At 39.7% G+C, this 69,836-nt stretch overlaps 6 protein-coding genes and 1 non-coding gene across 19 annotated transcripts; 5 read left to right on the forward strand and 2 right to left on the reverse strand.

Moving 5' to 3' along the window:
• Positions 1-12,661: 12,661 nt before the first annotated feature.
• On the forward strand, positions 12,662-16,634 carry LOC133805239 (probable cellulose synthase A catalytic subunit 6 [UDP-forming]). The gene is made up of 9 exons (XM_062243361.1): positions 12,662-12,982; positions 13,180-13,528; positions 13,613-13,750; positions 13,885-14,010; positions 14,105-14,317; positions 14,408-14,648; positions 14,873-15,072; positions 15,272-15,622; positions 15,703-16,634. The coding sequence occupies exons 1-9, from the start codon at positions 12,702-12,704 to the stop codon at positions 16,297-16,299; spliced, it is 2,496 nt and encodes an 831-aa protein (XP_062099345.1). The 5' UTR covers positions 12,662-12,701; the 3' UTR covers positions 16,300-16,634.
• A 193-nt stretch (positions 16,635-16,827) lies between these two features.
• On the reverse strand, positions 16,828-19,441 carry LOC133805240 (chaperone protein dnaJ 10-like). Its single transcript, XM_062243362.1, has 10 exons — positions 19,244-19,441; positions 19,025-19,084; positions 18,848-18,930; positions 18,604-18,763; positions 18,368-18,497; positions 18,137-18,295; positions 17,864-18,042; positions 17,664-17,744; positions 17,404-17,565; positions 16,828-17,298 (listed from the first exon to the last, which is right to left on the reverse strand). The coding sequence occupies exons 1-10, from the start codon at positions 19,328-19,330 to the stop codon at positions 17,200-17,202; spliced, it is 1,200 nt and encodes a 399-aa protein (XP_062099346.1). The 5' UTR covers positions 19,331-19,441; the 3' UTR covers positions 16,828-17,199.
• A 1,747-nt stretch (positions 19,442-21,188) lies between these two features.
• LOC133807388 (peroxisomal nicotinamide adenine dinucleotide carrier-like) lies at positions 21,189-24,377 on the forward strand. The gene is made up of 11 exons (XM_062245696.1): positions 21,189-21,463; positions 21,565-21,666; positions 21,772-21,846; positions 21,940-22,070; positions 22,166-22,220; positions 22,376-22,537; positions 22,630-22,698; positions 22,999-23,112; positions 23,723-23,791; positions 23,935-23,989; positions 24,105-24,377. Exons 1-11 carry the CDS (start codon positions 21,377-21,379, stop codon positions 24,299-24,301), a joined length of 1,116 nt encoding a protein of 371 aa, XP_062101680.1. The 5' UTR covers positions 21,189-21,376; the 3' UTR covers positions 24,302-24,377.
• Positions 24,378-27,548: 3,171 nt separating this feature from the next.
• TRNAA-UGC (transfer RNA alanine (anticodon UGC)) lies at positions 27,549-27,621 on the forward strand. Its single transcript has one exon. It is a non-coding gene; the product is annotated as a tRNA-Ala (tRNA).
• Positions 27,622-35,057: 7,436 nt separating this feature from the next.
• Positions 35,058-38,898, reverse strand: LOC133804077 (chromatin structure-remodeling complex protein BSH-like). Of its 12 annotated transcripts, XM_062242222.1 has the most exons (8): positions 38,714-38,898; positions 38,548-38,624; positions 38,353-38,424; positions 38,073-38,133; positions 37,790-37,869; positions 36,553-36,680; positions 36,335-36,435; positions 35,058-35,619 (listed from the first exon to the last, which is right to left on the reverse strand). In XM_062242222.1, the coding sequence occupies exons 1-6, from the start codon at positions 38,763-38,765 to the stop codon at positions 36,636-36,638; spliced, it is 387 nt and encodes a 128-aa protein (XP_062098206.1). In that variant the 5' UTR covers positions 38,766-38,898; the 3' UTR covers positions 35,058-35,619; positions 36,335-36,435; positions 36,553-36,635. The 12 variants fall into 12 exon arrangements, 7 of the variants coding, with proteins under 7 accessions (XP_062098206.1, XP_062098207.1, XP_062098205.1 ...); XM_062242223.1 differs by lacking the exon at positions 36,553-36,680; XM_062242221.1 differs by having other exon boundaries at positions 36,335-36,680.
• On the forward strand, positions 35,479-36,201 carry LOC133804079 (uncharacterized). Its single transcript, XM_062242229.1, has 2 exons — positions 35,479-35,612; positions 35,764-36,201. Exons 1-2 carry the CDS (start codon positions 35,489-35,491, stop codon positions 35,886-35,888), a joined length of 249 nt encoding a protein of 82 aa, XP_062098213.1. The 5' UTR covers positions 35,479-35,488; the 3' UTR covers positions 35,889-36,201.
• Positions 38,899-60,167: 21,269 nt separating the features above from the next.
• LOC133807062 (AT-rich interactive domain-containing protein 5-like) lies at positions 60,168-65,977 on the forward strand. 2 transcript variants are annotated; one of them, XM_062245205.1, is made up of 14 exons: positions 60,168-60,399; positions 60,482-60,815; positions 60,894-61,042; positions 61,136-61,175; positions 61,731-61,783; positions 62,119-62,164; positions 62,562-62,654; positions 62,889-63,011; positions 63,186-63,237; positions 63,318-63,387; positions 64,290-64,356; positions 64,474-64,524; positions 65,372-65,464; positions 65,657-65,977. In XM_062245205.1, the coding sequence occupies exons 2-14, from the start codon at positions 60,498-60,500 to the stop codon at positions 65,759-65,761; spliced, it is 1,260 nt and encodes a 419-aa protein (XP_062101189.1). In that variant the 5' UTR covers positions 60,168-60,399; positions 60,482-60,497; the 3' UTR covers positions 65,762-65,977. The 2 variants fall into 2 exon arrangements, with proteins under 2 accessions (XP_062101189.1, XP_062101188.1); XM_062245204.1 differs by having other exon boundaries at positions 60,169-60,373.
• The last annotated feature ends 3,859 nt before the right edge of the window (positions 65,978-69,836 follow it).

The following is a 69,836-nucleotide window of genomic DNA, read 5'->3' on the forward strand; positions in this document are numbered from 1 at the left end:
CTGGCCGTTCGCCTGGGGATAGGCCACGGATGAGAAGCTTTTCACAATTCCGTGCCTTTCGCAAAATTCGGTGAACAGATCGCTGTTAAATTGAGTTCCGTTATCGAAGACGATTTTCTTAGGTAGGCCAAATCGACATATGATGCTTTTAACCACGAAGTCTAACACCTTTTTCGATGTTATTGTCGCCAACGGCTCTGCCTCGGCCCACTTGGTGAAGTAGTCAATGGCTACTATGGCGTAACGGACCCCGCCCTTTCCAGTAGGCAGGGCGCCTACTAGATCTATCCCCCAAACGGCAAATGGCCAGGGAGACGAAATCATTTTTAGCTCGACCGGAGGAGCTCGGGCAATTGCAGCGAATCGCTGACACTTGTCGCACCTTTTTACATATGAGATCGAGTCTTTGGACAAAGTCAGCCAGTAATAACCTTGCCTGAGAACCTTAAAAGCCAGGCTTTGCCCCCCAATGTGGTCTCCACAGAATCCTTCATGAACTTCTTGCAGGATGGCCTTCGCTTCACTTGGAAGAACGCACCGGAGGAGAGGTAGGGAATGACCACGTCGGTACAACACCCCTTCGACTAGCGTATATCTCGGAGCTTGATAAAGGACCCGCCGTGCGTCGTTGCGCCCTTCGGGTAACTTTCCCTCGACGAGATACTCAATAATGGGAGTCATCCAGGTCGGCCTGATGTCAATCATTTCAATTTCCGCCCGATCCCCGTCTATGCTAGGATTCTCCAAGAACTCAACTGGCACCAACCCTAGGGTTTCTGTCTCGCCCGAGGTGGCGAGCTTGGCGAGAGCATCTGCGTTGGCGTTCTGCTCCCGAGGTATCTGTTCGATTGACCCTCGAACAAACGCAGACAGTTCGGACTTTACTTTTGCCAAATAGACGGCCATCTTGGGTCCCCGCGCCTGATATTCGCCTAGAACCTGGTTCACCACGAGCTGGGAATCGCTGAAGCATTAGACAGAGCTCGCCTTTAGCTCACTAGCTATCCTAAGTCCAGCCAACAAAGCCTCGTACTCTGCCTCGTTGTTAGACACCTTGAACCCGAACCTTAGCGCCGAGTGGAATCTATGTCCCTCTGGGGATATCAGAATGATTCCGGCCCCGGAGCCGTTCTCGTTAGATGAGCCATCAACGAAGATCTTCCACGACGAGTGGGGAGAGGCGACCTGAGGTGAGTCTCCTGATGGAATCTCCTGGAATCCCGTGCATTCCGCCACGAAGTCGGCCAAGGCCTGACTTTTTATGGTAGTTCGGGGAGTATAGAAAATCTCGAACTGACTGAGTTCGACCGCCCACTTTAGCAAGCGTCCCGATGCTTCAGGCTTTTGCAAAACCTGCCTTAAAGGCTGATCGGTCATGACGTGTATAGAGTGGGACTGGAAGTATGGCTTGAGCTTTCGCGAGGCCGTGATTAGGCAGAACGCCATTTTCTCCATCATTGGATATCTTGATTCAGCTCCGAGGAGTCTCTTGCTGATGTAATAAACCGGTTTCTGAGCCTGGTCCTCTTCTCGCACCAGAACGGCACTAGCTGCGTCCTCAGTGACGGCCATGTAGAGGAAAAGAGGTTCTCCTACCTTGGGTTTTGATAGCACAGGCGGTTCAGCCAAATGCGCTTTTAGGTCGAGGAATGCGCTTTCGCACTCCACTGTCCATTCGAATTTCTTATTTCCCCGGAGCAGGTTGTAGAAGGGTAGACACTTATCGGTCGACTTGGAGACGAACCGGTTCAGTGCTGCCACTCTTCCTGTGAGGCCTTGGACGTCTTTCCGCGACCTGGGGGAAGGAAGCTCGAGTAGTGACCTGATCTTGTCGGGGCTTGCCTCGATTCCTCCGGTATTGACTATGAAACCCAAGAATTTCCCCGATGCAACACCGAAAGTGCACTTCTGAGGATTGAGCCTCATGCCATATTCACGCAGTATGTTAAAACATTTTTCCAGGTCGGCAACGTGGTTGCTGGCAGTTTTTGACTTGACAAGCATATCATCGACGTACACTTCCATGTTTTTCCCGATCTGGTCCGCGAACATTCTGTTCACTAGCCTTTGGTAGGTAGCTCCGGCATTCTTCAAACCAAACAACATGACCTTATAACAATAGACATTAGTTGGGGTCATGAAGCTGGTATGCTCCTGGTCTGCCGGATTCATCGCGATCTGATTGTAGCCTGAGTACGCGTCCATGAAGGACATGAGCTCGTGCCCCGCCGTGGCATCCACCAATTGATCGATCCTTGGCAATGGAAAGCAATCCTTGGGGCAGGCTTTATTCAGGTCGGAGAAGTCAATACAGGTCCGCCACTTCCCGTTGGGCTTTGGAACTAGCACGGGATTGGCGACCCAAATTGGAAACTTGGCTTCACGAATAAAGCCACACTTTTTGAGCCGGGCCACCTCTTCTTCGAGGGCTTCGGCTCGGGTTGTTCCCAAACACCTCTGTTTTTGAGACTTGGCAGGGACGCTTTTATCCAGGTGGAGCGTGTGCATGATGATGCTCGGGCTGATTCCTATCATGTCCTCATGCGACCATGCGAATACGTCTAGGTTCTTCTGCAGAAACGTAGTCAGCTCCGCCTTTCTTTTATCGCAGAGGTTCTTTCCGAGCTTAACCATCCGTGATGGGTTTTTTTTATCGACGCTCACCTCCTCGAGCTCCTCAATAGCTTGTAGCTCGGACCTGTCCTCGCCTACATGGGGGTCAATATCCTCACTCAGGGCGGGCTTTTCGTCTTCAGAAATCTGGGGTTTTTCAATCTCAGGAGCCGCCTTGGGTCCCTGAGATTCCTCTTCATCCTGAACGGCCATCGTCACTTGCCCGGGTTTAGATTTTCCCTTCATGGAAATGCTGTAGCATTCCCTGGCAGCGAGCTGATCGCCCTTGATAGTACAAACCCCTGTTGACGTAGGGAACTTCATGGCGAGGTGCCGGATGGAAGTGATAGCCTCGAAGGCTATGAGCGTAGGTCGGCCCAAAATGGCATTGTAGGCAGCGGAGCAGTCAATGACCACGAATTCGAGTAGTTTGGACACTGTCCGGGACTCCTCTCCTAGGGTGATCACCAGCTCGATTGTCCCTATCGCTGCTGATCCTTCTCCTGAAAAACTGTAATGCCCCGAATTCTCCGTTGTGTTTAACGGCGTGAAAAGTAGGCCGAGAGGGCCGTACTTGCTTAATTATGTTATTAGTTGATAAAATGCATGTATGTATTGATTATATTATGATATGATGTGAAATGCATGCATGTGAGTCCATATTTCTTTATACAGGGGTGTGATAGTAATTTGGCCCGTTGAGGGTAAATTGATTATTTCTTCACATGTTGGTGATATAATTTGAGACCACATTATAATGTGGGTTTCTTCGAGCTATTTGGCATGAGACGATCAAGGAATGTTAAATATCGGTTTGGTCATAACGGGCTTAAGCTCGGGGCTCGGGGTGAGTCTCGGGGTGCTTTTAATGTTTAGAGTGTTACCGGGTATTAAAGGGTAACGGGATGTGAAATATTGGTGTTTGAGAATATTGAGATTAGCGGGAATTGGGAAGCGTTAATTATCATTGACGGTGTAGGTGGAAAATGTCAAAAATGCCCTTGAGTTGGTTTTAGAAGCTTTATTATACCTAGGGGTATAATGGTCTTTTGGTATGAGGATATATATGATGTATGGGTGGCTGGGAAAACAGAGTTTTGCTTCTTCTCCTTCCCGTAGGTTCATTTCTCTCTTCTTCCTCTTTGGAGTTTTGAGCTCAAGGTGTGGAAATAAGCTAGGAAACTTGGAGGTTGAGGTTGTAGACATAGTTCAGCCATTGGAGAGGGTTCAATACCAAGCTTGAGGTAAGCTTTGATCTTTATTTTTACTGGTTTTGCTCTGTTTTCAATCATGGTTTTCAGCTCTTGAGGTAGGTGTGGAAAATTGGAATTAAAGGGAGTTCTTGAGGTGTTTTACTTGGGTTATGATGAGGGAGAGTTTGAGTGTTGTTCAGGGGTTTTAATGGGTGTTTAAGAGAGGTTTGGGTGGTGTTTAAGTTGGGTTTGAAGGGTTGGTTCTAAGTGAAATCGTAGAGGAAGAAAAATAGGGGTTTTGGCTGGAAAGGGCGTTGCGCCGCGGCATGGCCAGGGTGTGCCGCGGCCCTTGGTGAAATCTGAGTTTGGGCGCCTCTGTTTGAGGGGCGGGCCGTGGCATGGCCAAGGAGGGCCGCGGCCCTTAAGGCATTTTTGGCCAAAGAGAGCTTTTTGGCTCGGGGATGCAAGCCTAAGGCCTCGGGATTGAACCTACTACCCGGTTGAGTAGTGTTCGAGGTCCCAGAGGTTAGGTTTTGGTTTGGGAACCTTTTATTATTCCTTTTATTGATGGAATCCCATGTTTTGGTTATGACCAGGTAACCACTAAAGGACCAAAAGGTTGATCGTTCTCAGGGTCATTCTTTTATTTGTTCTTGCTCGGACCAGAGGTAAGAAAACTGCACCCCAAGTGTGACATGCGTGGATATTCCTGAGGCATGTTGAATGTGAGAATATGGACATGGATTGTGTATGGAATGCTTAGCATATGTTGCTCATTTGTGCATGGCACTGACTTATTAGTCAGGTTTGACAAGAGTGCTAGTATCACTGTGAAGCTGTGACTTATTAGTCAGGTTCGGCAGTGGTATTGGGCATTGGTCATGATGAGCTGACTTATTAGTCAGGACGGCCTTGGCGTGTGTCACGCAAGCCAGTAAGATTTGATCAAATCGATTATTAGCATTGAATGACTCAAAGAGCATTAATGCCAAACCGACCCCGAGGGTCGATGAATGAAATAAGCGCTTGGAGGCTAGTGGCTTACTCAGCAGCCACTCTCCCATTTGATTTAGTGACTTGCATGGCAGTCACTCAGTGTGGTTTATCGGAACCTCATGTGGTGTTTACCCATTGGTTTGAAAGCTTTATGCTCAGTGTGATTATAACGATAATCATTTGATAATGTTTATATAAAGTGTTATGTTTTCTTGCTGGGCCTTGGCTCATGGGTGCTATGTGGTGCAGGTAAAGGGAAAGAAAAGCTCACCTAGCCTTGAGTGGAGAGCTGATGTGGTGGTGTGTACATATGCGGCCGCTTGACCGCCACGGTCATGGTGTTCTCAGAGGAACTAGGGGGTTTACCCTATTTTTGCCGCTTAGGTCGGCGGGATTGTAAATTTAAAACTGTAATGACCATTTTGTACTGAGAACCACTTGTAAATGTTTTGTTTAGCTCTGTAGAGCAGTTTGTAATAAAATCTCCATTTCCTTTTTATTGGTTTTATGCCTTAACCCGTTAATTACACTTAGAGCACGTTTTTGACCAAAGGACTCAGGCAATGAGTCAAATTTCCGGTCCATCGTTCACCGTAACTGTTCTGGGGTAGCCAGGGCGTTACAAAAACCATATAGCATCATCGAGGTTGCCTTAAGCTCGGCAATAGTCAGACCCATTTTTTCTAAGGTGGATCGGAACAGGAGGTTCACCGAGCTCCCATTGTCCACCAACACTCTCCTTACTTTCCGGTTGGCGAGCTGGACTGCTACGACCAAGGGATCGTTACGAGGGAATTGGACATAGCCTGCGTCTTCCTCCGTGAAAGTTATCGGTTGTTTCTCTAATCGTTGCTATTTTGATTGACGCTGTTCCAGGACGAACTCCGCTCCGTTGTGGGCCTTTAATTCATTCACATACCTCTTCTGGGCGCCCCTACTTGTGCCGGCCATGTGTGGTCCTCCAAAGATGGTGGATATCTCTCCCTCGACCACGGGGGGAAGGACGTCCTGATCTGCCTGACGCCCGGGCTGACTGGCTGGGACCTCCGGAACGGGTCGACTTGCCGGGACTCGGTTCCGCGAGTACTGCGCCAATGGTCTTGTTCGGATGAGAGTCTCGATTTCATCTTTGAGGTGCCTGCAGTCGTCGGTATTGTGCCCGACGTCGTTATGAAAACGGCAGAACTTCGAAGCGTCTCTCCTTCCCTTAGGGTGCTTCAATGGCTCAGGCCTCTTCCAGGGGACCCGAGTAGCGTTGGCCAGGAAAATATTTTCCCTGGTCTGGGTGAGCTCGGCATAGGTTGTGAACACGGGCTTGAACTTATCCACAGACTTATTCTTCTTCTGGCCGTGCTGGTTGTTTTCACCATGTCCTTTTCTTTTGCTACCACCGGGCTGGTTATTCTGTGCGACGTCGGGAGTCGCCACTACGATCTCCGTCTCCGTCCCAGCGGTCTTCTCGGGGACCTGGCTGGTCCCGGCGGCCGAAGCTTCAGCTTCTTCCAAGTTTATCCACTCTTGGGCTCTGTTAAGGAATTCGCTAACCGAGCCGACTCCCCTCCTTTGAATATCTTTCCACAGGTCTCCGCCGACTAGGATCCCGGTCCTCATGGCCATTAGTTTGGAGCTATCGTCAGCATCCCTTGCTCGAGCAACGACATTTGCAAATCTGCTCAAGTAGGCTTTCAACGTCTCACCGGGCTTCTGCCTCACGTTAGCTAAAGAATCGGCCTGGACTCGGGCAGCTTGAGAGGCGCGGAATGCCCTCTTGAAGTCCGCCGAGAAGGTCTTCCAGGAGCTGATTGACTGCCTTTTACTCTGCTTGAACCACTGCCTGGCAGGTCCAATCAGGGTGGAGGGAAAGATCAAGCAACGCAGCTCCGGGCCGATGTTATGGGCCATCATTAGGGTGTTGAACATCCCTAAGTGGTCAGACGGGTCTCCATCCTCGTTGAACTTTGACAGGTGGGGCATACGAAAACCAGAAGGGTATGCCTATTGGGGGCGAAGAGTTCCATCTCGTCCCCTGAATCATATTCGTCTTTTTCTTTTTCCGATAGGAGCTTCTTCATCAGCTCCTCCATCTGATTAGGCGCTCTAGGGTTTTGTCCTGAGATCCTGGGTTATTCCGGGGCTGTTCAACAGCTCCGGTCCCGTTGTACATATTAGGTGGGTTGTTGCCCCTCCTATCTTGAGATAGGTTATTTGGGACATTTTCACCGTTACGTACTTCGGATCGGACCCCCACCGAGCGGGCCTGGTTACCATCCCTAACTCGATCCTCTCTGTGAGAATTGAGGCGATCTCGAAGGTCGCCTCCCTGGGTAGCATGGTGACTTTGTGCCGAACTTAGTCGCTGGCGTAGGTCTCCTCCCGAGAGATCACTCCGTCCACTACCAGTCCAGTGACTCCTGTTGGACAGGCTCGGGGTGCGTCTTTGGCGGCTATGACCTGATCCTTCCTCCGGCATCCTGCCGCGCCAGGAGGGTCCAGCTGACGGCGGGCCTCTCCTGCTATTTCCGTAGGTCGAGATGTCTCGGACGGGCTGAGGAGACGGATATCTGATGGGATAAGGAGGATGCCTGACTGGGGAGGCGATCCTAGTGCCATCCGGACGGACTAAATTTGGTGGGGGCCTCTCGGCCCTGCCAGCTTGCTGGTCCCACGCTGGGCGAGCTGGACGAGGAACTGGACGTCCTCCGGGGACGGCCCGACGTCTCTGGCCTTCCTCGGCCCTTCTTCGGGAATTTCCTCGATCTCTTCTGGGCGTTCTCGAGGAAGGCTGAGAGCTAGGGGTCGACGTCCTAACCGAACGGCTGTACTGCTGCTGTCCGGTCCGAGGCATTTCCCTGAGGTTTGCCTCCTGATGGTGTGATGAAGGGGTGGAGTTGGCTGCAGGAAGTCTACCCGAACGGCTATGCCTGGACCGATTACTCCGGCGAGACTTAGGAGCCTCGCCTTGCCTCTCTCCAACGTTACCGTTGGTTGTGAGAGGGGGTAGTCGGCTCAGAATATCCTGGATTTGCTGACCAGCTGCTGCTAACTGGCTCCTCAACTGAACATTCTCCATCTCCACCGCAGAATAATAACATGGATTCGGATTAGGCGGCCGGGGCACTGAACTACCAGTGTCGTCTTGGCCCGCAGGCTGCTTTCCCGGCCTCTGCTGGACTTCAGGAGCTTGCTCATCAGGGATGGCAACCTGGTGGGCCTCCTGCCCATCATGCTGTTCTGTCTCGTTACCATGCCTGGATCGAGTGGTCACCATAGTTGGATGTCTGCGGTAGTACTAATCGAACTTGCTCTCAATGAAAGCACCAAACTGTTGACGCGGTTCTTCGGCAACAGGTAATTAAGAGAAGAAGAGAAAGAGATTAGCACTCAAGGTAGAACCGTCACAGATATGAAATCTTATATAATGAACTAGGTGACTCAAGACACGTTTTTAAGTGGTTCAAAGGTTAAAATCCTTCTACTCCACTAGTCAATATTATTCATCCTCTCTGGGTATTTGGTTTACAAAGTATATAGTCCTTCAAAGACTATTTTTTCCAACCCCTATCAACTCCCAGGGTCTCCATATTTATAGGAGAAGGCACCTGGAAGTTGGTAGGGAGGTCATCCCGTGACCTTACCATTTGTCATATCCACTCTGTGGCATTCATGATTAATTCCTAAACCTGACACATAAGTGTGGTCTAATCAGCATGGAAGGATATAATGGGCCGCACGGCCCAACCCATCCGTGGGTGTCTGACACGCACGTTCCTACTGCGTGTCCGAGAAGTCAAGGGGATATCAGACACGTGATGTCAGATATATGCACGTTTATCTTGCGTGCGTTGATTTCATAAGGCTCAGAGCTTCCTGGGCTCCTCGCGACACGAACAGCTCGTATTCCGAGCTGTTCTCCTGGCGTGGCCTTCAGATGCCCCTCTCGAGCTGAGAAGATCCGCCCTGGAAATAGGATCTTCATCCTGTGGGCACCTCGGACTAAACCTGATTAGTCCGAGGCTCGTCCTACTAATCAGCCCGTGGGAAAATCAGGGCGTACAATGTTGAAGACTCCTGCAGCAGGAAAGAGGCCGCATCAGTTCACATGGGGTCGCAAACAGAAACACGAGCTCACTCAATCAAAGAGAAGGTAACAAACATCATCTTCATACTATATTTGTTTCTAAGTAAAATTATAGTATTGTACACTTAATGTTTATATTTTTTTTACAGTGGGGATTGTGGTGTGTATGCTGTCAAACATATTGAGCATTTCATGGTCAGTCTTCCATTGGAAACCATATGCAATGAAAATATAGAGGTGTTCAGGAACAAGTGGACCACAGACTTGTGGTATCAAAATTTGTTACATTGATTATTGTATATATACAGGGTCTTTACATGTGCAGTTTTTTATCTTTGGGTTCGGTTGTTCACATTTTTTTGTAACTTTCATATGGCTGTTATCGAGCTATATCGAACATTATCGAACTAATATCGAGCTATATCAAACTAATATCGTGCCTTAATTGAGGAATATGATTTTCATATCCATTATCTAGCAGTTATCAAACTAATATCAAGCCATATCGAACCATTATCAAACTACTATTGAGCTATATCGAACCATTATCAAACTAATATTGAGCTAAGATTTGAAGTCAGTTTAGAAGCTAAGTTAACAACCATATTATTGAGTTCATATTGAGTTACTATCGAGTTAACATTGAGTTCATGTTGAGCTACAATCGACCTCATCGAGTTTACATCGAGCTTAACATAACTTTTAAGAAAAATAAAAGAAAAAATAAGGGAAAACAAGCTAGGTTATTAATACAACAAGTCCAAATGGGAAAAAAAAAACTTTATAGCCTGGTTTTGCATGTAGCCCTGTTGTGGCCCTGTTCGCCCGTGCAATAGGATGTACTGGCTGTTCTTGTACTTGTTCGACTTGCAAATCATCAGACATGCCAATCAACATTTTTGCACTATAATATGCATCTGAATCATATCCTGAGTCCTCATGATGTTCAGCTACTGGATCTTCATTCACGTAGGGGTTGTACTTATACTGGTTGTCCCTCAGGTCACCAATAGGACCTCCTAAAGTACTGGCTACTTCCTCAGGTCCAGGAGTGAAATATGGATCTGCAATGACAATCTTCTTAACATGAGTGACACATAGGGCTAACCTTTCTTTAGATGTTACTCCTAAGAATGCACAGACACCAAGATCACTTTCAACATGAACGGGTGTAAACGGTTGGTCGCTGCATGTGTAAGGAACCTCCAATTTCAACCCACACATCTGTTTATCAACTTTAAGTTCCTTGTGCAACATGTCAAGAAGTTGCAAGTACGTTGCAGTATCCTTAATCGGTATCACCATACACTGAGGGTCCTTGAAAATCCACTTACTCCTTTAATTTGTAATTCCCAAACACTGTTGTAGGATACAAAAACGTAGACAATGGAACCTGTGTTGAAAAAAAAACATTGAAATTGTGAAAAAAAAACTATCAATTTTTCACAAAGTCATGAAAAAAGAATATTATCGAGCTTCAATCGAACTATATCGAGTTACCATCGAGCCCTCATCGAGATCTTATCGAGCTAAAATTTCTTAAACCTAACCAAAACTTTCATCGAACCCCTATCGAGAAAACAACTACACCAAATATTCTATGGTCCAATCGAACCCTTATCGAGTTTCCATCGAGCAACAAAGCCTAAAACCATCAAGCTATAATCGAACTATATCGAGCAGCATCGAGCTCATAAAAGAACCTTCTTCTACATTCTATCGAGCCCTTATCGAACCGTTATCAAGCTCCTATCGAGCAAAAAAGTTGCATAAAACCCAAAAAAATCCAGATCATGAATTCTCTCTAAAAAACACACCAATATAGGCTTAGATCTGTTCGAAATCGCCAAAAAAATGTAAATAAACAATACCCAACACATAAAATGAACATTCTTCTTACCCATGGTTTTTCTCCTCAAAAAACTCTCAAAATGAATATTGTCTTTGATATTAGCGACTTCACAGAGACAATGAAAATGACTAACAACAATTTCGACAAGAAAAACATATATATCTGTGGGTTTTAGGGAGGAATTTGTGAGAATAAAAGAGAGAGAGAAGAGAAAAGAAGAGAAAGTTTTAGGATTCTTGATATAATGGGAGGTGTATTTTGGGTATGAGATGAATGTTTAGCATTAAATTGAAAATATTAATAGTGCTAGGATTTTTTTAGTAATATTAAGCACTATTAAGCAAAAGTAGTGAAATTTCCCTATTTTAATTGATTTGTCATAGCATGTACAAAATGAAACAAAAAATTTAAGTCTAATAATAATTGCTTAATTAATTAACAGTGAATTAATTGATGTAGATATTCCTATATTCCTTTTCCTATGATGACTTGGTAATAAGGTTGTATTATTATTCGGCAGACAAACTATATATATAAATCAGAAAGTTTCTTAATTCTGCCAATATATTTATAAGTTAGTGTGTGATGAGGTAATATTTAGCTGTTTCTGCGGAGAAATTCATACAAATTTTCAAATTTAATATTATTAGAGAGAGAGAATAATCCAATGCTTTCTATAACAATAAGACAAAATCCAATGCCACATAGTGTTGCTAATCAAATAATAATAATAATATGGCCGTCTTTCTCATCATCATCATATATTCTTCTTCTTCTTTTTCATCTTACTCATAATTATTAATTCACTAAAATAAATTAGGAAAGATAAGACTATGGTCATAGTAGTGATCACCACCATCATCATCATCATCATCATCATCATCATATATATATATATATAATTAATTAATTATTGATTAGAAACTAATTAATGAAACAAAGGCGTGTATACTATAGTACTTTGTTGAGTAATTAAGGTAGAGATATAATCATATCATCTTCCATGCAATGCAGACCAGTTTGGGTTTAATTGCAGGTTCACACAACCGAAACGAGTTCCTCCTCATCCCCACTAACTGCCATCTCGTACGTAATTAATAAAATCTAATAATAATTAATTACATATCATTTTCTTTGTTTAATGATTAGTTAGTATAATTAAGGTTGTTTGTTGTTCTAAGTACTGATGATCTACGTACGTACTGTACTATATACAGGAAGGTGATGATAAAGTGGTGGTGTTAGTAGAGTCGAAAGAGCAAATATGTCAGATATGTGGAGATAATGAGAAGGTTGGCCTAATAACTGAGGAAGGAGATGTGTTCGTGGGCTGCAATGAGTGTGGTCTTCCCATTTGCTGGACATGCTACCACTACGAGCGCAAAGAGGGCACTCAGCTCTGTCCTCTTTGCAAAACTCGTCTCGCCAGGCTCAGGGGCTGTCCCCGAGTCGACGGTGATGATGACCAGGATGATTACGATGATGATGATGATGACATCGGCCACCACCTCCACAACCAATTCAATTTGGTCCCTTCTGCTGCTTGTGTACCCTACGGTATGTATTCCTACTCTCTAGACGCCAAATTTAGTTAGACATAAGCGTGTCAGACCTGTGCCTAAAACTCTTAGTCCGAAGACTTTCAAATTTAAAAAAAAAAAATACTTCTCTTCTATATAAAGAAAGTTCTATTATTCTTTGTTTATTTATTAGTTTTAAAATCTTCAGTAAATAATCCTAGACCCTTGGATCCTTCCAAGGATCTGGCTGCTTATGGCTATGGAAGTGTTGCTTGGAAGGACAAAATGGAGCAGTGGAAGCGAAGACAGACAAACGAAAATGGCGACATAGAAGTAGAAGGGTACCCTAATGATGATAATGATGATGATGAACCATTGTAAGTGAAAGTGCATTGCAATATTAATTTTATATATAATGAATTCATAATAAGCATGACTACGTACTCATAATGGAACTATACAGCATGGACGAGGCAAGGCAGCCTTTGTCAAGAAAGGTGCCAATTCCGTCGAGCCAAATCAATCCTTATCGGATGATCATCATCATTCGACTTGTGGTTCTTGGTTTCTTCTTCCATTATCGAGTCATGCATCCCGTGAATGATGCATATGCATTATGGTTTGTAGCTGTGATATGTGAGATTTGGTTTTCTGTTACTTGGATCCTTGATCAGCTCCCAAAGTGGCTCCCTATTGAGAGGGAAACGTATCTGGACAGGTTGTCCTTGAGGTACGTACGTACGTGCATAGTTTATCTATACAAGATATAAGGGGGTCTCGTACTCGTATCGAATAGAATCGATACGAGAAGAAGTTATTGCCAATTGATTTTGAGATGAAACCTTATCGATCTTAATCTTAAGAGAAGTATGTACATTTTGGAAGAGTGAAGCTAACTAATAATTGATGAATGAATTTGTGGATCAGGTATGAGAAGGAAGGCCAACCCTCTCAACTTTCTTCAGTGGACATATTTGTGAGTACGGTTGATCCACTCAAGGAGCCTCCTCTAGTCACTGCAAACACACTTCTCTCCATTCTTGCAGTGGATTATCCAGTGAACAAGGTGTCATGCTATGTTTCTGATGACGGTGCTGCAATGCTAACCTTTGAGGCATTATCAGAAACATCTGAATTTGCAAAGAAGTGGGTGCCTTTTTGCAAGAAGTTTGATATAGAGCCACGCGCACCTGAGAGGTATTTTGCTCAGAAGATGGACTACCTCAAAGACAATGTTGTTCATACGTCTTTCATTAAGGAACGTAGAGCAATGAAGGTAATAATACTCTAACTTAATAAGAAGGGAGAGCAGCTGGTAATACTCATCTCATAACCATGGCTCTTATGTTTCTTTTTGCAGAGAGACTATGAAGAGTTTAAAGTCCGAATTAACTCTTTGGTTTCCAAGGCTCAAAGGGTCCCTGAACAAGGTTGGACGATGCAGGATGGGACTCTGTGGCCTGGAAACAATGTTCGTGATCACCCTGGAATGATTCAGGTATGTATGTGATAAATGATCAGCTCATTCAATGCTATCTAATCCAATCACACTTTCAAAACATGAACATACAATATACTATTGTTGATTCATTATAGTACTGTAATGTGATGTATATCTGTAAAACTTGATAGGTTTTTCTTGGCCAAAGTGGGGGACATGACATTGATGGTAACGAATTACCACAGTTGATATATGTTTCCAGAGAAAAGAGACCAGGGTTTAACCACCACAAAAAGGCTGGGGCAATGAATGCTTTGGTAAGTATTTGGATATATATGCACTATCATACAGCTGATCAAGATTTCAGAAACTTCGACCATTTCTTTACTCCATGTTTTATATGTGAAATAGGTCAGAGTTTCTGCCATGCTCACAAATGCGCCATACATGTTGAACTTGGATTGTGACCACTACATCAATAATAGTAAGGCTCTTCGAGAGGCAATGTGTTTTATGATGGATCCATTGCTAGGAAATAGGGTATGCTATGTTCAATTCCCACAGAGATTTGATGGTATTGACAGACATGATCGATATGCCAACCAAAACACTGTATTCTTCGATGTAAGGGCCTCTTTAAACTCCAACCATTGCTGTTGTGTTTCTTCTTCTTCTTCTTCTATATGAACTCTGAATTTGATACATTTCATCCAGATTAACATGAAAGGTTTGGATGGTATTCAAGGACCTTTTTATGTTGGGACTGGTTGTGTTTTCAGAAGGCAGGCTCTTTATGGTTTTGATGCTCCAAAAACCAAGAAGTCACCAACCAAGACATGCAACTGCTTTGGAAAGAGAAAAAAGAAGAAGGCAATGAAACCAAAGACTGATACGAAGAAGGAGATTTCCTTGATGAGAGTTGATTTGGAGGGTGTGGAAGAGGAGGACAATAATGGTAATGCACTTTACTTAGTTTTAGACTCTTCAAAAACTATCCTAAACAAGCGCAGGCTCATTTGTGTATAGGGTTTGGATTTTGTCCCATTTGGGCATAAATCAAGTTATGATTATGATGAACAAAGCTCAAAAGTACATGAAGAGAAATTCAATCCCTATATATGTATATGCTATTTCATTTTCATATCAAGAAGGATGCCACTCACACTTACCTTTGAACAGGGTTGATTTTAGGTGAGAATTCAAATGTGACATCTGAGCAGAAGTTGGAAAAGAAATATGGGCAGTCTCCCGTCTTTGTTGCCTCTACCCTGCAAGAGCATGGTGGGACACTTACAAGTACTAATCCTACATCTCTTCTCAAAGAAGCCATCCATGTGATTAGTTGTGGCTATGAGAACAAAACAGATTGGGGAAAACAGGTATGAAGTGCTTGATTGCTTGCTTTATGTTGTATTACAAGTTATTAATTAGTTAATCAAAGTGGGAAACAGGAACAGCTGAAATAACTAACTTATCCAACTCAGCTAACAAACATGTAACAAGTCCTAATATATATCTTAATATATGTGTATATATATACATAAATATAACAAACTTGTATGTTTCTCATGCATACAGGTTGGGTGGATATATGGTTCGGTAACAGAGGACATACTGACAGGCTTTAAGATGCACTGCCATGGGTGGAGATCCATATACTGTATCCCAGCAAGGCCTGCCTTCAAAGGCTCTGCACCCATTAATCTTTCTGATCGTCTGGACCAAGTCCTCCGCTGGGCTCTAGGCTCAGTCGAGATATTCATGAGCAGGCATTGTCCTCTTTGGTACGGCTACGGAGGGGGTCTCAAGTGGTTAGAGCGTCTCTCCTATGTCAATGCTACTATATATCCATGGACATCCATTCCTTTGTTTGCATATTGTACTCTACCCGCTGTGTGCTTGCTCACAGGCAAATTTATCATTCCTGAGGTAGTAAAACAAGTCTATTTTGTCAAACATAAATTAGAATGAGTGCAAAAAACTTATGACGGTGCATATATGCAATGCAGCTTAGCAAGGTGGCTAGTATGTGGTTTCTATCTCTCTTCCTGTGTATTTTTGCAACGAGTATACTAGAGATGAGGTGGAGTGGAGTTGGCATTGACGAGTGGTGGAGAAACGAACAGTTTTGGGTGATAGGAGGGGTTTCAGCGCATCTGTTCGCAGTGTTCCAAGGGATGTTGAAGGTTTTAGGTGGTGTTAACACAAGCTTCAAAGTGACATCCAAAGAGAGTGACCAAGATTTGTCAGAGCTGTACGAGTTGAAATGGACGACTTTGCTAATTCCACCGACGACTCTGCTCATAATAAACCTGATTGGTGTGGTGTGTGGAGTCTCAGTTGCCATGAACAGTAGTGGTTATGGAGGAGAGTCATCATGGGGGCCTCTGTTTGGTAAGCTGTTTTTTGCTTTCTGGGTCATTGTTCATCTCTATCCTTTCCTCAAGGGTCTACTGGGTCGGCAGAATAGAACTCCTACAATCATAATTCTCTGGTCTATATTGCTTGCTACCATTTTCTCCTTTTTCTGGCTTCGTATAGACCCTTTCTTGACCAAATCTGATACTCCACTCTTAGAGGAATGTGGATTGGACTGTAACTACTAACTACCAACTACCAATATTTTACCATTACAAAAGTTTTAGTTTTTTATTTTTTCAAGCACGTGATATGCATGTGACTGAATTTACACTTCAAATATAACTAAAAAAACGAATTGAGTCTTTTTTTTTTTTTTTACTTTACCATAAGTGAAATAATGTGTGGGCAATATTGACGATTACTAAAATGCAAGATGTAAAATGACAAGCAAAATCCAAAAAAATGAAAAGCAAAGATCTTCTTCAAAGATAAAAGTGTGATAAGGAATCTTAAAAATGAACAAACTCAAAAATAATTTGCTCTTCTTAACACAACTCACAAACTAGACTTATTCAAATACTTTTGTGAGGAAATTTTGTGTTATTGAAGGGATAAAAATGTTTGATTGAATATGGTGAGTGAAGGTGTGGCGGCACATTCATATCATGTCTGAATATCATCAACCAAATATGAGTGAGGACTCACTGATCGATCGAGGGAGGATTCGAGGGTTGCCTCTGATCTGTTGTTTTCAATGAAAGAGCAATAATACATGAATGAATGAAGTGACTATTGATCGATCGAATGAATATACACACGTTACACGTACCAATGAAAAAGGGCAAACAAAAACACAAAATGCGTCAGTCACTCCAGCAGGAGCATGTTACCTAACAATGCAGCCCACTGGTGACTTTGGAATAAGAATATAAGGTCTATTATATGTCTAACATAGCAGAGCATCTACCAACCTTTCATCTTTCTTTGTCTACATGTAAAAATATGTATAATCCATTCCATCTCCAAATAAAACGTAACGGCACAAGACAACACATCACAACCACAACTTTGATTACATACAAGAAAGATAACGCCTCCATCTTCATATACTACACAACACACAAATGAATCAACGACTTTCTCCTCTAATCTCTGCCTGTCGAGGAGGCATGTCTCAGAGCACCCGGAGGTGCTGTTGGTGTCGGGAAGTTATATGTAAACTGGGGGGCTTCCACGTACGGGCTCTATAAGGATTCAATAACACAAAGATCACCAAACAGTTGCACATAACATAGAGGTTTTCCTTTTAATCTAAGTAGACTTGAAATAAGCAGCAGCATAGTGTGTACCTGAGAGGGCTGTGATGCGAATGCCGGATAAGACTGTGCTTCAACATTTGAAGATGTTGGGGTGGTAACACCATTAGAGGTAGGGGAACATGAGCTCGATTCACTTCCATTCAGTTGATGTACCTCTGTTTCTCTCTCATTCCCATTGTTTGGTTTAACCGCCTAGGTTCGTCCAATAGTTTCCAACAAGTGTGTTATGAGACAATTGAAAACTTCCGATAAATAGAGACAAAATATAAATGGCCCAAAGGAAAATATACCTGAAATATTTTACCAAGAGTCTTCAACCCCTTTGCTCGTGCACGGAGCTCCTCTTTCTTGGCATTGTTATCTTGAAGAACCTAAGATAAACGATGCCCAGATTATCGCAAACATACTGAATAATATAATAAGCATCCTATTCAAGTCTTAGCCAAAACAACATATCCAAATAAATATAGGGACAGAATAGCAAAAGCACCATTTGACAAACACGGGAGAGAGTAGCCTCGATATCTGCCACATTGAGCTTCCAAAGAGAATCGGTCATCAACTTTTTGTTATTTCGCATGTATTCTTCAAGCTCTTCCTCTGTGTAGTTTCCCTCCGCACTGAGTTGTTTTTTCATGTCTTCTTGTAACTGAATCAAAGCAATTGCACCTACGGCCACCCGCAAATAACAAACATTATAATTTACACCAGTACTTATTTAAACAAACATAAATAATCGTATTAAGGATATCCGCTAAATAACCTGTTGCAGCTGTTACTTGGGATTTGATGAAATGCCCTTTGTTTCTAAACCACTCGGCAATAAATGGCACACCCAAATAGATTGCCTTCTTCCCTAGTTCTTTAGCGGCTTGTCTTACATATATATAGCCAATTGTGTTCAACATATCAACACCATAAGCTGCGGAATGAATTTTCTTTGTTAGAGCTTAGAATCAAATGATTGAACCAGATAATATGAGAGAGACAGTACCTGCTTTGGAAAGCTTTTCCGCTTCATCTCGAGCATGACTCAAAAATTCTTGGATGTTTCCTTGCACGTATTGGTTGAGTCGGTCCTTGAGAGTTTCTGCAAGCTTTTCTTCTCGTTCCCTTTGAACAACCTGTAAGAAGAAGAAGATTACGGCAAAGGACCAAAGTTGTAATGGGTAATGACAACGGCAATGACATCGGAGCAGGAATGGAGTGGAGTGGAGTGGAGTAAAGTACCCTCATTTTATCTTGTAACTTCTTAGAATCAAATTGTTCCCCTTCCGTGAACATGTCCATTGAAGCCATGGACGCCATGGCAAGCTGGCCTATGTACTCCTCAAATAGCTCGCTTCCAAAAAGCATAGCAAAGATTGCAGCAGGATCGATGATTGCCTCGCTACACCGAAAGAAATTTTATAATTCAAAATCAATGTGATTCATTCAAATTTATATTGCAAATTACAAAAGAGAAGAAACTAACGTTGAGATTCCTGATTTTCCATAGGCATCATAGGCTTGTCGCTGGCTAGGATCACTGAGTACTTGATAAGCCTCCCCAAGAACCTGAAACAAAGAAAAGTTTCTTCTTCTTCTTCCTCTTTAGCCCTTCTTCTTGGATTTGAACAGAACATAAGAACTTGAAGAGTTTAAGTTTTACCTGAAAATTCTGAGCAGCGAGAGGATCGTTTGGGTTCTTATCTGGATGAACTTGGCGCGCCTACAAAAACGAATTGGAATTGGTAGAAGTGAGTATGATCTATTGATTCAATGGCGGAGAGATCTATGATTGTATCAGATAAGAAAGAAAGAAAGAAAGAAAGAAAGAAATGAAATGTATTGGATCAGAAGATAAGATGAGAAGAGAAGAGAAGAAGACCTTGATGTAATAAGCTTTCTTAATCTCCGACTCGGTGGCCACCGGACTCACTCCGAGCACGTCGTAGTATCCCGTCTCCTTCACCATCTCAAATCGCTAACACACACAGCTCCGACGACGACCACCACCACAACCACCGCGACTTTGTCAAATTCAAGAAGAGCCAGTATTTTGCCCCTTTTCTTTTTTCTTTTTATAAAAATGTACTAACGCACATTGAATATGAATTAATATTATTAATAATAATAAAAATAGGAAAATTAAAAAGATTCTCTCTCCTTCCTTCTTTCAAAGGAGTATTCTACGTAGGGACTTCAAACGGTGTTCTTTTATATTTCTGACATCACGGTTAGATTTTTTTTTTCAATAACAGAATATATTGTAATTATTTTGAATATAATCGTCAAAATTAGGTTTAAATATAATAATTTTTATGCGCATAATAATTATTTTTAAATTAGTTTTCCGTGTTATAAATTTCAGATTTTTTAAAAAATTTTATAAAATAACTCTAAATAATTACAATATACACCATTATAAAAAAAATCATATTATTCACATATTTGAAAACCACAAAAGAACTAGTAAGACTTTTTTAAAGTCCCTACCAAATAAATTCCCCCTTTCAAAAAATAAAAATAGAAAGCGCGTCTTTCCACGAGGGTGTTTCTTATTTTCCCGTGCCAAAAATTAATAATAATAATATTTATTTTTTTATTTTTTATTTTTTTTGGTTAAGAGAGAGAGAGTCGTGTCTGTCTGAGGACGACTTGGGCGGCTGCTATCAGATAATGGCATGCGGGTGTAGTCAACACCAAAGCCAATCCCAATCCCAAAGCCAAGCCAAGCTTCGTAACAATATATTCATCCATATTTTATGTTTACAAATAAATATAGGTGTTGTTTGACTAGTATTTTTTAAAATTAATTTTGATACTAAAAACCAATAAAATAAATAAATACATTTAGAAAACGAGTGAGTAAATAAAGAATAATTTTTTTTAACGTTTATAATTTTAGTATAAAAAATTCTAAAGTAAGACAAACTATGCGAAGATATAGTTTTATTTTAGGCACATAAATTACTATAGTCATAGTAGGGCTCTTCTAAGATTTTAGATTTAAATAGTTTATTTTTCTACACGTATTAGAAAATATATATCTGAAATAAATTATTTAAATTTTTTCGAATTTTGCAAGAAATCTCTTGTAAATATCGTCATAGAAAGAAACTAGGTTAAAAACTCATTTATGTGTCTAAAACAAAATATTTTCTAATGTATGGTGCCTTTTTTAAGAATTGACCTATATATTAAATGTATGTGTGATATATGGTTCGATATATACATACTATTTAGTATATGGTCGGCAAGTTGATATATATCTAAAAATGATATTTTTAAAAATTCAAGATAAAAAAAAATAAAAGTCAAATCTTTAAAAATAATAAAACTATGAGTTAAGTACTTCTTAAGTTTGAAAATTTTGCTAAATTATAATACGACTGAAGAGGGAGAATGATAGCAAATATATAAATTAATATGAGATGAACGTAGACTATACAAAAAGAATGACTTTTTATAGACTGTTCTAAAAAAAAAATTTCCAAAGAAAAATAAAAATGATGAAAGAAAATTTCCCAGATTATAGATTGATATTTGATGGAGAAGAGAAACAGATTTGATACACCGTATGTATAAATGAAGGAAATTTAAATAAATTATGGATTTTTTACTTTTAAAAATATCAAATTTGGCAGTAAATTTTGAAAAATGTAAACGCGATTAATTGGTTGGGAGGGATAAACAGTCTGACAAAGTCACTTCTGCAATCTATATTTTTTTTTTCTAAATTAAAAAGAAAAAAAAAGTTGGCATTTTTGCATATAAAAAATCTCTCTACAGAGCTATAAAATTCGAAAGTAAAACTACTGATACTGAACGACGATGGAGCTTTCCTTTCATCCCCAAAATCCAGCTTGAGCTTGGGACGACGACGTTTTAGTCCTGAAGCTGGAATATCATAATGCCACGTGTACATATTTAGGAGAGGATATTTTTGCTTTTTTTTTTTTTTTTGGTACAAATAGAAAGAGAAGAAAAAGAGAAGAGAGGAGAGAATAGAAGAGAAGAAATGTCAAACTCAAACGCAGTGGCGAATGGAGTAGCTGGAGCTGGAGGTGGTATTATTGCTCAGATTATTACTTATCCTCTTCAAACGGTACCCAATTCCTATCATTACATTTTCTTCTTTCTTCTTCAAATTCATTCTCATAAATAGTTCTATTCTATTTCTATATATGTATATATATATATATTTAGGTCAATACGCGCCAACAAACTGAGAGAAGAGCCAAAAGGGTATCGGCCCCTGGAGCTACATCTCCCACTCCCACTGCCAGTGCCCTTGTTCAAATTCTCCAAGTACTCTACTTTTTTCTATTCATTACATATATATATCTTGAAAACTATGATATTATTATATAAGTTTTACTAATAATTTGTTACTTTTGGTTATTGATTAAGTAGGTTATAAAAAACGAAGGGTGGGGAGGACTTTACAGTGGTCTTAAACCTTCCTTGTTTGGAACAGCTGCTTCACAGGTTTCTAATATTCACACCTATTCAGAGAATAATGTTTTAATTACACACACACACACAGAGCGAATATATTATATTGACACTGCTGCTGCACAGGGAATATATTACTATTTTTACCAGGTTTTCAAGAACAAGGCAGAGTCTATTGCAAATTCCCGTAAAAACAAAGGCCGAGGGGATGGCAGCGTGGGCATGTTTTCATGGCTTGTGGTTGCAGCTCTTGCTGGGTATAACTATAACAACCCTTTATGTTATGTTATGTCATTTGATCATATCTACAGTCTACTTGTAAAATTAATAAGTCTTTCGCTTTAATTTGCAGTTCATTGAACGTATTGTTCACTAATCCTATATGGGTTCTCGTCACTCGTATGCAGGTGTACTGTTTCTTGTATTCTTTCTTATCTTATCAATTCATTTTGCTATTTCTAACAGATAAAGTTATGGTATTTTTAAATAAATAATGTACTTTTAAGTAGCAAATTGATGAGATTAACAGATGATCAATACTTTGGTTTGTTTTTTTAACTAGACACACACTCAAGCAGAACGGAAAATCAGGGAGGAAAGAAAAGAATCCCTGCTGAGGGAACTAGCTAATTCTGATCAAAGCAGCACTACTCTTACTCTGTTGCATGACAAAATGGCTGAGCTTGATTCTTTAAAACCGACTCCTTATGGAACTATGCACGCGGTTAGCATTGTCAATTTGTTTTTATTTATATTTAGAATGTGTATCATCACTACAAAAATGTAGAATAGCAGTATTAATGTGTTGTTTTTTAGGCTCAAGAGGTGTATAGCGAAGCAGGAATTCGTGGGTTCTGGAAAGGCATTATCCCAACGCTAATCATGGTCAGGTCACTTCTTCTTCTTCTTCTTCTTTATTAGTGAAACAGAGAGAAAGAGAAAGAAAGAGAGTGATTTTGTTGTTTTTTGAATAAACTTGAATGAATTGATACAAATGGAATGGAAGGCCTTATATTGGCAGCTGAATACAAAGAGAAGAAAAACAGAAAATAAGTTAGTTGGCTAATATCCTAACTAACTTAACTATCATATTACACAGTTTAGTAAGTATTCTTCTTCTTCCCTCCCTTAATGACCACATGATTAGATTAATCTTAATGATGATGAGGTATTGGTACTGTGCAGGTGTGCAATCCATCAATCCAATTCATGATTTATGAGACCTCTTTAAACCGTCTAAAGGCAAGAGGTGCAGCTAGCAGCAAGCAGGGATCAAACACTACTGCAACTGCTTTGGAGGTAATATAACATTTTAATAAATTCCATTCAAAACAAAAACAATCAACTATTTACAAACTAAATGTTAACAAACTCCATATTCACGCACATCTAAGTAAAATTTCTATTTGTTATTCATATTTGGTTGTACTCTACTCTTTTTTTTAGGAATCATATGTATAAATATATATTTTAAAATCATTCTCTTTTTACATTGTAAATATTTTATGAATATGTTCTTATTAGTTTTTAATGATAGGAATCTGATATGTAATGGAACTTTAGGCCTTCAGCTTTTGCTACTAGGGACTTGAGATCTTTTGCAATTTCATTTTCTTTCGTTCCAAGTGATCTATTTCTGGGTGTTAATTTCTCATTGATCATCCAAGTATAATGACCAATTAAAATGATTTATAAAACTTTGGTTTTCCTAACGAAGTTAATCGTGCAGCATCTAATTTTAGAAAATTCCCTCATTCATTCAGTATTTGGAAGAGAACTAATTGAAAACTAAATTCCATGAAGAATATAGATATAGTTTAAATGATTGGTATGAAATATGTATTTTTTGGAGAAGTAATTCAATTCAAAGTGTTTGCTATAGTCTCGGCTCATTTGTATTTGTTAATAGACTTTCTTATTGGGAGCCGTGGCCAAACTTGGAGCAACTGTGTCCACTTACCCCTTGTTAGTTGTCAAGGTAATAGACAACTTTGCTTATTATTATTATAAACATTAATTCATTCTTTAGAAGAGAAATATTATAATAAATATATATATATATGGTGAAACTTGAAGGACTGGTCTATAATTTGGCTTAACAATTTCTTTGCATGCATGCAGTCAAGGCTGCAGGCTAAGCAGGAGATTGGAGGGAGTAGCTCCTTAAGATACTCAGGTTAATTTGGCTTCTTAATCTAATGATCAATCATTTGTTTATCAAAAAAAATTATACTTTGAATAAATCTCTCCTAAATTATTAAAGATATATTTATATGTATAATTACTTATAGGTACCATTGATGCAATAATCAAGATGATTAGATATGAAGGGTTGAGTAGCTTTTACAAAGGTATGAGTACAAAGATTGTGCAAAGTGTTTTTGCAGCTTCACTACTTTTTATGATCAAGGAGGAACTTGTCAAGGCTTACGTCTTAATGTCTTATAAGTCCCGTGTATTCCTATCCAGTTTGAGAAAGATAAAATAATTATGTGTACAGAGCCAGCTACATTAGAAAATACCTTACCAATTTAATTCGTAATAAAATTCCAAAAGTTTAGTTATTATTCGTGTCATTTGGTTCAAGTTTGGTATTTTTGTCTTGAGTTTGATACATGATCAGCAACACGTAGTATAGGAAAATGAATAAAAACAATGTGTTGAGAATTGTAACAGAATGTGATGACTCAGCACAACCAACCATTTCCAACTGTTAAGAAGCTAGGTGGTTATAAGTTTGATATGTAATGGTTTGCACAGCTCATTCACTGATCCGAGGCTTTTGGATTCTGTTGTGAGCTTTTAGAACCTTGTTGAATGTACTCTTGACCCTTATATATGTGATTGGAATTCTCAGCTCTTTACCGAGTCTTGCTTATAAAATTTTCCCTCAAGACTCTTTCTGCTGTTTTCTTTCTTTCCAAACACTTATTTTTCTTGTTTAGAATAATTAAGATTCAACAGTTGTAACAGAATTAACTAACAGTGAAGAGTCTTTAACTACTTCATTTTCTGCATTTTGTTTCTCTTTATATTTCTCAACTCATTGACATAGAGCACTATGCCAAAAATATTCTTTGGCGTCAGTCAACAACGTTAACCAACGCCACTGATGTGGCTTTCTCAACAGCATTAGTGTAAACACCGACGCCGTTGACGTACCCTGTTAGCGTCAATTAGACACAAACGCTAAACGATTAAGTGAAACACACTGGCACCGTTTCACTTAATCTTTTAGCGTCAGTCTCCTGCAGACGCTAAAAGGGATTTCGCGTTAGCGGATGCATCAGTGATCCACCAACGCAAAATGGTCGCTCTAGGCATTACACAGAGGCCTAAGCCTCATTTCTCCCTATCTCATCCTTCATTTTGTGCGACTGCTCCTCCCTCTCCCCAATGCTGACCTCCATTAACGCAGGTATGTGTGTAGCTGACGCAGAAAGTTTTCCAAATCAGTGTGTAATTGATGCGGAAACCAGTAACTACTACATCACCTAATTCCGCATCATTTTCCTCCTGACGCAAAAGCCTTTTGCAGTCAGTTAAAAATTGACTGGAAATGGTTTTTTTTTTAGTAGTGAAAGCAATAGCTCAAGAAACCATTAAGGAAAATCCAAATTATATGCCACTGCTACTGTCTTTCCCTTTTGTTGTTGAAATTTTTATACTTAATTTTACTTTATATCATGAAGCACAACATTGCTCTCAATTCTTGGCTCCTTGTTCAGGTTGTGCTTTAATTGTGTCAATTTTCTCAACCATATAAATAAGTTGGTAGGATGATTATGAATGAAAGCAGAGACAATGAAACACACTTTGTAACTGTTCAAACTAAGAAAATCAGCTCTAAATCAAGAACAAACCACCAGCAAGAGAGCCTAAAAGATAACTGCACTACCAATGCTACAGTAATCACTTAACCCATATAAACCAATGCTACAGCAATACAAGCAATAAATACGGGAGCTCATAGCAGCACAATCCACTATAAGTACACAAGCTTTTGTTTCCTCAAAAAGATTTCATTTACACAATCTCCAAGTCTCACCAAGAACTCGACTCTCAAGTGCTTTCATTATAAAAGTTGATCTCCAAGAATTCAAAAACTGAAATTTTAATCTCTCTTTCACTCAACCAACTTAACAACCAGAACTGAATTTAACATAAAAAAATAAAAAAAAACTAACTTCTTGACTTTAAAGTAGTCAGCAGCAACCAATATCACACAATTATACAATTAATTTCAGCAGCCACCTTCAGTTTCATCCTTCTCAACCCATCCGCGTTCAAGATGTTTATGCTCATCGTCCCTGACCGTGTCATAGCCCGTGAAGTAAGATGGCGGAGAAGAGCTCGCCACACTAGTGGTCGGAGAAGTTGAAGCAGAGATAGTTGTAGTGGTTGTGGTTGTGGTTGATCACTGGGGAGTCGATGAAGCAGTTGAGAAGTGCAAAGACGTTGTCCGAGGTGGGAGGTAGGCATGAGTTTTACTATATCCTCATCTTCTATTCTTATATTCTCTAAACCTTTATTTACTATACTTTTTCAGTACTCTGTCTATTCTTAGAACAAGATCGATCAGGTCGACACGGCGCACCTTGTAGTGGCCAGAAGGGATGACGAAGAACAACTCAGCAGTGTTGCAGCAGTTGAACATGCATGTGTTCCGAACTGTGGCGCGCCACAGACGTCGTCCACTCCGAACAGAACGAGGTGCTTTATGGCAGTGTCGCCCCATGAATGAACTGCAGCAAGAGGTTAGTAGTAGAGCGAGGGCTGGAGCAAGTTGGAGAGTTAGGGCTGCTGAAAAGATGAGCCTTACTACGGACTGCCGTAGACACAGCATTTTCTGTGTGAGCCTTACTAAGTAAAAGTGTGTCATCTTTGGTTGGTTGGTTGGTTGGTTGGTTGGTTACCTCAAGGCCACAGCACACAGCCAATCTTCAAAGAACCAAACACATTGCAAAAGAAATTGTCTGTGAAAGCAAAGGGTGATACTCTGACTAGTTGCAGCTGCGAGGCTAGCTATAATTAGTAGTACAGAACAGAGCGACTCTTCTTTGTTTTGGAGGTTTTGGAGAAGGTGTTAGCTCTCAACTCAAACGATGTATACAGTGGTAGTAAATAGTAACAATATAAACTGTGGAATTGATTCTGTTGATGATCAGATCAGTCCACTCTTGTATAAGCTGTGTTGGATTTGATTGGAGGACAGCATATATGAATTGAATAGGTTGGCTCGTTCATTTCATTTGGAAATACACAGAAAAATTCATCAGAAAGCAAATTAAAGAGATGATAGTGAAACTTATTGTAGTGGAAGTGTTATATATGCCGAGTGCTTTGTAATAATAATCTTGTTGATTATTCATTAATAAAGGTTGATTTATTATTGGTTCTTGCGTTGTTTTTGGTGTTGTTATCGTTCGTGTTTGAGTTGACTATTGTTCTTGAGTGTTGTTGCCTGGTTTCTGAGGTTATATCTTCCATTACTCACTAGTACTACTACGTGCTCGCTCATGCAAAGAAACTATATATGATTTTATGTAAAGAAAGCTACTTAGAACACAACACAGTAGTAACTCATATATGGAGACGCTGCTAGAAATGATAAGAGGATGCTCTGGTGTCCAGTTGCAGCCAGCCACCACGATATCAATGGAGAAATTGTATGTGTGTATATATATTCATTGAATAGATTATATATTGTTAAAATTCCGACGTTTAGCATCGGTGGGGATGTAGCTCACATGGTAGAGCGCTCGCTTTGCATGCGAGAGGTACGGGGTTCGATACCCCGCATCTCCATTCTTTATGTTTTTTATTAATTAATAAAATATAAAATCCCCATTTCTCAACATACTTCTTTCGTTATGATAGTTGCTTAGATTAGTCTCATTCTGTATTTTCTATGATTCAATTCATTCTACAATTTTTTTTTTCAAGTAATAGGATTAATCCAATAAAGTACATGACACCCGAAATGCTTACAAAGCAATTTCAAATGATTAATATAGGCTAACTAGTGTATCGTTTACAATGTCCACTATTAAATAATTATTAACCTCAATAGTGAGTAAAGACCTAATGACAATCAAAACATCATTATTGAAAATATAGCAATAATTCATCTCTCTTGCGGATGTATGCGCGTCACACCGATAGAACAAAAAAAAGAGGATTAATAAATATATGAACGAACTCTTGAGCGAGATCTGAAGATGATTTAGATTTATCGAGTGTTATCCTGCATAGATACGCCAGTTAGATCTACTAGACCATCGTAATAAAGTATTGCCAAATGGGTATCAGACCCCACTAGTGAGGCCGATCGGAGAAGAAAAGCACCCATGCCAGAAGGAACCAAATCTGAAGGAGACGCAGGGCATTGGAGAAGAAAAGAGAGACCACCCAAATTTGATCGGTACCTGGCATGATTCTCCTCGCTGCAATAACAACCCCCGACTAAAGCCACACCCAAGCCCAGTGATTAGTGAAGGTTGCGCGAGCCCTAGCCGCAAGAAAATCTTTGATGAAGGTGGCGGCTGGGTGAGAGAATAAGCCCTAGCCTATCGAGAGAAGAGAAGAATTGTTGTTTTTTTTCATTCTACAATTTTCAAGTCAATAGAAAAGCTTTCTTTTCTTTTATTTTACTTTCTCTCTAATGTACTACATTCCTACTCACCCTTATTAGATGTCGTATTTTCTTTACTTCGTATTCACGTTGTGTACCACATTTTCCTTGCTTAATTTGACCGAACATGTGCAATACATGTTTGCTTAGTTTTATTTAAAATATTTATTAAATATATTTATTAATTTTTTATGATTGTTATATAAATTTTAAATAAATAAACAAATTATATATATAAAAGAATAACATAAACATATTAAAAGAAAAATTAAACTTAAATATTGTTTATGGTTTTTTTTTTAAATATATATATATATGATAACATTTTAGATCACAAACTATACTATTTAATGTATAAAATATTCGTGATATTATTCAAATCACACATTTATAATTGGAGAATGAGTTTGTTTATTCTTGTTAGAAGATAAATGTTATTCTAATTTATTATGTAGTTACATAGTTGTATTATTTGTACACACATGACACCTATATATAATGTATTTACAATATTTGTTATTATTTAATATAAATATATATATTTAGTTAATTTATATTAATTAATAAAAAATATATATTTTCTTTATAAATATAAATAATAATTTTTTAATAAAAATTAAGATTATGTATTATATATAATTATAATAATAATATTTTATAATATTTAAATTTATATTAATATAATTATTAAATATCTAGTTTTGTATTAAATATTATTATAATAATAATATTTGAATTTATATTAATATAATTATTAAATATTTAATTTTATATTAAATATCATTATATTTTATAATATTTAAATTTATATTAATATAATTAATAAATATCTATTTTAATAACTTTTTAAAAGTATATTTTCTTAAATATTTATTATATTCCGTTAAATTTATATAGAAAAGATGTGGCTCAATCCCAAAGAAATGTCATTTTCAGGTGATACTTTCTTTCTGTAATAATGTATTTATATTATATGGTATTATAATTAACGTATCTAATTGGCTTCATCCATACTTTTGTACAAGCATAGGTGTTGATTTATGATTCACCAAAGGCATGATTGAGTCATAGTCCAATTTCAATCATCAAGTCATAGTCTCATAGATAGAATGATTTGTTTTTATTGATAATTAATGTCATATCTCACACCAAACATAGAAAGAGGATATATTTAAGTAATAAAAGTTGATGATTTATATTGTAATAATTGATTGAAGTGTTGTGAACCGTTGATGAATTCATACTTTTTGGTAATAGTAATAGATGGTTGAAAAGAATTTTGCAGCAATATTATATATTATTGAGATAATTCTTCTACAGGAGTTTCACTTTAAGCCATATCGGTATGACTTTCAGTGTTTCTCGACTCGTGAATAGTTTTCGGCGTGACTTTTTTTATGACCGTGTATATTGTAGCTATTTAGAGCATCCTGCAAATTTTTAGAAAATTCTGAATAGTTTACAGTACCGAAAACTAGGTTCAAACATATTGTTTTCCACGCGCATAAAAAAATTAGTCACGCGTGCAACAACATGTTTGAACCTAGTTTTCGGTACTGTAAACTATTCGGAATTTTCTGAAAATTTACAGGATTCTCTAAATAGCTACAATATATACGGTCATAAAAAAAATTACGCCGAAAAGTGTTCACGGGTTGTAAACACTGAGAGTCATACCGATAAGGCTTAAAGTAAAGTCTCTATAGGAGAATTCTCCCTTAAAATCTAAATTTGCAGCATTTATCTTACCTTTATGTTGAAATTCTTCAATTCTTGAAAGGTAGGTATATGAATGCAAGTCATTCAAGGCATTTTGTTCTGATAAATTTTCACTATATAAACTGACAAGTGTTCATCAAAGCATGATTGAAAAATCCAAAATTTGAGACCTTTGCTTCAGTTGATAGGTGATAATATATTTTTTTTTAAAAAAAGATTAGTGGTACACACTATGTTGTATAATGTCACAATTTTCAACCATGTAAGATTCAACAAAGATATCAATAATTCAATATATCAGCGAAATCAACGAAAACATAGAGTTAAAGAAAAAAAAAAAAGAACAACAAATATTGATCCAAATCAAGCTCTAAATCTTCAATTTACTAACAATAGATTTTCTTTCTAAATTGTAAAATGAAATAGTGTTATTTTACAATAAAATAGATTGAATGGATATATATTAAAAGGTTATAACAACACCTTTGTTACGAGGGACGAAACAACATGTTACAACTCTCGATCAAACTCTCAATAATTAACTTCTAAACACTTATTACAATGCAAGATTAAGATTGTCTTTAATGGATTGAATTATTTAATTGACTATATATTAACAAATAAGTTCTGTTAAGATTGAAGCAAACGTTGTAAAGGAGTGTTTGCTTTAGTGGGGGCCACTTGCTATGGCTTTAAGGGACAAGAAGCACGTTGTATGGAATTATTCAATTTAAAGCCAAAAAGTCTTTCTCTGCAATTTCAATTAATATGGAGGACCATTTGCACTCACCGTTAGGGCGGCTCTTGACAAGTGGAAAAATTATAATATATTATTTTTAGATGATAGTCTACATTATGATTATTTAGGACTGTTATCGCTCTTTTTCACCCATGACTTGTGGCAGGACCAAATGGATATGTGGGCACTGAGAAGAGGCCTGGGCCCATCCTGAGCCTAGTGAACCAGGAAGGAAGAAATCCTGACGGCCCAAACGAAATCGAACCCAATAAGGTTCGATGGGCGCGAGCTTAGTAAATGGACCGGGATAGCACTGTAGGCCAAGTTACCTTCTCGGTCGGCACCAACCTACATCCTCCGGGATGCTTATTAAGGTGGTAGACTAATTGTTCCCCAAAGATGAATCCTATTACGAATCCAGAGAGAGTCTCCACCATCACGAGGACTACCTTGACAAATGAACCCGAGTCCTGGTGAACGAACCAGAACCCCCGGTAAAAAAACCGGGATATTAGTAAACGAACTCAGACTAGACGTCCGGATTGGGCAAGCCTAGCCTTTCTTGACGCTGATATATCCCTAAGAAATCCAACAGTTGGTATCCCCAACTAACCTGTAGAAGAGGGTACATACGAAACGTACACTGTTCCTAGGAACCAGTATTGCCTCCACTCTGATAGATCCTGTCCCCAAGATCCTCTTAGGAGCCCACGCAGACTAGTCCGTGCTAAAGTACAATGAGCAGTTATAAGGCTTGGCCACGCCTAAGCCGGCCCAATGGGCCCTGATTAACAACATTTAATTATCTCACATTCTTTGTATTATGGCTCCATTAACGAGCAAACTATAATTACATCCGTATTGGGGCCGGATTAGTCTAGCCCAAACTACTCGACTGCCTATGATCCTAGATTTTCTCTTGTAAGCAAAACGCTGTTGAACTTGCAGAAAACCTCCATTGTCAAAACTCTTTAAAGCCTAATACTAGTGACTCGTTGACTAAGGCTTATTAACGCCTCAATCACGTAAAAATTGTGATTGTTCATCTCTTATCCTTTCTTTCCAGCTTTTATTTCATGGTATATTTCTAGTTTCTGAAAAACTCGGTAACAAGGATCTTCCACCAATTTTTAAAAAAATTTGAATAATTTACGAAACTGAAAAACAAGCTTCAAAATAAATTGTTTCACGCGCGAATAGACACAAGCTTCAAAACAACATATTTCTTATTTTCAGTATTGTAAATTGTTTACCGAGATTTTCGGAAACTGTATTAATGAAAAATAAGCGAGATTAATGATGTGAAATTTAGAGGGTAAGAATAGGTTTTTTACGTGGTTGGGGCGTTAATGAGCCTTAGTCCACGAGTCAGTTGTATTAGAGCTTGGAAAGTCTCTTACAATGGAGTTTTTCTCTATATTTTGGCAGAGTAACTGTATACAAGTCGAAGAGAGGTCACTTCTCCAATGCTCTATCGCCTGTATTTATAGGCTCATAGGAGTACTGAGCTTGGGCCGAGCATGACCCGGGCCCATCAAAGATATGGGTACCCTTGGCTTCTCTGGCGGGGGCCCAATACGAAGGATAAAAATACAAAAGACTAAGAATTATTAAGGCCCAATGGGGCGACCCAAGAATTACATTTCGACCGACAAAATGGGGCTTTTGGTCTGGGCACTCCGAGTTACGAGGCAGATTCAGGGGACAAAGCCAGTCAGTGCACTGGCAGCGCAAGTCTGAACCAGCGGCATGCAATCCTGAGGTGGCCTTTTCCGCAGGTGAAAAGTTGGGACAACCCCCACACGTCGTGGGGCGGCTTCAGGGTCACAGATGCTTTTTCTTGCCAACCGGGAGGACTTGACCCGGGTTCGTTTCCCTCTGTCCCTCTTCATTTACCACAGGCCCAAACCGTTTACCAGGCTTCGGGACCGTTTTGCGTACACTTCGATCGTAATCCCAACTGGCCATACGTCTCCTAGACTATCGTCCTGGATCATCCATCATAGCCACTGTCCGAGTCTGGACCCCACTTGGCCGTCGTTCCCGGTCATTCCCCTGCTAAGTGGACCTGGGCCGGACCCAAATCCAATTGCCCAGAGTGTGGGCCTGGACCACTGTCCCGGGCCCAAGGCAGGAAATGGGGATAACATAAATTATTTGGAATTTCCCAAAAATTTGTGAAGGATTCTAAACAACTATATTGTACACTGTCATATAAATTTTTTTGAATTGTAATCTATCCATATACCGAAAACACAAAAACAACTTGTTTTATACGTGCGTGAAGCAAATTATTTTGAAATCTTTTTCAGTAGCGTAAATTATTCGAAATTTCTTGAAAATTGGTGAGATGACTACTATAACTACAGTGTACACCGTCATATAAAAAAAATTGGTTTATAATTTTTCACATGCTAAAAACAGAAACATAAACGTTCCTACCGGTACGAGCAACCTACCATAAAATTTTCCAATATATATAAATATTTTCATTTTTTATTTGTTTTTTCTTTACCTTATGGTTAGGCAGTGACAGTTAGTTTTGGCCCTACTATTCGTATAGTCTCAATTGCACTTGCCAAAATCTAATTTAAATTTTGTGATCCAATCTCCATTTTCTAATAAGTAATCTCTTGGCTCTTCATGGGTCACCCTACTTCTTGTCAATAAATAAAATATAACAAAATACAAGAATAATAAAAATATAAACAATACACTTTCATTCAAATGGACAGCCAATTCAATCCCCAAACATGCAATCTGTCTCTACATGTGAATGAGAAAACCATTCATTCATAACAATTTTTCTTTTATTATTATTATTAGAAATTTCACACACAAAAAAATAATAATAATAATAATAATAATGCAGCACTGTTAAAAAGTCAGTCTTGTATGGCATGTGGGTGGATTTTGAAACAAAAAAAAAAGAAGGAATATATAACAATTAAGGATAAGAGCAACTTATTAAAATAATCACAAGTTAATTTACAAAATTCTGAGTTGATCAGAGACATTAAACAATCATCATCATCATCATCATCATCATCATCAATGTCAAACTTAAAAAAATTGTCATTGTTTTTAGGCTTTGTGAGGGTAAATGAAATAATAATAATAAAAAATAAAAAAACATTGACCTTAATAAACTTATTAAAGGTACCTTACTTTTCTTCTAACCTTAATTTACAACTTAATACACAATAAACAAGGACAGATCTCATCAATTTAGATAATATTATCATAATAATAGCATATTCCTTCAAACCGAGTGAATGTCTCCGTCAAACTCATGATTAAAATCAACGACACCTTGTATTGATTTATGTAGTTTTTTTTTAATATAAAGTTTATAATAAAAAAATATAATAATTTTATACATGTGTATGGTTAAAATTAAATATAGTTATGTTATGTGTTGGGGTAAATATGATATGGGTGTGTGTGTGTTGATGGTTGGTACACCACAACATGCGGGCATCACATGCATCTCGAATTGATTTGCACACATTGGGTTCGGTTGTGAAGTAATAATAAACCAAACATTTATTATGATGGCCTTTTATAAAAGGAAAAAAAATAAAAATAAAATAATAGCTAATACCACATTATTATTAGTAACTTTTTTTTTTTTTTTGCTTTTGTAGAAGGAGGGATCCATGAAACAAATTATTGAGAGTGAAACTGAATAAACAGTTCAAATAATCTGTCTAGTTTTGAGGGTCCTATCCTATCCTATGTAATATAAATAAATGCATTATTTATTTTTGATGATAATAATAATAATAATAATAAAGAAAAATATCATTTTGACCTTAGTGTTTTATCCGAATATATGGTCGGCCCTTATATTTTATTAAATGACATTTCAGACAATATATTTTACAAAATAAATCAAAACAGTTTCCTAAACACAATTTTAGTTAAAATATTTTTAGTTATAACATCAATTCTTAAGTCGTTACAGATGCGATGACTTCACAGAAACAAAAAAGATGGTCAAAGAGCTGAGAATGAAATATTATATTTGAAAATATTTTGAACAAAATTAAATCTAAGACACTATTTTAATTTATTTTGTAAAATACAAGATTCAAATTCTCATTTGAACAAAACACACCATGGCATATTTGGAATAAATACATGTGTCAATGATATTTTTCTCAATAATAATAATAATAATAAATAATAATAAAGTTGAGAGTAGTGAGAAAAGTAAAATGAGTTCACGTGTAGAGGGGGCGAGAGAGGAGGTGTTTGGTTGGGAGCGTGGTGCATGTGCTTGGCTGCACTCCAGTCGGCGGCCTGGCCTGGTCTTCTCCTCTCTCTTTCTCTTTCCATCAGATAAGAAATTAAAGGACTCGTAATGTTTCTCTCTCTCATAACATCTCATCTAAGGCTCATCTCACGGATCTTGCTTCTCTCTCTTTATTATTTTTCTAATAAATAATATTAATTAATATACATCATCATCATCATCAGACACAATATATATATAAGGCAGAGAGATCAGTTTGTGGAGTTTTAGTGTTGTAAGGACTATTATTCATATCAGAAGAAGAAGACTATAAATATATATAGATATGGCATCTTGGAAAAAGACCATTGCATCTCCATTCAAGAAAGCTTGCACTTTCTTCAATAATCAACCACAGCAGCCCAGCAGCAGGGATCCTAATAAGAAGTCTCATCAGCTCCAACTCCAAGGTATGTTCTGTTATACACATTCATACACAGATATATACATATATATGAATGAATGAATCAGAATCCAGCAAGGGATGATTATATATATATATATATATATAAATGCAATAGTGATGATGCTGATGATGATTGGTTATTGATTGAATTGCAGAAAACGAGAGCCGAGCGACGGATCTACATGGAGAAGTAATGGCATGCGGTTATGAAGATGTTCAAGTGATGTGGTCTATTCTCGACAAGTCCAAATCCACACCCTTCAAAATCACCTCTTCTTAATTTCCTACCTAATACTTATGCTATATTAAGACAGATCACAATCACATCATCATCATCACCATCATCATCATCTTCATACTAGACTCTTCTTAATTATATGGATCTGGTATGCATAATGGATGTGTGTGTGTGTGTGTGTATATATATATATATGTACTACTTTGTAGATAATTGGTGGGTTTTTCTTTTAATTTTGTTTTAGTGTTTGTAATGTTAGTTATCTATAGGGAATCCCCGTGATAGAATTTGAATCACGGCGAGATTATTATTATTATTATAAATGAGACTTGAAAATTCCATGGTCTTCCTTTTCTATATTTTCTATTTACTTCCTTTTCTACAAGTGTTGTAGAACAAGTTTAGAAACTAAACATTCTCCTAATTATGTCTTAGCAAAACATTTATAAAGATAAGGATAAAAATATGGAAAAGAGAGAGAGAGATACCTAAAAAGGTTGTGTCCTTTGTCCTTGAAGTTGAAGAGGATATGAAAGCAACTACCAGCACCAGGACAAAAGATGAATCCCATGGATCAAGGATGGTCCCCCTAAAAGGCCACACTCACAATCAATTCACACCCTTTCTTTCTAGACTATACAATTTACAGTTTTGGAGTAAGAATCCAATGATTCATTTCAAATAAAAATATCAAACCAATTCTCACCCAAACTAGTTTAAATGCTAAACACTGAATATTCAAAGTGTGAGCTAAACTTTGCTAAGACCTTCCACATCTCTTTGAGGACTTTAAATGTAGAGTATTAGATTGATCATATGTGTCAACTGCCAAACCTAATGAACACAACATTTCAAAAACCACACAGTAGATATCATAAAGATTTACCCAAAAAACTCTATTGATTAGTTTCACACTAAAAAGAGGAGTCAGACAAATAATAAAACAGACCATGTACATCTATAAATAATCAGAAGAGCAGAAGCCTTGAAATCTGGTTTTGAGTTCAGTGTGTTTTATCACTATACAATCTAAGGTGATAACTGAATTGGTAGCCAGGTCAAATAAAAATTGTTCTTGAGTGCGGTTAGAAAACATGAATAAAACTCCATGTTTTTCAACAATGCATTATACCATTTATACCGGACTGGGACTGGCTCAGATATAGTTTTGAGGCAAATTCAACTAGAGTGTAACATTTAGAAATATGCATGGCTACAGCTGCAGCAGCAATAAGTCTAAGTCACCATGCATTCCTCTCTTCTCTTGCTTCAACTGGTTCTGGTTCGTATATGGAACAAGAACAATTGATCCTCAACCAAGAAGTTGTTTTGCATTTTATATATTGTTATACAAAATTTAAAATGTAAAAAAGCAATTTTGTCCCACATGAAAAGAGCATAGAGCTTTTTCTTTATTGTCTTTTATATAAAGCTACTCTATACTCTTTTTTTAATATTTCAGATTAATTATTAATGAGATGTTTTGAATATACTCACATATAAAAATATTAATTCACTCCTTAATGTTGTGGAAGTCAGATAGACTATTATTTCTACAAGAATAGAGAGTAAAAAAAAACATAATAATTATGTTGAAAAAGATGATCACTTGAGGAACTAATTATTTTGAAAAAGATGATCACTTGAGGAACTAATTATAATTTCTGCAAGAATAGATAAATTCTAATAGGATAATGGAGAGAGAGAAAAAAAACATAATAATTATGTTGAAAAAGATGATCACTTGAGGAACTAATTCTGTGGCTGTGGCTAAATTCTGCAATGGTCTTGTGTAGTAATATATGAATACATACCGAACAACACTAAATTTATGTCCAAATAACTTCATTAGATACAAAGCAACAAAAAATTTCATGTTGTATTAGTGACAGATTCTAACTAACTTCCTCACAAATCTTTTACACTGTTAAAATACAAATAACCTGGTTGGTGTGTGATCGGTTCGGTGTCCCTTCTTGCTGATTCGGCTTTCCCTTGCTGAAGCTACACTTCGAATTGCAATCTAGAATATAAAACATGTTAAGTACATTGATTGATGAGAAGGCAATATTATGAAGTAATGGAAATAGTGTTTATATGGTGTGTATAATAATTCTATTGTTAACTCTAAAAAAAAGTAAAGGAATAAAACCTAATAAAATTGTTCTCTGATTGCAAAAGCAATTGTATCTACTTACAGGACAGCAACTTCAGGGTCTTGAATACCTAAATCTTTGCAGAAGGTTTTGGCAAACTCTTCGGGATCACTCCCAAAGTTGTTCATGTCCTGGAAAATAGCAGAAAGAAAGAATGTACATTACTAGTAGTAGTCTAGTTCCACTTGAAAGAGCAACTCACCCACAAAACAAAAATTGTTCCTTTATAAGAATATTGTTTACACGAAGATCAAGCTGATGATGATCATATCAAGTGGTTAGACTTAGATGTTATGAGAATATAACTAGATTAGATTGGAGGAGACTGAAAATTGAATTAAAAAGAATACCTTAATAGGAACAATCTTCTCGCCAGCATACATATCTCGACCTTCACAGGACCTAAAGTCAGCTAACTGGGACTGATAATGGAAAGTAAACAAGGGAAATCTGGGTAGTGGCATAATAATAATAATAAATATTTTAAAAAAAAAAAAAGAATTCCCATAAGAGAGAAAGAGAAAAAGAAAGCTTGGTTGGGTTACCTGAATGGAGGAAGCAATATGGGTAACGAATGCAGGAGGGAGCTTCAAGTCTTTGACAGTCCTTTTGGCAAAGACAACTATTTCAGAATTGAAATTCAGATTAGGCAGAGCAGAACAAGGAAGGAGTGATTTTGATTTGAAAAAGTTAGATTATGAGTAAAAATACCAGAAGGGTTACAAGTGAAAGCGTCTTTCAACTTGTGACCACTGACCATCATCGAGTTCTACGTCCAATCTGATTGGTACCAAATTCTGGGTTGTTGGGCTGCCAAACCAATGTACATTATTCATAACAAACCCTCTAAAGAACAAAAGAAATTATAAGTTTTCAAGGTATACAAGGTTCCTAAATTTTTGTTGCAATACTTGTGAGGAATATTGGAGTTGACACTTTATACTTTAGAGTTTAGAGTTTTTTCGATACTATTTGTGTTATGGACTTTAATAATAAAGATATACAAGTCTTCGATTTTTTTTTTCTTTTGGTTTTAGACTTGTAACTCGTTATCATTTTCAAACTAAGAAATGTTGTAATTGATTAATTTTATATTACCCAATATCATTATTAGTTATTCTACAATTCAATTAAAATAATTGAGACTAACAATTGATTTCTAAGTTGAATTTAAATATGAAATGGTCTTTTTTTTCAGAAAAAAAAAACATATTGAAATCACATCTATGTAACTAGTTACAATGAAAAAAGTTGTAACTTGTAACTGGTTACAAAGTTTCTCGGTTTGGGAGTTGTAACCGGTTATAAGTCTACTATTTTTTTTTTAGTTCCAGACTTCTATCCCATTATATTGTAATTGGTTACCGTTGTAAAAAGGCAAATGGTTACAATAATAAGAAAATAAAAATAATAACATCAATTAATTGAATAATTTTTATATTGTGTTTAACTAGTTTGCCTCACAAGTGTTAATAACACACATAATAATACAAACGAGTATCATAATATTAAATTCTTAACTTTATCTCACATTTTCATGTTATATTTATTGTTCTCTCTTTTTCATTAGTAACTTATTTCTTAATAAATAATTTTGTAATAAAGTTTTTACTCAAAACTTATGTCTATATATATATATATGTGTTATACAAATGGAATGAATGTGGAATTGAACACAATCCAGTGAAATGGAAGCCATTTTTTTTTTTTTTTGCATTTTCCAAAGGTACAAATTCATTTTATTTCTCAAGTTTTTTTTTTTTTGGTAATGTAGATTAAATAATTTATTTTGAGGAAATGTAGTATAGAGTTCCTCGTCATACAAAGTTATTTCGTATGTATTAGACTTCGAATTCAATTATGTGTCTGTTGACGCGGTTCTTCGACAACAAATAATTATACGAATAAACAAGGTGGATTAATGCTAAATAATGAACCGTAATATGAAAATATCGTAACTCCAAATTGGCGAAATTAGTATCGTGGGAAGATTATCACTCCTTTCCTTTTAGGTGGTTCGAAGGTTAAAACTCCTCTAGTCCACCAGTCAATATTATTGATCTCTCTTGACAATTCCTTACAGGGTGTTTCTTTACAGAAAATATGCCAACCCCTTGCAACGCCCAGGGTCTTGGTATTTATAGGGAGAGGATACCTGGGCGTTGGTAAAGGGGGTCATCCTGTGACCTTCTTACTCATCATGTCATCTCTGTGACACTGATGATTAATTCCTAAAACCTGACAATGAGGTGTTGTCTAATCAATAGGTAAGGGGAGATAATGGGCCGCATGGCCCAAACCAGTCGTGGGAAGCCTGAACACGCACGTTTATACGGCGTGTCCGAGAATTCAGGAATGGAATAGACACGTGATGTCTGATATGCGCACGTTTACATTGCGTGGTAGCCTTTACAAGGATTCGAGTGTCAGATCTATGCCGCACCTTGAGCTTGATGTGGCGCCAGCTCGTGATATCCATACTGCTGATACACTGCCTTCGAGTAAACTGCTAACTTTCTGATCAGCTTGGGCGAAGGGAGGTGTAGACTCGTAACAGCAGCTCCGGGTGGACGATTTACACGTGGCGAACTGAATTATGCCCTTTTCCAGCTCGCTAATAACCAGCGGATATTTAGGGCGTACATTTGCCCCCAAGCCCCTGCTCGTGACACATGACGTCATCTGTGACCACAGCGGGGGCTTTTAGGTTTCTTTTTCAACTCTTCATGTCCCGTCCACTGCGCAGGTATCGGACACGTGGAGCACCGTGGTTGGTGACGGTCCGTCTTCCGATAATTGCATTAAATGGCCTAGCCTATCTTCGGCCGTCGTTTCGTCTCTCGAGTTATGACCCTCGTATCTCGCATTGACGCGATCGAATGGTCCTCATTCCTTTGCCTTTTACGTATACATAAGGTTGGCCACCTTTCGCACGGGCCACCTTTTATTTGAAAAAATTTCCCTCATCTTCTCTCCTCTTTAACCTCAGAAGTCTTTCTTCTTTCGGTTGTCGTCCCAGAGATCCCTACGCTCTTGCCACAAGGGTTTTTTCGCAACTCCAGCTCTAAAGGCTTCACCAGGACTCTGACTCCTACGCTCTTTGCGACTTTCACATGGTAAAAACACTGTAAGTCCTCTGCCTGTTGCACTTTTTGATATTTTCGTTTCTTTGTTAGGTTAACTGTAACGCCCCAAACTCCAGGGACCATTACGGTGTGCCTTGTAAATAGTGCTAAACTCACTAATCGAGTCATTTGGCCAAAACGTGTAACTAAGTATGATTAGCGGTTTAGGGTTTAAACATTTTGGTTAAGATGTAACGTTTCACTAGAACGTTTAATATATATATTGGGATCCCGAAAATAAAGTTTCAGAGTTTATTACAGAAAATATTTACAACAGGCCGTTCTAAGCGGCAAAACAGGGTTCAACCCTAGTTCCACTTTAAACCTCGGCCGTGGTGGACGAGCAGCTGCATATGTACACATCATCACCTAAGCTCTTCAACTCAAGGATGGTCCAGCTTCCTCTTGCCTTTACCTGCACCACGTAGCACCCGTGAGCCAAAGCCCAACAAGAAAACACAATAAAGCATGATATAATATCAACAACAATCATAATAACCATTCAGGACTATCAGTCCAAGCAAATAGGTGACAATAGCCAAAAGTCACAATAATGAGCATCGCTCCTTCTAGCCATGTGACGATAGGGTCACCAGGGCTTAACTGATAAGTGATCCTTTCATAAGTTGATTAGGACAGGTGCATGGTGAATGGTCACCAACATAACCTTCCTCCCGACTCTAGAGTTGTGCCATGGGCAGCGTCCCTTGGCCGTGTGACAAACAGTCACCGGGGTCATATACCTTGGCCATAAACATCTGGTCATAGACCAGACAAGCGCTTATAAGTTCTTCGACCTTAGGGTCGGTCTGGCATTAATGCCATAGAGCCATTCAATGCATGATTCTCGACTTTAGAGTCGGTCCCTGACTAGTTAGTGTCATTCACAAGTAAGACATGCCACCAATCATATATCACATGTTCCATATCCATAAACGAGGCATTTAGCATGCTTACTAAACAGGTATTAGTGCTATTAGGGCCATGCATAAACACAGAGGCTCAAGCTCTGAACAATATCATACCCAGTATATAAAGCATGTCCCAATCACATGTTTCTCATGCATCTTATGCAATATATCCAGCAATCCAACATGCACCAATAACAGCCATGCATGTCACATCTAATAGTCAACCGACATGCATCAAGAATAGCCATGCATGTCATACATAATGATCAACCAACATGCATCAAGAATAGCCATGCATGTCTCATATACACAGGGTGCAGTTTTCTTACCTCAAAGTCGAGCTAGAACGATTAAAAGAACGACCCTTGAGAACGATCAACTTTTAGTCCTTTAGCGGTCACCTAGTCATAACCAAATATAAAGTATCATCAATAAAAATGATCAACTTAAGTTCCTCAATCAATATCTAGCCTCCGGAACACCAATCCCCACTTAACCGGGTACCAGGTTCAACCCCGAGGCCTATGGCTTGAATCCCCAAGCTAAAAACTTGTTTTTGGTCAAAATGGCCTTAAGGGCCGCGGCCCTCCCCTGCTGCGCCGCGGTGCGCCCTTCAGACAGAAGGGCTCCCTCCTGACAAACACCAAGGGCCGCGGCGCACCCCTGCTGCGCCGCGCCGCCCAGCCCAGACCAGCTAGAACGCCCTTAACAAACTAGTTTTTCCCCTGTGCGATTTCCTCTCAAACCAGTCCTTCAAACCTTCATAAAACCTCTTCCTAACATACAATTAAACCCCTAGACAGCACCCATAACCTCCCCTCATCAAAACCCAATCTTATCATCCATCAAAACCCCTTTGAATCCAAACTTTTAGTAAGAAATCAAAGCTGAAAAACCAAAGAAGAAAACAGAGTATCACCTGAGTTCAAAGGCTAAAACTCACCTCAAACACAACTTTGAATCCCCTTTGACGGTTGTTACAGGTTCCCTAGCTGCCACCTTTAATCCCCTAGCTCAACACCTCCATTTGAGCTCTCAAAATTCAAAGAAAGGTGAGGGAGGAAGCTTGTACGGGATGGAAGGGAGAAAGAGAGGATAGGCTCTGTTTTAATATCAATCTACAGCCTTTATGTCATATATATCCTTAGGGTCAAAATACCAAAATACCCCTAGGTCTTCTAAAGCTTCTAAAGCCACTTAAAGGGTAATTTTGGCACATTCCACTAATCCCGTTAATCATAATTAACGCTTCCCAGTTCTCGCTAATCTCAATATTCCCAAATACTAATAAATCATATCCCATTACCCTTTAATTCCCGGTAATGCTCTAATCATTAAATTCACCCCGAGACTCACCCCGAGCCCAGAACTTAAACCCGTTATGACTAGACCGAACACTTACATCTCATGATCGTCTCATGTCGAATAGCTCGAACCAATCCACCTTATAATGTGGCTATATTAATTAATCACAATCATGCACCCAAAATATACAATTACGCCCACAGTGGCCAAATTACCCTCATAGTTAACATATGAGCCCATATGCATGAATTCACCATCATATAATAATATAATTCACGTAAACATGCATATAATCATTAAATACTATAATAAATCAATTATGGCCCTCCCGGCCTCCTAATCAAGGTCCTAAACCTTATTAGGAAATTTGGGGCATTACATTAACTTCTTTCTTAGTCGCACCTTATAGGTTGTTTTTGGCTGGTGTTTTGTGCGTAGGTTTTTATCCTAGGGATATCGATCATATGAGAACATGCTTAGGAATGTGATGTATAGGGCAAGATAATTTATGGGTAACTTTTATGGGTAGTTTTTCTGGAATGCCTGTTTGGAGAGGGGAAGGCGATAGGTTTTTGGGGTGCAAAATCGGGTAGCTTAGGGGTCACGCTTCCTAGGCGGTTTTGCTTTTTGAAAATTTCCCTCCAAGGCAAGCATTATCTTGACCCTCCTGACACACAGATCCCGAGCAATCAGGGATCCGTTGCAAACACAGGCGCATGATTACAGCATCGCGTGGCCTCACGCACCGCGGGCTGAGATTACCTCAGCCCGTGTACAAAAATCACTTCTCGCGCTAGATTCCCTTTTCTATTTTTAGGCCGCCTATCTAAACTTTCTTCATCTTTGTTCGCTAGGCGACCAGATGGGGCTCAGGAAGAGCATGCCCAAAAAGAGTGTCGCCGGCTTGTCATCCCAGTAGGCCAGCAAGGGGAAAGAGATAGTTGCTGAATCTCCAATCCCCCACTTTGGTCCCACCGTGGAGAAAGAGGTCGAGGTGGGACCTGATGCCTTCTTCAAGGCCGAGAGGATAGTCTTGAAGGTTACGACCCAAGGGAGGGTCAACAAGATCTTGTTGTCCCATAACATCGAAATTGGGACAAGCGCTCTTGTTGTCCGACCTCCCTTCGAGGGCGAGAGGAGCTGCACGCCTCTCGACGAGGAGTTCGCGGCCTAGAGCGATGAACACCTCAAGGCCGGGGCCTTCCTTCCTTTGGACCAGTACTTCGCGGACTTTTTGAATTACGTGAGGCTAGCTCCCTTTCAACTGCCCCCGAACTCCTACCGTCTGCTGGCGGGGCTTAGGTACCTCTTCTTGAAGCATGAATGGGAGGTCCCTACGCCAGCAGACATGTAACGCCCTGGATAGCCAAGACCGCTACATTGTGTGTTTATAAAGTACTAGACTTGCTAATCAAGTCATTTAATTAAAAATGTGTTATTGAAACTATAAAGGAACTAGGGTTAAAATGTTTTGGTCTCAAAAGCCACACTTTTCATAAAGAGATGTTTCCTGTTTACACGGGATCCCAAAAATATCAAGATTCAAAACCGTTTACAAAGGCATAAGGTTTAAATACAATATCAAGCCATATTAAGGCAAATCAGACAGTTAGGAAATCCCTGTCCTGATCCATTCCTCGACCACGGCGATCGAACAACTGGCTATGTACATTCAACCCCGCAGCTCTCCATCTCAGGATTGGTCCAACTTACCTTTGCCTTTACCTGCACCACGTAACACCCATGAGCCAAGGCCCAGCAAGAAAACACAACAACAGAGCATAAGCAATCAACAGACTATTCAGTATCTCATATCACATCACATATTCTCAACCATACAAATATTCAATATAATCAAGTATTCCACATACTAAACATTTCAACTCATATTATATATTAGTTCACAAATGATAACTAGGGCTAGCGCCCTCAGGCGGCTCCCTCCGTTATCCCACTGACTCCGGCCCGCTTAAACCGAGCTCAGTGAATATTAAGTTGTCCTCGGCTATCAGTGGCCAAGCCACGCCCTGTGCGCAAATATTGTGTGTGGCAACCTTGGGCTGCTATCACATATCCTATGGCATAATAACATCATTGACATAATACAAATATTAGGTGCACTTAGTCCCATCACAAACATATAACCGGGTGCAGTTTTCTTACCTTTCGATTCACTAGCTTTGATCACTTGACTCCTTGAGCATGATCCCTCTCAAGCCCTAGCGCTCACCTAAACACAATCATAGGTCAAAGTCATCACCAAACCTCAAGTCCAAAACCTAGCCTCGGGACCAATCCCGAGCCCGTGGGAAGTCCTAGTTCCACCAAACAAGGTGGTGGAATCGAACCCCGAACCCTTGGTAAAAAACCCTTGTAAACAACCCTAAAATCCCTTTTCTGGAAACAAGGCAGCGCTACAGCGCTCTTAGGAGGGCGCTACAGTGCTACAAGCAGAACAAAAATCCCCCAGAAAGCATGGCCTAGCGCTACAGCGCCCAAAGGCTAGCGCTGTAGCGCTAGTCACAGACAGGCAACACCTCAGTTTTCCCTCCTGTGATTTTCTCGAACCAAACTCAACCAAAACTTCTCCAAACCTTAACCAAACTCAAAAACAACCTTATTAACACACTCCACTCATCCCAAGCACCCCAAATACCCAAAAATCAAGCACATGCATCCCTAATCTCAAAATTCACCATAGCCACTTCTAGACATCAAGACTCAGCAGAAACCAGTGAAAACATCAAAGTTAAAAGCTTAAAATTTCATACCTTTAATGGAAATTTGATTTCAAGACAACCTCTGCACCTCCTTAGCTTGCTCTTCCTCAACCTTTGGCCTGAATTCCCTAAAGTTCCCATCAAGTCCAGCTTATGCACCATAAGTCAAAAACTAAAACCAGAAACTGAAGAAGTTACAAAGTCTTACCTCAAGTGATGGTGTGTTCTTGCTAAACCCCTGCCAATTCTTCAAGCCTAGCTTAGGATCCTTGATGCTCAGCCTAACCTAGCTCTCCTCTGAGCTTTGCTCCAAGAAAACCCAAGAAAAGTGGTGAGAGAACCACAAACCTACCCTAGAGAAAACAACTTTGTTTTCCTCCCTTTCTTTCCTTTCTTTTCCTTCTTTCCTCAGACTTCTATATTATTCTAAAATTCCCACTAAGTATAAAGCCTTAACTTACTTATCTCTGAGAAGCCAATTGACCAAAATGCCCTCCCTATTAATTCTGAACTCTTTAGTCCACTTAGGGCCATTTTAGTCATTTTACCCAATTCCCGCTAATTCCTCGAGTGTCTCTAATATTTTTCCCGCTTACTTCCCAATACCTAATTAATCATCAATAATATTCCTCGATGTCGAAATAGACTCCAATATACTCACTAAATTCCCATTTATACCCCCAGGCTCACCCCGAGCCGGGTATAAATCCCCGCCATGACTTTTCCGCTAAACCGCTCACTAGGATCGTCTCGAGTCATAGATCATAGATATATCCACATAATAATGTGGTCTCAACAATTATCACATATATCAATACAGTTATGCCCATAATGGCCAAAATTACGATTATGCCCTTCTAACCTAATCAGGGCCTACATGCATACTATTCATTAAAGTCACACATAATTCCCATTATGCCCTCCAAGCACACCAATCAAGGCCCTTAAGCCTTATTAGCGAGTTTGGGTCGTTACAGGACATCCTTTATTTTTTCTGCCTCAAAGCCAGCCCGGATCAATGGGGGCAAGGTGACGGGTTCTATTACCTGACCCGTTTTCCTAACTCTGTTGCGGTCATCGAGCTGCCCAGCCACCCCAACGACTTCAAGGACCAGTTCTTTATGTCGATAGGGTTTCGCAACTGCGATCACCACTACTTCAACCGTCCTCGTAAGTTCTTTCTATCCTTAGCTCGCGAAATCGTCACTGATTTGTTTCTTTCCACGTGTATTGACTTGAATACCATCGTGCAACTATTTTTGCGAGGACGGCCAAATCGGTGACCCTCGGGGGTCAATACGAGACCTTTCCCACCAAGCGAAAAAGACTACCGCCAGCTCGTGTCTGATGAGACGATGCTGGCGTGCAAGTTAATATCTCCGGGCCAGACTCTGGCCTTGAGGAGGTCGCGGTCCATCCCAGTAGCCCGCGAGTTGGCGCCCATTCCCGAGGGGGGCGCTGCGGTGAATGAAGAGCAGGACGAGGAAGACAAGGTGACGCTCGTGCGCCGGAAGCGGGCCCTCGAGGTTGTTCGGGACCCTAACGCGGATCGAATCCAGTCCGGGGCAGCAGCCGGCCCCTCCGGCCAAGGTAACCCCTACCTGTTTAGGGATTTAGACAGGGATGTCGTAGACCTTCGGCTCACTAAGTTTAACCCAAGCCAGCTCGTACATCGCCACCAAGATGACCCAGACCTTAACGTAACTCTACGGCCCCTAGTCAAGAAGCCCCGGATTACCAAGAAGACTCCTCCCGGGCCCGTCAACAAGTCCCCGCTAAGGGGAGGAGCCAGGGCCCTGCAGCAGTGGAGAACATGCCTCCACCTCCTCCGCGACCTCCTGTCCCTGGTCGGGACCAGGAGGCACCAACTGGAACCCCGCCAGCTCCCACTCCCACTGTGCGTATACCGGTTAACACTCAGGCTCTGCAGAAACTCCCCGAGGCCTTCCGAGGGACGGTCTACGAGACCGCGAGCTATACGGTGGAGCATTACTACAACGCCACCCCGAGGGACTTGCGGGAGATCGAGATGAGGAGCCCCAAGAATGTCATGGAGTCTTCGCTGGGGATGAACCTCACGATAAGGTTTCCTAGTTAACTTAGTCAATTTTTGCTGCTTTCTCTTTAGCACATGCCTTACTATATTTTCATTTGCAGGCGGCTTTGGCTCTGCACTGCAGCATAACTCGGTCCAGGGCCAGGTTTGACGAGATCAAGGGTGAGTTCCAAGGCGCTCTCGCGTCTACACTACAACAGGAGAGAGATGCCAAGGCTGCCCTGACAGCTGTCAAGGAAAGCGAAAAGGTCGCGCAGGTCGCACTGGCCGCCGCGAAGGCCGTTCTAGAAGCCGCACAGGGGGCCTTGGCCGCGGCGAAAACCGATCTCGAGGCAGCACAGCCGGCTTGGCTACTGCGAAGGTCGAGCTTGAGGAGGCCAAGGCCGCCCTTGTCGCAGAGAGGGCATCTTCCAGCCCCTCTATGGAAGCCATGCTCTATCACTGCTGGGCCTTCAACTAGGATGGTGATTTCTCCTTCCTGGCACCGGAGGTGTGGGAGCCCTTCCTCGAGAAGTTCAAGGCTCGCCTTCAACAGGAGGTGCCCTCTGAGACCGGGGAGACTTCCGTTGCAGGCGAGCAGGAGACCGAAGGGGTGACCTCAACGGAACGGCCTGGGGGGGCCTAGAATTTTTATTTTTATTTATGTAATTTTTCACCACGAGGTTTTTCTCCTTGAGACAATTGGTTTTTCTGATTTTTCAATTTAATCTACTTTTACCATTATTGCCATTTACTCTTAGCACATTTGGTAAAAACTTAGTTTGCGTTAATTTATTATTGATATTTCGTGTTTTTTAAGAAAAACATCGATTAATCAATTTAAATAAACTTCTAAGTTTAGGACCTGGTTGCATCCAGGACATTGACTTTAAAAAACTTAGTTCGCGTTAATTCTTTATTGATATCTCGTGCTTTTTAAGAAAAAATCGATTAATCAATTTGAATCAACTTCTAAGTTTAGGACCTGGTTACTTCCAGGATTTTGATTTTAAAAACTTAGTTCGCGTTAATTCTTTATTGATATCTCATGCTTTTTAAGAAAAACATCGATTAATCAATTTGAATCAACTTCTAAGTTTAGGACTTGGTTACTTCCAGGATATTGATTTTAAGAACTTAGTTCGTGTTAATTCTTTATTGATATCTCGTGCTTTTTAAGAAAAACATCGATTAATCAATTTGAATCAACTTCTAAGTTTAGGACCTGGTTACTTCCAGGATATTGATTTTAAAAACTTAGTTCGTGTTAATTCTTTATTGATATCTCGTGTTTTTTAAGAAAAACATCGATTAATCAATTTGAATCAACTTCTAGGTTTAGGACCTGGTTGTTTCCAGGATATATGCCTCCCAAGTAACCAGGAAAGGAACTTTCGTGGTTACTTGAAACGTGCTCTTCTAACATTTCGCTCACAAAAATATACAATAATACGAAGAAATTGTCTCATTATCTAATAAAACAAGGTGGCTTTTCTAATTAAGCCTTACAAAAGTATTACTGATAATATTTCTTTAGGTGCTAGCGTTCCAAGTCCGTGGGACTGCCTCTCCATTAAGCCGAGCTAGCTTGAAGGTTCCTTCTTTCACAACCTCTATTATTTGATAGGGTCCTTCCCAGTTTGGCCCCAACACTCCATCCTTGGGATCCTTACCGGCTAATGTTGACCGTGTTTTTGGCCAACGACGTGAGAACGTCAAAAACGATAAAACCTCCAAGAGAAATTAAACGACACAGACGATTTTATAAAGAAAGTAAATAACACATGCAATTTTTATAGTGGTTCAACCCCAATATGTTGGTAATAGTCTAATCCACTTAGAGTTGTGATTATAGATCTGTACTCAAGATCAGATGAACTGAGCCAACTGAGTTTCTTCAGTACCGATTACAAGAATACAAGAATTCTTTCGGATATAAGCACTTTCTCTCTCTAGAAAATTCAGACCCAAAATTTTCCCCAAAAAGTCCCTTTCTAATCCCATAAGCCATATATTTATAGGCTTAGGATCATACATCTGATATCCCCTAGAATCAGGATATTTTATTATTCTTATTATATTTAAATTACAAAAATATTCAAAATGTAACAGAACACCAAATTTGTGGGAAGAATGAGAGATTCCCGCGTGTGCCAAGACCGATTCTTGTTGAAGCCGTTTCTGGGAATCTTGACGTGGTCATGCTCTATCTAGTTGATCCACATCACCTTCATTCTGGTCGAACACACCTTCACTGGGCAGATTGCCTGTGTTGAAGTGCACGCCAGTATACCTTATGTGCACGCCAGTATACTCTATGACTGGGCAGTCATGCACTTAGATGGTAGGACATGCACTTGGCTAGTAGGACATGCACTTAACTGGTCGGACATGTGCATGACCGATCGGCCAAGTTCATTCCTAGGCAGCATGGTCATGACTGGGCAGCAAGGTCATGACTGGGCAGCAAGGTCATTCCTGGGCAGCAAAATCATTACTGGGCAGACAAGTCACTCCTGGGCAGATAAGTCATTCCTGGTCGGTCATGACATTTCTCAAGCCAGTCAAAATTCTTCATCAGTCTACCGGGTAACTTTATCACAACTCTGAGGAGTCAATGTATTTATTGACTATTTAATGTGTCTTTTACGGACCATGTACTGCCACTTGTCACCTCTATTGCCACGTCATCGATCTCCAATTTTTGGGGATAACAGCTAAGAAGACTCTTTTGAGCACCAGGTCGCCTACGCTAAAGATGCGTTTCTTGACCTTTGAGTTGAAGTAACGAGTGATCTTCTGTTGATAATGCGCGAGCTGTAGCTGCGAAGGTTCTCATTTTTCATCAATTAGGTCGAGGGACGCGCAAAGCAATTTGTCGTTCTAGTCTTGGTCAAATGTTCGGACTCTGTGCGAGGCTATCTTTACTTCGACAAGAAGGACGACCTCACTCCCGAGAGCCAGGGAGAAAGGAGTGTGACCCGTCGATGTTTGGAGCGAGGTCCGGTATGCCCACAGTACCTGGGGGAGCTGTTCGGGCCAAACTCCCTTGGCTTCATCCAGCCTCTTCTTAAGGCTTGCTTTTAGCATCTTGTTCACCGCCTCGACCTGCCCATTAGCTTGGGGGTAGGCCACGGAGGAGAAGCTTTTAACTATGCCATGCCTCTCACAAAATTTGGTGAAGAGGTCGCTATCGAACTGTGTTCTGTTATTCGACATGATCTTCTTTGGCAGCCCGAATCGGTAGACAATATTCTTGACCACGAAGTCGAGGACCCTCTTTGAGGTAATCGTCGCCAGAGCTTCTGCCTCTGCCCATTTTGTGAAGTAGTCTATAGCCACTATAGCATAGCGAACTCCTCCCTTTCCCGTGGGAAGGGCACCAACTAAATCAATCCCCCAGACCGCGAATGGCCACGGAGACGAGATCATCTTTAGCTCGACTGGAGGGGCTTGGGCGACCGTGGCGAACCGCTGGTACCTGTCGCAACTTTTGACATAAGAGATCGGGTCTTTTGAAAGAGTGGGCCAATAATACCCTTGTCTCAACACCTTTAAGGCCAGGGATTGCCCCCCAGCGTGATCTCCGCAAAATCCCTCATGCACCTCCTGCAAAATGGTCTTCGCCTCGCTTGGCAGAACACACCACAGAAGAGGTAAAGAGAGGCCACGCCGGTACAATATCCCGTCTATCATTATATACCTCGGAGCCTGGTAAAGTACCTTCCTTGCGTCATTTCGCTCCTCGGGTAACTTCCCTGTTGTGAGGTACTCGATTATGAGAGTCATCCAGGTCGGTCTGGTGTCGATCATCTCGACCTTCTCTATGCTTGGTCTTTCCAAGAACTCTACCGGTACCAAGCCCAAAGTTTCTGCCTCCCCGGAGGTGGCAAGCTTTGCCAGGGCGTTAGCGTTGGCATTCTGCTCTCGAGGTATCTGCTCAATTAAGCCGTGCTCAAATACGGATAGCTCATTCTTTACCTTGGCTAGGTAAGCAGCCATCTTGGTTCCCCGTGCTTGGTATTCTCCTAATACTTGGTTTACCACGAGCTGGGAATCACTGTAGCACTGGACGGAGCTGGCCTTCAGCTCCTGGGCCACCCTTAGCCCAGCCAATAAAGCTTCGTATTCGACCTCGTTGTTGGATGCTTTGAATCTGAATCGCAACGCGGAGTGGAATCGATGTCCCTCCGGGGATATCAATATGATTCCAGCCCCGGACCCGTTCTCGTTAGACGAGCCATCTACGAAGACTTTCCATGAGGCCCGAACCGGTTCTTCCCCTGGGTCTTCTCGGAATCCTGTGCACTCTGCCACAAAATCAGCCAGGGCTTGGCTTTTTATAGTAGTTCGCGGTGCATACAATATCTCAAATTGGCTGAGCTCGATAGCCCATTTCAACAGACGTCCCGATGCTTCAGGTTTCTGCAAAACCTGCCTTAAAGGTTGATCGATTATGACATGTATTGAATGGGACTGGAAATACGGCATGAGCTTTTGGGAGGCCGTAATAAGGCAGAAAGCCGTATTTTCCATCAATGGGTATCGGGATTCAGCTCCGAGAAGCCTCTTGCTGATGTAATAGACTGGTCTTCTTCCCGGACCAGTACGGCGCTAGCCGCATCTTCCGTGACAGCTAGGTAAAGGAAAAGAGGCTCTACTGCTGTTGGTTTGGACAATACGGGCGGCTCGGCTAAATGTGATTTCAGGTCGAGGAAGGCACGTTCGCACTCTTCGGTCCACTCGAATTTTTTATTTCCCCGGAGCAGGTTGTATAATGGCAAACACTTGTCGGTAGATTTGGAAATGAACCGATTAAGGGCTGCCACCCTTCCTGTTAGACTTTGAACGTCTTTTCGGGACCGGGGTGATGGCATCTCGAGTAGCAACCTAATCTTATCGGGGTTCGCCTCTATTCCTCTGGCGTTGACAATGAAACCCATAAATTTTCCTGACGCAACCCCGAAAGTACACTTTTGGGGGTTTAGCCTCATGCCGTATTCTCTTAAAATCTTAAAACATTCCTTCAGATCGGAGACATGGTTATCGGCAATTTTTGACTTGACCAACATGTCCTCAACATACACTTCCATATTTTTCTCGATTTGATTGGTAAACATCCTATTTACCAACCTCTGGTATGTAGCTCCTGCGTTTTTCAGCCCGAAAGGCATGACCTTGTAGCAATAAACGTTAGTTGGGGTCATGAAGCTAGTGTGCTCCTGGTCCACCAGATTCATGGCGATCTGGTTATAGCCCGAGTATGCATCCATAAAAGACATGAGCTCGTGCCCCGCCGTGGCATCCACCAATTGGTCAATCCTTGGCAAAGGGAAGCAATCTTTGTGGCAGGCTTTATTTAGATCAGAAAAGTCGATGCAGGTCCGCCACTTCCCGTTGGGCTTCGGGACCAAAACGGGATTTGCGATCCAGATCGGGTACTTTGCCTCGTGGATAAAGCCGCACTTTAAGAGTCGGGCTACTTCCTCCTCTAGGGCCTCAGCTCGGGTCGTACCTAGGCGCCTTTGTTTCTGGGACTTCGCAGGCACATTCTTGTCCAAGTTGAGGATGTGCATGATGACGCTCGGGCTGATCCCTACCATGTCTCCATGAGACCAGGCAAACACATCTAGATTCTCTTGTAGAAACCTAATTAACTCCGCCTTCCTCTCGCTACACAGGTTTTTCCCTAGCCTTACTGTGACGCCCCACGTCACTATGGCTGCCTTCTAGAATGACGACTGGCCCTACAAACCAACTTGAGTCTTTTCAGCATGCTTTGTCCTCACTCACATGCTTCCTAGGAAAACTTCTCAGGAGGTCACCCATCCCTAGATTACCCCAGGTCAAGCACGCTTAACTTTGGAGTTCTTAAGTGATGCGCTACCGAAAACAAGATGCATCTTGTTGATATAGGTAGTACCTATTAATCCATTTAAGCCCTCTTCAACTGTGTAGTCCCATACCTACACAGTCTTAGAATCATCACACTTGACCTTCCCCAGGCGGTGTGGGATTGCACAGCTTACCTGGTCTTTCCCCTTATGGATCACGGGATTCTGACTGTCACAATCACCCTCCCTTACGGGCCTGACGTCCCCGTCAGCCACACTTCCGGCTGGGTCAAGGCTTTGATACCATTTGTGACACCCCACGTCACTATGGCTGCTTTCTGGAATGACGACTGGCCCTATAAACCAACACGAGTCTTTTCAGCATGCTTTGTCCTCACTCACATGATTCCTTGGAAAACTTCCCAGGAGGTTAGATTACCCCAGGTCAAGCATGCTTAACTTTGGAGTTCTTAATTGATGGGCTACTGAAAAGAAGATGCATCTTGTTGATATAGGTAGTACCCATTAATCCATTTAAGCCCTCTTCAACTGTGTAGTCCCATACCTACATAGTCTTAGAATCATCACACTTGACCTTCCCCAGGCGGTGTGGGATTGCACAGCTTACCTGGTCTTTCCCCTTATGGATCACGGGATTCTGACTGTCACATTTACCACCTTCGAGGGGTCTTGTGGGTCGATATTCACCTCCTCGAGCTCCTCGATGGCCTGGAGCTCGAATCTATCCTCGCCTATTCTGGGGTCGATATCATTATTCAAGATGATACTCTCCCCCTGGCATTCTGAGGTTTTTCTATCTCCGGAGTAAATCCTACTTCTTGAGATTCCTCGTCCCCGCCCCAGATGGTCATCGTCTGCTGCCCGGGTCGTGACTTTCCCTTCATGGAAATGCTATAGCATTCCCTGGCAGTAAGCTGATCACCTCGGACCGTGCATATCCCCGTGGAAGAGGGGAATTTTACCGCGAGGTGGCGGATGGAGGTTACGGCCTCAAATGCTATCAATGTAGGCCGACCCAGAATGGCGTTGTAGGAGGTGGGACAATCGATAACCACAAATTTGAGGAGTTTAGAGACAATCCGAGGCCCCTCTCCCAAGGTAATTACCAGCTCGATTGTTCCTATCGCCGCTGATCCTTCTCCGAAAAATCCATACAGCATCATGGAGGTGGCTTTCAACTCGGTGACAGATAAACCCATTTTTTCCAGCGTAGACCGGAACAACAGGTTCACCGAACTCCCATTATCGACCAGTATCCTCCTAACTCTCCGGTTGGCGAGCTGGGCGGTTATGACCAGAGGGTCGTTATGGGGGAACTGGACGTGACTAGCATCTTCCTCGGTGAATATGATTGGTTGCCTCTCCAGTCGTTGCTGTTTGGGTAGATGCTGCTCTGGGACGAACTCCACTCCGTTATGAGCCTTCAACTCATTGACATATCTCTTCTGGGCACCCCTGCTCGTGCCGACCAAATGGGGGCCTCCGGAGATCGTGGATATCTCTCCTCCTATCACAGGAGGATATGTGTCCTAATTTATCCGGGTTTCAGATTGACTCACCGGAGCTTCTGGAGCCGGTTGACTGGCGGGAACTCTGTTCCGCGCATATTGAGCCAAGGGTCCAGCTCTGATGAGAGTCTCGATCTCATCCTTCAAATGCCTACAATCGTCAGTGTTGTGGAAAATGTCGTTGTGGAATCGACAAAACTTGGAAGGGTCCCTCTTGGCCTTCTGGTGCTTCAAAGGCTCCGGTTTCTTCCAGGGGAGGCGGGCAGAGTTTGCTAGGAAAATGTGCTCCCTGGTGTTTGTGAGCTCGGTGTAAGTCGCGTAGACTGGCTTAAATTTTTCCACGGGCTTAATCTTCTTCGGACCGTGCTGGCCGCCCTCGCTGCTCCCTTTTCTCTTGCCTCCACCCAATTGGTTATTCTGTGTAACGGTTTAAGTCGTTTTCATGACATCCGCTCCCACTCCAACGGGCTGATCAGGGGCTTGGCTAGTTCCCGCGACTGATGCTCGCGCCTCTTCCAAGTTTATCCATCTCTGGGCCTTGTTTAGGAATTCATCCACGGTGCTGACACCTTTCCTCTGTATCTCTTTCCATAGTCCGCCTCCAACGAGGATTCCAGTCCTCAAGGCCATAAGCTTGGAACTATCTTCCGCGTCCCTGGCTCGAGCCGCGACGTTTGCGAACCTGCTCAGGTAAGCTTTCAAAGGTTCCTCGAGCTGCTGCTTCACGTTTTCCAGGGTGTCAGCTTTGACACGGGCAGCTTGAGAAGCTCAGAATGCCCTCTTGAAGTCAGCAGAAAAGGTCTTCCACGAGCTGATGGACTGCTTTTTACTCTGCTTGAACCATTGTCTGGCCGGCCCAGTCAAGGTGGAAGGAAATATCAAACACCTTAGTTCGGGGCCGATGTTGTGGGCCATCATCAGGGTGTTGAACATACCCAAATGATCCGACGGGTCTCCGTCGAACTTGGACAAGTGGGGCATACGGAAACCAAGTGGATACGCCGTGGCCACTATGCTGGGGGCGAAGAGCTCGAGTTCGTCCCCCGAGTCGTATTCATCTTTTTCCTTGTATGACAAGAGCTTCTTCATCAGCTCCTCCATCTGAGCTAAACGCTCTAGGGTCTGGTCTTTACTTCCTTGGTTATTCTGGGGCTGTTCAACAGCTCCAGTCCCATTGTACGCGTTAGGCGGGTTATTTTCCCTCCAAGCTTAAGCTTGGTTAGGTGGGACACTCCCGCTGTCACGTACTTCCGAAAGGCCATCCCCTCAACGGGCACGATTACCATTTGTAGCTGGATCTCCTCTTTGTGAGTTGAGGCGATCTCGAAGATCGGCCCGAGGGGTGGCCCGAGGGCTTTGAGCCGAACTTAAGCGATTGCGCAGGTCTTCACTGGACATGCCACTTCGATGACTCCCGGTCCAGTAACTCCCGTTTGAAAAACTCAGAGCCCACTACTGAGGGTGAGGATCCGGGACTTCCCCGTGCGCTTGGCTGCAACGGGAAGGACCGACGGAAGGAGGATTTCTCTTGCTGCTCCCATGAGCTAGAATGTCCCGAACTGAACGGGGAAGAGATGGGTATCTTATTGGTGACGGGGGATGCCTAACTGGTGACGCGATCCTAGTCCCGTCCGGGCGGATCAAGTTAGATCGCGGCCACTCCACTCTACCATTCCCTGCGTCCTGCGCTCGGTGGTCTGACCGTGGTGCAGGACGGCTGGCCGGAGCAGGCTGTCTTCGCAAGCCCTCCCCGGATCTCCTCCGCGAGCTGCCTTGGGCCCTTCTGGGTGCGTTCGATGGTGGAATCGAGCTAGGAGTCGGACTGATCGGCTGAATTGCTGATTGGCCCTAGGAAACTCCTCAAACATAGTTTCATGGTGGTGGTGTGAGGTGGGGGTAGAACTCGGAGTCGAGGTTCTGACTGATCGGTTGGGCCTGGACCGGTTATCCCGGTGGGACTTATGAGTCCCACTATGTCTCTTTTGACGTTAGCGTCGGTTATAAGAGGGGGTAACCGGGCCAAGAACTCTTCGATTTGCTTGTTTCCTTTTGACAGCTAACTTCTCAACTATGCGTTCTCCATCTCTATTGCCGTGTAGAAATCCGGGTTCGGATTTGGCGGCCGAGGTGCCGAACTTCCGGTGTCACCCTGGCCCATTGGTTGCTTCCCGGTCGCCGCTGGACCTCAGGATTTTGTTCATCGGATATGGCAGCATGGTGGGCCTCCTGCCCATCATGTTGATCTGCTTCATTACCATGTCTCGAACAAGTAACCACCATGGTCAGGTTTCTGCGATAGCACCAATCTAAATCCTCTCAATGAAAGCACCAAACTGTTGACGCGGTTCTTCGGCAACAGATAATTATACGAATAAACAGGATGGATTAGTGCTAAATAATGAACCGTAATATGAAAGTATCGTAACTCCAAATTGACGAAATTAGTATTGTGGGAAGGTTATCACTCCTTTCCTTTTAGGTGGTTCGAAGGTTAAAATCCCTCTAGTCCACCAGTCAATATTATTGATCTCTCTTTACAATTCCTTACAGGGTGTTTCTTTACAGAAAATATGTCAACCCCTTGCAATGCCCAGGGTCTTGGTATTTATAGGGAGAGGATACCTGGGCGTTGGTAAAGGGGGTTATCCCGTGACCTTCTTACCCATCATGTCATCTCTATGACACTGATGATTAATTCCTAAAACCTGACAATGAGGTGTTGTCTAATCAATAGGTAAGGGGAGATAATGGGCCGCATGGCCCAAACCAGTCGTGGGAAGCCTGAACACGCACGTTTATACGGCGTGTCTGAGAATTCATGAATGGAATAGACACGTGATGTCTGATATGCGCACGTTTAGATTGCGTGGTAGCCTTTACAAGGATTCGAGTGTCAGATCTATGCCGCACCTCGAGCTTGATGTGGCGCCAGCTCGTGATATCCATACTGCTGATACACTGCCTTCGAGTAGACTGCTAACTTTCTGAACAGCTCGGGCGAAGGGAGGTGTAGACTCGTAACAGCAGCTCCGGGTGGACGATTTACACGTGGCGGACTGAATTATGCCATTTTCCAGCTCACTAATAACTCGCGGATATTTAGGGCGTACAGTGTCTACATTAAAAATATACTTTGGTGATTGAGAAATTTTCCTCGAGAATAATTACAAATTATGAAATTTGGCGGAACAAATAATTTGTGGTATAATTATATATTTGGGCCATTTTTTTTTACTTATGTGATGTAATGATGGATTAATTAGTATAAAATGACATTAAAAAAAGTTTAAGAAAATGGGTAAAACAAGTAGGAAAAATAACAAAATTAAAATGTTTGAATTTATTTATTTTTTGGAGAAAAACATGTAATTTAAAAAAATGATGGAAAAAGAAAAAAAAAACTTCATTGACACCATTAAACATATTACAACTTAAATAAGTCCCTAACTTATAACTATGGTTTATTTTCTAAAAATTGTATTTACATGGGAAAGAAAAAGCCACATATTTGAAAAGATTAAAAAAAAGTCATAGAAACAATAACAAATTACAACTCTCATATAAATAAACAAATGGCAAAAAAAAAAAAAAAGGCTTAGGAGATGTAAATTCTCCAATTTTAATTGGGCCTAATTAAAGTATAGACTATAACTAGTGAAAATAAAACTCAAAATAACTAAATAAATGTAAAATAAAAAAGTATGGAGATAAAATGTGTTACTAAGGAAGATATATGATGAGACTCTTCACTCCAAAATTGATTAAAAAAAAGTGAGATAAACTCATTAAAAGATCTAAAACAAACTTTGCTAAAATAGAACCATAATAATGAAAGTTAGAATTAGTACAATAGAAAAAATAGACGTTATTTGTTATGCCTTAAACCACATTAAATAAAAATAATTATGCCTACAATATGGTGAGAAACTAAATCCAAAGTACTAAGATCTTAAATATACTATTAAAAAACAAAGAACTTAAATGTAAAACGTTTATAGTTTTAGTGACTATAACTGAAACAACTAAGAGTAATAAACGCCAAATAATAATAAATATGTATTAATATTTATAAATACAAATATTTAATTCTCATATAATTTATGACTATTTTTTTTTTAGGGAGATGGTACATTTTTGACAATCTAGAAAATAACAAAAATTGAAGAAAAAAAATAAGTTAAAGGCAATTTTGAGACAAAAAGCATAAAAATTAGCATTTTTGTAATCTCAAAACCTAAAGAATTCAACTCAAATACTAACTAAGTCTATACGACCCAAGAAATGCCAATGTCCCAGCTCGGAACACGTGTCGTGCACACCTGCCTTTTCCCTTCTCTGCGTCTGGGCCTACACACGTGCAATGCACACATGCGCCTAGTGCAAGAGTGCATTGCACTCTCCCTCACGCGACCGAGCTTCAAATAAAAACTATAAAAATGACAAAATGCTTATGGCATTTTTACCGCTAATAGTTAAGAATTTCCAAAGAAAGGGATTATAAAGTGGGTTAACCTTTTCCTTTTAAAATGAAAGTTATTTTTTTTGAAATGAAATATAAGGCAAGTTAGCCATTGAAGTTTAAGTTTGGTAATTATGTTCATTAATGTAAATTTAATTAAGGTGATTTTATTTATTTTTTGCAATAAAAAGTTTTTAAAAACCTAAATAATTATTATATAGGAATCCCTAGATTCACTCTTGAAGTTGCAGCATACATATTTACGTTTGAATATGAATACACATACATCTGACCGAGTCCGGGTTCCGAGTGCCGAGTTCTGAGTTCCGAGTGTTCTTAGTTAGTGTTGGCCATGGCGATGGAGATGGCAGCTCATTTATCTATGTTCTAACTCTCTCTCAGTACTTCATCATCATCATCTTCTTCTTCTTCTTCCATATCTTCACTGACACGGTTTGAATCCTCTCTTCTCTTTCGAGGTTCAACTTTTTTTTTTCATTTCCACTCAATTTTACATTCCTTTTGAATTATATACCCAAAAGCGCCTTTATTTTATTTTAGGGTTTCGATCTTCAATATGGGCGGGAAGACGGAGGAAAACGAAAAGCCCAACTCTGATTCGTTGCCTAATGCTTCGGATATGGACGCCAGCGGTCAAGTCCAACAACAATCTCCTTCCTCAACCCCTAACCCCACCCAATTGTCCGTTCTTGATGATGAAGATGACGCCAAAAACGGTACTGGTGGTGGTCTTAGTGAACCACCACCACCTCAGCCTCAGAACATGGACGACAACAAAGACAATGCTAATATTGCTTCTACTGATATTGAAATTGAGGGCAATGGCTTCCATGCACAAGATAGCGCCTTAAATCATGGATTCAATGATGTTCAGGTGACTATTTTGATTTGTATTTACTTTTTTTTTTTGTATAAATGTTTTTTCTACCGTATTTATCGCTGATTATGACAGATGGGTGAGGCTGAGGACTCTGATTTACCAGAAGATGGTACACTAGCGCAGCAGGTAGCTTTCATGAAGGAGCTTGAGACTTTTCACAGAGAGAATGCCTTGGAATTCAAAGCCCCCAAGTTTTATGGAGAACCCCTCAATTGCCTTAAGTAAGCCCTTTCCCTGCTCAGCCTTCCAATTATCTGTATTTGGGTTTGATCATTTTCCTCTAAATTTACCTGCTTTAATGGCATGTATTGTAGATTATGGAGAGCTGTTATTAGATTGGGCGGCTATGAAGTTGTAAGTCTCTACCTTGTACTAAGGATTGTAAGCCATCATCGTTAGTCATTTTGAGAAACCTTACAGAAGGCTATTGTTACACAGAGTGCTCAAGATTATTAAAGAGAATAAATGCTTTCTTTGAGGGAAAGAAAATCTAGATGAACTTTAATGTAAAGTGGTAAATGTGAGAATTTGTTTTTCCCCCAAAAAACAAAAAAGATGTTACAATGTTTCTGAATCCTAATTGAGTACTTTAAACTTGTATTTTATTTGGGTGAGGACCGAGCAGGGCTGCTGCTCATTGGATATTACCTATACATATATTGTTTCTTCCTTTATTTTAAATGTTCGTCAATCTAATTTTCCGTCCCACCTACTTGTTTTTTTTCCCAAGTGGGCAAGTTATGAGTTTGTAGAAATATTCCAAACTTGACAGAACACTTGGAAGAGTTAAGTATATTTGGAGCATTGGGTTGAAAATCTGCTGCATTCAGTTACTTACGGGCTTTAGATTAGTGTTTTTTGTCTCTGTAACATGAAATGAAGCTGCTTATTGTTTATGGGCAACTGTAGGTGACTGCATCAAAATTGTGGCGGCAAGTAGGAGAGTCATTCCATCCTCCTAAGTAAGGAATGCTGCATTTTTTGTTGCTTTCTGATAAGTTTATTAGAAATTCCTTGATATTTATTTATTAAATTAGCTTTCTATTGTTGCGTACTCTTTTTTTTTTTTCCTTTTTTCTTTTTGTTAACTTTACTATAGCTCATGCAGTAAAAAAATGTTTGTATTCGCAGCATGTGCTGATGCTCTTACAATGAAGCCTTTGACTTATTTTAGTGTTTTTTTTTAATTTGCTTTTTTATAAAACAACACTCATTTACTGAATTTTATTTGTTTTTCCTCTAAAGAGTACATTATTCCAGTAAATGAACTTAATCTCTTTCACTTTTACTTCCTCAGAACATGCACAACAGTCTCTTGGACATTCCGCATATTTTATGAAAAGGTAATGTTTTGTAGTTGAATCTGTTCAGTGGACCTATATATGTGAAAGAAATTGCTATCATTTTGTTTGTTTCAAGATTGAGTAACAGTAACAAAATAATCTGGATCTTATTGGAACTTCTCACGAGTTCGTAAGATTTCCCTTTATTCTGAAATGCAGTGTGAAATGGTTTTATAACCAAAGTTTGGGACCTTTTGTGTGCTGGTGAGGAGAGAGAGAGAGAGAGAGAGAGAGAGGGAGGGTAGGGCAGCATATTATTTTTGCTCTAGTTGTGTCTTCTTCTAGTTTTATATGATAATTTTTATCTTTTTCATAATCATATCAGTGCCACTTGTCATTGAGGGTTCTACACAATGTATCTTTGTTTTTGATTCCTTGACGTTTATGATTTGTGCAGGCCCTTTTAGAATATGAAAAGCATAAAAAGCAAGTTGGTGAACTCCAACTTCCAGCTGGACCCCTTTCCCAGTCTACCAATGTTGAAAAGGAGGTAAAATTTAGTTTCCATATAATTGACCTTATCTTTATTTGGATGTAGTTATGATACATAAGCTTATAATTTTTCAGGTTCTTTGTTACATTTCCCCCACATGCATGCATCCCCATTTTATTTTTTCCTTTAAACCATTATCAATTTGTATATTTTAGTTACCACAGTTTCATCCTTTTCAGGTAACTTCTCTCATATTCAATACCATCTAAATTTCATTACTTTTGTGTACAGGCAAGTAGTTACCAAACTCCTGGATCAGGTAGGGCACGAAGGGATGCTGCAGCTCGTGCTATGCAGGGTTGGCATGCTCAGCGTCTTCTTGGATATGGTGAGGTTGCTGAGCCTATTGTTAAGGTCTGTTAAAATAATGTCATTTCTATTGCGTTGTAATATTAAATTAAGTTTCTGGCAAGTAATTGAATATAATACAAGGTCTCATGCTTTAACAAAATGTTGATGTAATTTAATCTCGTCCAAGATATTTACAACAATAAAACATATTTTTTTCTTTCTCTCTTGGTTTGATAGGACAAGAACTCAAATTCTGCATCAAAGCGTGAAAAAAACCTTAAAAGCATTGGTAAGAGCTCCTCTGACAATTCATTATGTTAACTTGCGTTGTATGGAAAAAATACATTTACAATTTGTGCTTTTTATCAGGATCCCTGAAACACAAGACACCCAATCTGGATCATACGGAGAAAACTTCAGCTGTTGCAGCAGATAAGCAGTTAGTATTACAAATCTTTTCTTTGAATTCATTTTATAAGTTTAACTCATTTTGATGCCTTTGGTTGCTGCTGCACTTATCTACATGAATTGGAAGAATAAACGCAGCAATGCTCACTATATGCACATGTCTGATATATTTGAAGTAGGGATTACCATATGAGAAGAAAGAATCTGTATGGGATGAAATTTTATTATTTGCTGATCCTTAAACTCTTAAAATTGTTTTGTCTTATTCTGTTAAAAATTTGTTAATTTAAGGGCATTATCAGTTAATTAATAATTGCATTGGTCCTGTGGTCTTAGGCTTAGCCTAAGTGGTTCCACACCTCTGCTCTCCATGAGGAGATCAAGGGTTCAATCCCTCCCCCCACCTCCTTTGTAATAAAAAGAAAACAATTGCATTGGTCCTTCCTGGCTTTGAAAAAAAAATGGCTTTAGCCATGTTTTGTCTTATATTTATTGGAAAATGTTGAAAAATGACTAAACAGAAAACAGTTTTATAAGTGTAAGAACCAAAAGACTAAGATGTTAAAAATTAAAGGACCAAAATGAGACTGTTTTGATAGTTTAAGGACTAACAAGGCAACTAGTTCTAATAATAATGATGTCAAAATGCTTTCTAGGAATGTTTTAAGTCATGAAGGTTTTGCTTTATGGTCATCACGAAGGTCAAAATTCAGTGTTTACATTCTTCAAGAAAAACAAATTTATGCTCCCTGACAATTTCCACTGGGAAAAAATTAAGGGGAAAAAAAAGGAGAGGTATGGGGTTTTCCCTTAGGCCTCCCATCAACTCCCAAGCCAAAAGAGGGAGAAAGGGAATACGTACATGCATAATGCATTTACAGTTTTTTTGTATTTTTCCGATAAGGTCAATGGTGCATGGTTTGCGTTTTGTAGAGCTGTCGCTACTATTGTTGATGTTGGACCTCCAGCTGATTGGGTGAAGATTAATGTGCGAGAAACTGTAAGTTTACTTGGCTATAGTGCATAATGCCTTCCGATGTTATTTCTCCATACTCTAGATTGCTTAATTGATGGGAACTTTTGTGCAAGTCTTAACTAAATTTGCGTACTTTCCCAGAAGGATTGCTTCGAGGTATATGCACTAGTCCCTGGGCTTCTGCGAGAAGAGGTACTTGTGGCCCTTTTTGTTATTGTCTATTTGTTAATTTTATGCTCTTTTCAGAATTCATAATACTGGTGTAAGCACAGTTTTAATCTTAATAGGTCACTTCTGAGAATAACTAAGTAGCAATTAATACGCTCATTGTTGGTGGCATGCCGTTCCATTTCCTATGAATTATGATCAAGGAAATTGATCTAGATTAGAGGTTGCAATCTTCTGCTTATTTGTTTTGTCTTCTCTTGGTCGGTCATATAACTGTTCTTATGGATGTCTGCTAGTCAGCATGTGCATTTTAAGTTTTCCTGATTTAGTAGCGGATACTGTATTATTCTTCTAGTTTCATGTCAACTTTCTAAACTCCATTGAGGAAAACATGCTACATTTTTGTCTTTATGTCACGAGCTTATTACATTTTAGACATTTACATATAAGGCTGGAGAGATAAGAAATTTAATCCTTGCCGCCCCCATGCCCCACCCCACCTGGTGGTGTGTAATATTTTGGCGTATTTCACTAGACATGGCAGATTCAACTCATTTTGTGGTCGCTGAGTTTTTCATTTGGTTAATTAGGAGGTCAAAAGATATGTGTAACAATTGTTTATTATGCTTTTGTGGAAAGTAAGAGACCAAGTTAGGAAAGAAAACAAAATGTATGTACTACATATTTTTCTGGGTTCAGCATAACCCATGGCTCCTCTGGTGTGAATTTCCCCCTTTTTTGGGAGGTCAAAAACTGAAATGATATGTGCAAGCATTATTAACTTGTTTTGTGAGTATATAACTATATACATATATATGGCTTTTCTATGGTATGATGTTTCATTTATGTTCAACTCTTGTGGTGGACTTAGGTGAGAGTTCAATCAGATCCAGCTGGACGTTTGGTCATAACAGGTCAACCAGAACAGCTTGACAATCCTTGGGGTATTACACCATTTCAGAAGGTATTTGATCATACTTTACTGAAGAAACTAATAATTGAGAAGAGAGCCATGTAACAAGTGATTGATACTTCGTGCTGTGAAGTGTAAAAAGCCATGAATGTTGTTTTTATATCTCTATATATAATCATTATTCACCTTCCTTCATTTTTAAATGGGTTGAATTAAGAAATTTATGTTGGATTTGGCTTTCAGGTGGTAAGCTTACCAGCGAGAATCGATCCACTCCACACATCTGCCGTTGTTAGTCTGCATGGCCGGCTATTTGTTCGTGTACCTTTCGAACAAGGATCAGTTTGAGCCTCTCTCCTTTTAGTTTCATAGGTTAGTCAGTCGATTTTTCAGGGTTCTTGGAAGAAAGTAAGAAATCAAGGATGAGGTCCAAGCCTCCATATCTCTAACTGAGCTAATGTTTTCAATGTTCATCAATTGTAAAAATGATTCAAATTGCCCTGTTGTTCACTTCAAAAATACTCATTTTATGCAAATCATGGATGACCTTTTCCATTCTCTCATCGATTGAAAGCTACTGAAGAAGTAACTACTCATTAATCTCATGTATGTAGAGTTAATTTTCTTTTTTTTTGGAATTATAACATCAACATTTTAAAGCTAGATGAGATAACCCCAGTGGGTTTTGATGAAAGCTTGGAATTTCCATAATTCATGCAACTATTAGTCCAGTCTTTTTTTTTTTGTATTGGTTGGAATATAAAGGAAAGAGGGCTACCAGTGTGGCTCAAGCATTTAAGACTAGCAAAGGAGCGACTTTGGTCCGAACTAGGGTCGGAGGTACTCTCACCTTGAAGGGAGCCTTAGCTTAGCCCCTCTTAATTTTTTTAAAAAAAAAAAGAATAATGATAGGCTATTTTTTGCAAAAATTCTTGTACTTTTTGTAAAAAAATGATTGATTTGGCCTCCCTTAAATGTTTTTTATTTTTATTTTTATTTTTTAAATAATAAATAAAAGAAATGATGATAATTGGCTCTACTTTATGTCTTGCAATTGACCATACTAGTGTGGGGCACTTAAGTTGGGCTAAACTTTCTTGCGGTTTTGAGGCAGTGACCAGTCTTTTCGCGCCATGTCCACCGTGGGGAGTCTGGGGTCTGTACTCTGTACTTTACTGTTTTCATAGTTGTCTTCTCAATCATTTAAAAGAAGAAAACAAAAAAAAACAAAAACAAAAGGGCATTCGAGTTAGGGTGCTTTGCATGTGATGGTGCCCACTATAAGTTGCACTTGCTATATTTTTGTTCTCTTTGCCTACCACTTCTCTGATCTCTCTTTTAAGTATTCAGATTTTTTAGAATCCATTATTAATTCTTTAGTGGGTATATAATCACTAGAAAAATATGGACTTTATGCTTGGCTGGCCAGATTTCTTGGTCTTTTAATTGATACTTGTTAAGATTGTTGATGCCAGCTCTTTCCACCCTTTTAAAGCTTAAACATAACATTCCAAGCACTACCATAATTCAATCACACCTTTTCTTTTTTATAATTTTGATTACTAAATAGAATTGAAGGCATGAACATTGCTTAGTAAAAAGAGGTGTGTTTGTGTGTGTGTGGAGTGGAGATATGGGTGGTGGTGGTGTGGAGGTGATGAGTGGCAGGAGAAGAAGAAGAGGTTTCAGAGTGAAGCCAAGAAGATTATTATCAGCTCATCATCACTGGCTGCGTTTCAAGTGCTTCGACTACATCAGATTCTGTCTTTCACACATGACCAAACTCCTCAAGATGAAACAAGTCAAGAAGAACAACATTCTCACTTTACCCTCCTACTCATACCAACCCTTCAACCCCTTTTACTCTGAAGCCATTTCAGACTGTTTGGAGTTCATCAAGTTGTCTGCTTCTCATGCTGACAATACTAGAAACTTAACCATTTAAATTAGCTCATCTTTATATCTAGGATATGATTACCAATAGGATATGATTTTAACCATTTATCCAAAGTGTACGATTATGATGAATAGTCAAAATTGTAGTGTATACAATCTAGATGAATGGTGAGGATTGTACCTTACTTTTAAGATATAAAAATCTAACCTACGGAAGAGTATGGATTGATGTTGATTTTTCTCTTCTTCTTTTTCTTTTTGTCGAGTTTTGAATATGTCGGCTGAGCAGCCAATTTACATTAATTTCTTTACGTAAAAGTAAATCTTGTGCATGTGCCAAAAATGAAGATCATTTTCTTATCTTATATGCTAATGATGAGTAGTGATTAATACATTTTCTTCTCATATGATGACTTTTCAAATAACAATAAATATGCACAAGAAAAGTGAAACTTGGGGTGGGGTGTATGTTTTTGTCAAAGGTAAATACAAATTTTCATTTAACAAAATCCTACAAAGTGGTGAAAAAGTCAATATTAACTCATCCAAGATTCAATTTTTGTCCGTTTATAACTTGGATTATAGAAACTTGATTAAACCTCTTTCCATGGATGTCAATCAATTCATTCATTACACAGGATGAAAATCTTCACCACATGATATATAGAACAAAAGTCTACATATAAAAAAAAATGAATTTTCACCTAGCTAGAACTTAAGAGAAAATACAATAGTATCATCATTTTAGGTTGTGATTATAAGCTATTTTATCATTTTTAAGTGATTAGCATTAATACAAGTTGACATATATGGTAGTTTCCAAAAAAAAATATGAAATTTCCAAATAGAATGGCAATCCATGATTTTTTTAATATGGTATTAAAAAAAACTTTGGCATAATTTGTGTTAAACAAATTACAATGGTGACCCTATTAGAGCAACTTGCTCTTGGTTCATTATATGTAGGTATATTAGTTGTTCTCGTAAACTTAATTGGTATTAATTCAATTTTAAAATTCTCATCACCCAATGTCAAAAAATCTTTCATTATACAAAGAGTGTTCATCAAACTCTCCACACTACACCAAAATATGCAGTTTGGAATATTTTACGGTGCGGTTGCGAATTATCTTTTTTCCAATTCAGGTTGTCGGGCGGTGCAGTGTGGTGTGCGATTTGAAACTTCATAAATGCAGTTCAAACCACACCGACTCCAATGTTAGAAAATACCAATTTAATTATTACAAAATTATATATATCATAACTTATACTTTATTGTTACTATTTTGTTTTGTAAATGTGCATTGAAAATATTTTGCTTATATTATTGATTTTTGAGTTGTAAGTTATATATATATATATATATAATTATGTATATATTTATGCTAATGCTTGCTTAGTTTTGAGTTATATATTGGTTTTTGTGATTTTTGATAAGTTATTGGATAAATTACGAATAATTTGTGGATTATTTTTTTATTTTGTTGGTTGTGAATATGTATTTTGTTTATGATAGTCTCTTGATTTGGAATCAGTATATGTGTATAAGATTTTGAATGAGTGTATGTATTTTTTTTTAATTGTTAATTTAACTTGTTTTAATTATTTAGCGATATGTATAAATTGTAATATCTGCTTCTGTTTGTAAAGGGAATTTCAGTAATCTGCCGTAAGCCAGGGTAATATGGTAATTTGTATGTTTTATGTGATACATGATTTAAGCTATGATAAACATGATTTGAATGTATGTTTTATTGTTATTAACTTTTCAGTCTATCCACACATTATTTCTTCAAGTATTAGGACCTAAAGTGTGATAGTAGTTGAGTTACGAGGGTCAAAGTAGAAATAAAAGTTTTATGGTAGAAAGTGTAATTAAGAGAAGTTGGAACTACTAGTTTTGATGGAAATTACAACTAGCGGCTTAAGAAATTATTAAGGAAAAGTTAGAGGTTGGGGATAGCATGGTAAATTGGGTTATACGATTAATTACCAATAAAATAAATAATGGGAATTAAGTTTATAATTTACATTAGGCGATGGAATATCAAGCTAAGAATATCCTTCTTGTTCTTGATGTGAATTTTGAGGCTTGGAGATTCAAATTAGAGCGTGGATTTTGAATGTTGGTGGACTAATTACGGATCGCACAAGGGGGGCAAGACTTTGAAGATTTAATATGAGAATTTGAAAGGTCAACTCTTTGAACTTTGTTATTCAAGTTATGATAGATCTAGGTTGTAATGTTGTAAGAGGGATTTAAATGTATATGTGATTATGAATGTTTATTAGAGGTTTAGAATTGATGATATCTGGGTTTCAAAGGTTAGAAACATGTTAGGATGGCTGATTTGGGATCGAAATTTTGCGATTCGGGTTGATTCATAGGTTTAAAAATCGCATTTGTGATTTCCAGAAAAAAGGCCTAGCACGACCGCCTACTTGGCTGGTTAGCCCGGACGCCTTGTGAGCGCGACCGCGCCTGTTTCCCATAAATGCATTTTTTTTTGTTATTTTAATGCACCTT

This window comes from Humulus lupulus, chromosome X (genome assembly GCF_963169125.1).
Source record: "Humulus lupulus chromosome X, drHumLupu1.1, whole genome shotgun sequence".
Lineage (NCBI taxonomy): Eukaryota > Viridiplantae > Streptophyta > Magnoliopsida > Rosales > Cannabaceae > Humulus > Humulus lupulus.

Excerpts from the sequence above, each read along its gene's own strand:
- LOC133805239 (XM_062243361.1), top strand. The coding sequence starts at position 12,702 with ATGGAACTATACAGCATGGACGAGGCAAGGCAGCCTTTGTCAAGAAAG. Across the intron at positions 14,011-14,104 it reads CTGGGGCAATGAATGCTTTG|GTCAGAGTTTCTGCCATGCT; the intron begins GTAAGTATTTGG and ends TATGTGAAATAG. Across the intron at positions 14,318-14,407 it reads AAAACACTGTATTCTTCGAT|ATTAACATGAAAGGTTTGGA; the intron begins GTAAGGGCCTCT and ends CATTTCATCCAG.
- LOC133807062 (XM_062245205.1), top strand. The coding sequence starts at position 60,498 with ATGGGCGGGAAGACGGAGGAAAACGAAAAGCCCAACTCTGATTCGTTG. Across the intron at positions 63,388-64,289 it reads GCTGTTGCAGCAGATAAGCA|AGCTGTCGCTACTATTGTTG; the intron begins GTTAGTATTACA and ends TGCGTTTTGTAG. Across the intron at positions 64,357-64,473 it reads AGATTAATGTGCGAGAAACT|AAGGATTGCTTCGAGGTATA; the intron begins GTAAGTTTACTT and ends GTACTTTCCCAG.
- LOC133805240 (XM_062243362.1), bottom strand. The coding sequence starts at position 19,330 with ATGGTGAAGGAGACGGGATACTACGACGTGCTCGGAGTGAGTCCGGTG. Across the intron at positions 18,296-18,367 it reads GGAAAAGCTTTCCAAAGCAG|CTTATGGTGTTGATATGTTG; the intron begins GTACTGTCTCTC and ends TTCATTCCGCAG. Across the intron at positions 18,043-18,136 it reads CCAAGTAACAGCTGCAACAG|GTGCAATTGCTTTGATTCAG; the intron begins GTTATTTAGCGG and ends GGGTGGCCGTAG.
- LOC133804077 (XM_062242222.1), bottom strand. The coding sequence starts at position 38,765 with ATGATGGTCAGTGGTCACAAGTTGAAAGACGCTTTCACTTGTAACCCT. Across the intron at positions 38,625-38,713 it reads TTTCACTTGTAACCCTTCTG|TTGTCTTTGCCAAAAGGACT; the intron begins GTATTTTTACTC and ends ATTCTGAAATAG. Across the intron at positions 38,134-38,352 it reads AGAAGATTGTTCCTATTAAG|GACATGAACAACTTTGGGAG; the intron begins GTATTCTTTTTA and ends GCTATTTTCCAG.
- LOC133807388 (XM_062245696.1), top strand. The coding sequence starts at position 21,377 with ATGTCAAACTCAAACGCAGTGGCGAATGGAGTAGCTGGAGCTGGAGGT. Across the intron at positions 22,071-22,165 it reads GTGGTTGCAGCTCTTGCTGG|TTCATTGAACGTATTGTTCA; the intron begins GTATAACTATAA and ends TTTAATTTGCAG. Across the intron at positions 23,990-24,104 it reads TAGCTCCTTAAGATACTCAG|GTACCATTGATGCAATAATC; the intron begins GTTAATTTGGCT and ends AATTACTTATAG.
- LOC133804079 (XM_062242229.1), top strand. The coding sequence starts at position 35,489 with ATGGCATCTTGGAAAAAGACCATTGCATCTCCATTCAAGAAAGCTTGC. Across the intron at positions 35,613-35,763 it reads TCATCAGCTCCAACTCCAAG|AAAACGAGAGCCGAGCGACG; the intron begins GTATGTTCTGTT and ends ATTGAATTGCAG.